Here is a 52,230-nt window from a genome sequence, read left to right on the forward strand (position 1 = left end):
CAGCGACACCTACCTGGTATTATAATAATAGGTATTGAACCCAGGTTGGTATCTCACAGCGACACCTACCTGGTATTATAATAATAGGTATTGAACCCAGGTTGGTATCTCACAGCGACACCTACCTGGTATTATAATAATAGGTATTGAACCCAGGTTGGTATCTCACAGCGACACCTACCTGGTATTATAATAATAGGTATTGAACCCAGGTTGGTATCTCACAGCGACACCTACCTGGTATTATAATAATAGGTATTGAACCCAGGTTGGTATCTCACAGCGACACCTACCTGGTATTATAATAATAGGTATTGAACCCAGGTTGGTATCTCACTGACACCTACCTGGTATTATAATAATAGGTATTGAACCCAGGTTGGTATCTCACAGCGACACCTACCTGGTATTATAATAATAGGTATTGAACCCAGGTTGGTATCTCACAGCGACACCTACCTGGTATTATAATAATAGGTATTGAACCCAGGTTGGTATCTCACACTGACACCTACCTGGTATTATAATAATAGGTATTGAACCCAGGTTGGTATCTCACAGCGACACCTACCTGGTATTATAATAATAGGTATTGAACCCAGGTTGGTATCTCACAGCGACACCTACCTGGTATTATAATAATAGGTATTGAACCCAGGTTGGTATCTCACACCCGACACCTACCTGGTATTATAATAATAGGTATTGAACCCAGGTTGGTATCTCACAGCGACACCTACCTGGTATTATAATAATAGGTATTGAACCCAGGTTGGTATCTCAGCGACACCTACCTGGTATTATAATAATAGGTATTGAACCCAGGTTGGTATCTCACAGCGACACCTACCTGGTATTATAATAATAGGTATTGAACCCAGGTTGGTATCTCACACCGACACCTACCTGGTATTATAATAATAGGTATTGAACCCAGGTTGGTATCTCACACTGACACCTACCTGGTATTATAATAATAGGTATTGAACCCAGGTTGGTATCTCACAGCGACACCAGGTATTATAATAATAGGTATTGAACCCAGGTTGGTATCTCACAGCGACACCAGGTATTATAATAATAGGTATTGAACCCAGGTTGGTATCTCACACCGACACCAGGTATTATAATAATAGGTATTGAACTCAGGTTGGTATCTCACACCGACACCTACCAGGTATTATAATAATAGGTATTGAACCCAGGTTGGTATCTCACAGCGACACCAGGTATTATAATAATAGGTATTGAACCCAGGTTGGTATCTCACACTGACACCTACCAGGTATTATAATAATAGGTATTGAACCCAGGTTTGTATCTCACACTGACACCTACCTGGTATTATAATAATAGGTATTGAACCCAGGTTGGTATCTCACACTGACACCTACCTGGTATTATAATAATAGGTATTGAACCCAGGTTGGTATCTCACAGCGACACCAGGTATTATAATAATAGGTATTGAACCCAGGTTGGTATCTCACACCGACACCTACCTGGTATTATAATAATAGGTATTGAACCCAGGTTGGTAACTCACACTGACACCTACCTGGTATTATAATAATAGGTATTGAACCCAGGTTGGTATCTCACACCGACACCTACCTGGTATTATAATAATAGGTATTGAACCCAGGTTGGTAACTCACACTGACACCTACCTGGTATTATAATAATAGGTATTGAACCCAGGTTGGTATCTCACACCGACACCTACCTGGTATTATAATAATAGGTATTGAACCCAGGTTGGTAACTCACACTGACACCTACCTGGTATTATAATAATAGGTATTGAACCCAGGTTGGTATCTCACACCGACACCTACCTGGTATTATAATAATAGGTATTGAACCCAGGTTGGTAACTCACACTGACACCTACCTGGTATTATAATAATAGGTATTGAACCCAGGTTGGTATCTCACACCGACACCTACCTGGTATTATAATAATAGGTATTGAACCCAGGTTGGTATCGCACAGCGACACCAGGTATTATAATAATAGGTATTGAACCCAGGTTGGTATCTCACAGCGACACCTGGTATTATAATAATAGGTATTGAACCCAGGTTGGTATCTCACAGCGACACCTACCTGTTATTATAATAATAGGTATTGAACCCAGGTTGGTATCTCACACCGACACCTACCTGGTATTATAATAATAGGTATTGAACCCAGGTTGGTATCTCACACCGACACCTACCAGGTATTATAATAATAGGTATTGAACCCAGGTTGGTATCTCACACCGACACCTACCAGGTATTATAATAATAGGTATTGAACCCAGGTTGGTATCTCACAGCGCCACCTACCTGGTATTATAATAATAGGTATTGAACCCAGGTTGGTAACACAGCGCCACCTACCTGCAGGTTGAGGTTGGGTTTGGTGTTGGAGTCAAATATCCGTCTGATGCTCTCCGCTGCTCGGACCGGGACCGTGCTCTTCTCCGTGACGATCTTGTAACCGTTGGAAACCTCTACGATGCGGCGAGCGCAGGCCTCAATGTACTTTAGGTCGGCGGCACGACCCTTCCCCATCCCATAGGTCTTAGTGGGGGTGTTCACCTTGGGGGGGGGGGGGGAGGGTTAGACTGATGGAAGACAGAATGACAGACACCCGACTGACAGAGAGACAGACAGAAACACACACAGACCGACAGACAGAGACAAAAGACGTGTGACTCACTGATATGAAGACGAGGTCAGCATCTCTGATGGCAGAGTCTATATCTGTAGAGAAGAAGAGATTCTTGCCTCTGCATGACTCCACTACCTCCTTCAACCCTGGCTAGGAGAGAGAGAGAGAGAGACAGAGACAGAGAGAGAGAGACAGAGAGAGAGCAGAGAGAGAGACAGAGAGAGAGAGAGAGAGAGAGAGAGAGAGAGAGAGAGAGAGAGAGAGAGAGAGAGAGAGAGAGAGAGAGAGAGAGAGAGAGAGAGAGAGAGAGGGGGGGTAGTGTCAACATTCAGTGCCTTGGATTTCTTCACATTTTATTGTGTTACAAAGTGGGATTAAAATTGATTCAATTGTCAATTTTTGTCAACAATCTACTCAAAATACTCTGTAATGTCAAAGTGGAAGAGACATTTTTTATTTTTTTGGATTAATTAATATTTGATAACTAAAATATATTTGTTCTATAAGTATTCAGATCCCTGAGTCGATGCGTGTTAGAAACACCTTTTGGCTGCCATTACAGCTGGGAGTCTTGTCTAAGTCTCTAAGAGCTTTACACACCTGGATTGTACAATATTAGCCCATTATTATTTTCATAATTCTTCAAATTTTGGGATAATTGCTAGACAACAATTTCCAAGTCTTGTTATAAATGTGTGTGTGTGTGTGTGTGTGTGTGTGCAGTGTGTGTGTCTATGTCTGTGTGTGTGTGATACGGTACCATACCTCGTATATGGGCAGTGTGTCGGAGTTCCAAGCGTTGATCCGTGATTCGTTGACGTCGACCACTGTCACATGGATCTCTGGACACATGTGGGCGATCACACTGCAGGTTGGCCCTCCCACATAGCCTGCTCCTATACAGCAGATCCTGTTGATCTGAAACATCTGGGAGAGACAGAGACAGAGAGAGAGAGGGAGAGAGAGAGAGAGACAGAGAGAGAGACAGAGAGAGAGACAGAGAGAGAGACAGAGAGAGAGACAGAGAGACAGACAGACAGACAGACAGACAGACAGACAGAGAGAGAGAGAGAGAGAGAGACAGACAGAGAGAGAGAGACAGAGAGAGAGAGACAGACAGAGACAGACAGAGACAGACAGAGAGACAGCGACAGAGAGACAGCGACAGAGAGACAGCGACAGAGAGAGAGCTTGTCAGTAACCCTTACATGGCCTTCAAGAGTAAACAGCATTAGTGGCAACTGGAAAAACTCCCTGAAGGGAAGAAACCTTAATAAGAGAAACCAGATCAGAAAAGGGAAGACAAATTGAACTTCAGAGTATATGACCCTCACTTGAGTAAAGAACTGAAGCCAAATGGTTGAACTTAAAAACAGTTGGAATAACGTTAGCCCTGTTTGGTAGAGGGGATTGTGTCTCTGTGCAAAGGATTTAGCCTAGGAGTACGTGGTTGGATAAGAAAAGGAGATTATTACGTAACTGTGTGTGAATGTATGAAGCTGCCATAGCCGCTAACCTGCAGAACAACTTTCACAATGAAGAGATCCGAGGCTTTATTCCAGAATGTTGGAAGCAGCTAAATACAGAAATTCCGTTCTGATTTGGTTGGATTATTCTACTTGGCTAAAATAAAGCTGAGCGAGAGGGAGATGTCAATCTCAACAAATATCAACATCAAACGGTTCAGCAACAGTTAAAAACGTTATTCTAACTATTAGTAATTGCATAGCTACCTTAGTAGTTAACACTCACCACTGCGGAGTCAACTACTGATCTCACGGATAACTTCCAATTCGCAAAACCCAGTTCCGCTATCGGTATAATCAAATGTCACCTTGACTGACACTTTGTAAATTGATCACGGGAATATTGCTGCTTGAAGATATTGGGTGTGGAAGGGGTCGCTTGTCGATAGTTGTTGTCCTGAACCCTTTAGTTACGAATGAGAGCTCAGTAATGTTGCAATTTGTGCTGGGTTTCCACTAGATGCCACAGCCACAAAGTCAAAACGGTCTATATTGTAACAATTCATGAAAACAAAAAAAATAGCTGTTTGGTCTCAATTTAGGGTTAGGAATAAGGTTAGCAGTGGCGTTAACGTTAGGTTTAAAATCACATTTGAAGAAGATAAATTGTAGAAATAGGCGGGGTTTATCAATTTGTGGCTGTGGTAACTAGTGGCGACCCCTTGTACAAATTGGGCGAAAAGTCTTCCGGGGTGTGCGTCGCAAACGGGTGGCGTACAGCCAACCAGCGAGTGAGACGTCACGGTGGTTAGATCGGGGATGGGGCAGGGTTTAAAAAAAAAAAAAGATCAACATTACAGCGTTGTCACTGTGAGCTCAGGTGGAACTAAGATGTTTCTTTTCCAAATGGACTCTATCCCCTATATAGACTCTGGTCTAAAGTAGTGCACTACGTAGGGGACCGGGGTGCCATTTGGGACGTATTAGTATCACCGGAAATGGCTTTTATATGACCCGTGACAAATAGGACATTACCTGATTAAGGTTGGATTTGAGAAGAGGAAAGAGAGTTAACCTTGTTCACACAAGACCTCTTATCTATAGATGGACACCACCCACCACAGACAGACAGAAGACAGACAGACAGGCAGGAGACAGACAGACAGACAGGCAGACAGGAGTCAGACAGACAGACAGACAGACACACAGACGACCAGGAAGCTGTTGTATTACTGTTTATTTGTAGTTTTGTGAGGTAAAAAAGTGCATAGGTGAAGCCCTTTCTTGCTCTCTGCCAGACTAATAGTGGTAAATACAGTGTTATTAGAGGCTCAATGGCACCACACAAGGGAGTTCCCAAAGGTAATTCTATACAGTGTATACAAGACTACAGACCTACTTTAGTTTTTTGACATATGGTGAAGTGCACTACACTATATATATATATATAGGGAATAGGGTGCCATTTCGATATCTTTCTGGGCCCAGAGTTTTCCTGATGGCATGATAACCTGACAGGGAAAAAAACCCAGCTCCAGGATCGACAATCTGTAGCGCTGAAGATGAAGACCTGAAGATCGTAGGTGAAGATCTGAAGACCTGTGGCACTGAAGACCCGAAGACCTGAAGACTGAGCGCTGAAGATCTGAAGACTGTGGGTGAAGACCTGAAGACTGAAGATCTGCGCACACCGGATAGAAATGTAAAAGGTAATGTTTGCGCCGACGGAGATTCATTCACGGAATGGCGAGATTCCATTCACGGAAACGCTGCACATTCGGGCTCAATCAGAAATTACTTAATTTAAATTGTGCTCCAGCGCTGATCCTCAGACAGAAAGGTAACAAAGAGAAATAAAAGTGCCATTAAGTAATATAATAATGTGGAGTAATTTTTAAGCACAGATTAGGATAATATATATATATACACAAGCCTATATATCCAATTTTCTTTCTACATTCAACCATTAGAGACATAACAAACCCCCGAAAGATAAAAAAAGTAATGTTTGACTTTAATGTTTTAGATTAGAATAACAAACCTTGACCCCGAGGCCAGTGGGAATGTTAGAACAGAGTAACCTTCTTGCTTGCAGCAAGAGAACAGGTCCATTCTCTTCTATGGGCTCCATCTTAAACACACACCCAACCCACTATTTACACCACCGCCTTTAGACCACTACATAGACCACACGATAGACCACTACCTTAGACCACTACCTTAGACCACTACTTAGACCACTGCCTTAGACCACTGCCTTAGACTACTGTTTAGACCACTGCCTTAGACCACCGCTTAGACCACTGCCTAGACCACCGCCCTTAACACCACCTTAGACCACACTAGACACATTAGACACCACCTAGACACCACCTAGACCACCACCAAGACACCACCAGACCACACAGACCACCACCAGACCACCACCTAGACACTACAGACACCAGAACTACAAGAGACACATTAGACACACCTTAGGACTACTACCTTTAGACACTACCTTAGACACTACAGACTACATTAGACCACTACTTAGACACCACTAGTAGAGTACAACGCTAGATGAAGACATGTGAGAATACGTAGCAAAGCAACATGCTAGTAGACATCTTCACACTACGCCCAAAGCAAGAGGCGAGTAAGGAAATCACACCTTATTCCTATATAGTGCACTACTGTTCGCCAGATCCCTGGTCAAAAGTAGTGACATTTTAGGTAATAAGGTTTCTTTTTCTGGGAGAAGACACGAGTTGACGTTCACTCTGCCCAACAACTAACAGAGAGAGAGGAGTTGGGGGGGTAATATAAAATAGTTTTTTCAAAATGGCGATGGGCTTCAAAACGGCGGCAGGTGGCTTAGTGGTTAAGAGGTTGTGCCAGTAACCGAAAGGTCGCTGGTTCTAATCCCCGAGCCGACCAGGTGAAAAAAATCTGCTGATGTGCCCTTGAGCAAGGCACTAACCCTAATTGTCCTGTAAGACGCTTCTGGATAAGAGCGGTCTGCTAAATGACTAAAAATGTAAAATGTAAAACAGACAGAGGAACAGCCAGACCAATCAATAAACCAGATTACTAGTGACTAGCTAGTTGATCATAACTAAATAATGTCTTGCATCCCAAACTGCACTCCCCATTATTATAGTGCACTAATTCTGCCCAGAGCCCGTTTGGTAATGCACTAGAAAGGCCATTTGAGATGCACCCAGTGATGCCCCCAGTATAGAATGAAAACCACAGTATAGAAGGCTGATCCCGGAGTCTGCATGCTCCCCCACAGTTTCTCTCTTGTTATGTTAGCCACTTATGGATGTGGGTTGGCAGATCCGCTAGCACGGGCCCTCATGATGAGGTCAGATGTTTGTGGCCCCACCCCATATAGTGCACTACCACAGGGCTCTGTTAAAAAGGTACTTATAGGAAATAAGTTGTGATGCAGGGGTCAGAGGTCGGCGTAGAACGGCAGAACGTCCGTGGAGATGGTGGGTTCAGTAGAACGTCTGGTTCTCGGTTCGGTCGTTTGGTTTCGCTGCTAGTCCACCCGTGGAGTGGTTCTGGTCACGATTGTCAAACATAACACGAAGAATAACGTCAATAAATAAAAAGTATATAAAAATAAACATCTCTATCCATCCCCCTCTTTTCTTCCCTCCTCCATCCCTTTCTCCTTCCATCCATCTCCCTTTTCTCCTTCCATCACTCTCCTCATTCATCCCCTCTTCTCCTTCCCCATCCATCCTCCCTCCCTTTCCCCTATCCATCCTCTTTTCTTCCTTCCCTCTTCCATCCACTCTTCCTTCCCCCTTCCTCTCTTCTCCTTCCCTCTATCCATCCCCTTCTTCCTCTCATCATCCCCCTCTCCTCATCTATCCCTCTTCCCCATCCTCCTTCTTCTCATATCCCCTTCTCCTTTCCTCTCATCCATTCCCCCTTTTCTCCCCTCCATCCATCCCCCTCTTCCCCCCTCTATCCATCCCCCCTCCTTCTCCTCTATCCATCCCCCTCCTTTTCCCCCCTATCCATCTTTCTCTCCTTACCCCCCTCCCTATCCATCCCCTTTCTCTTCCTCTTCCATCTACCCTTCTTTCCTCTATCATCCTCTTTCCTCCTCTACCATCCTCCTCTTTCTCATTCCTCTTTCTCCTTCCTCCCCCATCTCCCCTTTCCCTCTATCACTTTCTCTTCCTCTATCCATCTATCCCTCTTTCTCCTTTTCCTCTCTTCCTTCCTCTCTATCATCCCCCTCTTCTCCTTCCACCTCTCCCATCTATCTCTTCTCTCTATCCATTCCCCTCTTCTCTCCTCTATCTCCCTTTCTCCTTCTCTCCAACCATCATCCCCCTCTTCCTTCCTCCTCATCTATCTCCTCCTCCTCATTCATCATCATCCTTTCTCCTCCTCTATCCACCCCTTCTCCTTCTCCATCCATCCTCCTCATCCTTTCCTCTCCATCCCTCTCTTCTCCATCCATCTCTTCCATCTCATCTCCTCTCATCATCTCATTCCTCTCCTCCATCATCCTTTCATCTCTATCCATCTCTTTTCCTCTCCATTCATCTATCTATCTATTCTCTTCCCCTCCTCATCCCTTCTTCCTTCTCTTCATCTATCTATTTCTCTTCCCTCCATCTATCCTCTCCATCTCCCATCCCTCTTCTCTTCCCTCCTCCATCATCATCTCCCCCCTCCCATCTCTTTTCTCTCTTTCCCTCCATCATCCCTCTCCTTCCTCTATCCATCCATCTCTTTCTTTCCCTCCTCATCATCCATCCCCTTCCTTCCCTCCTCATCATCTCTTCTCTTCCTTTCCTCCATCTATCTCTCTTCTTTCCTCTCATTAAATCTATCTCTTTTCTATCCTATTAACCTCTCTTTCTCTCTCTCATCATCCTTTATTTCTTTTCCTTTCCATCTCACCTCTTCTTTCTTCCTCCATCATCCTCTTCTCCACTCTATCATCTTTCTATCCCTCCAATCTCCCTATTCTCCCTCCTCCATACTCTTCTATCCTATCCATCTCCCTTTTCTACTCCTCTCTTTCCTCTCCATCTCTTTCCTTCTCATCCATCCCCTTTTCTCATCATCACCCCTTCTCTTCCTTCCTCTATCCATCCTCCCTTCCCTCCATCCATCCCCTCTTCCTCCTCTATCATCCTTTCCTCTCATCCCTCTCCCTCCTCTATCATCCCTCCCATCTTACCCTCCTTCTCATCATATCCTCCCCTCTATCCATCCCTTCTCCTTTCCCTCTTATCCATCCTCTCCATCCACCCATCTTCTTTTCTCTCTATCCTTTCTCTATCATCCCCTCTTTCTTTTCTCTCTTCATTCTTTCCCCTCATTCCTTCTCCTTTCACCTCTCATCCCTTCCCTTCTCATCCATCCATCCATCCCCCTTTCCATCCCTATCCATCCCCTCTTCTCTTTCTTCATCCATCTCATTCTCCTTCTCTCATCCATCCATCCTCTTTTCCTTCCTCCATCCATCCTTCTCTCTCATCCCTCTATCATCCCTCTTTTCCTTCCTCCTCCATCCATCCTCTTTCCCTTCCTCCTCCATCCATCCTCTTCTTCACCTCTATTCATCCCTCTTCTCCTTCTCCTCCATCCATCTATCCATCCTCTCCCTTTCCTCTCCATCCTCTTCTTCCTCCTCACATCATCCTCTCTCTCCTCCTCTCTATCCTCTTCTCCTTCCTCCATCCATCCCCTTCTCTTTCCCTTCTCATCATCCTCTTCTCCTTCCCTCCTCCATCATCCATCCCCCTCTTCTCCTTCCCTCCTCCATCCATACTCTCTTCCTTCCTCTCCATCCATCCCCCTCTTCTCCTTCACTCATCTATCATCCATCTCTCCCCTCTTCTCCATCCTCTATCCACCCCTCTTTCTCCTTCCCTCCTCCATCTATCCCTCTTCCTCTCTCCATCCATCCCCTCCTTCTCTCTATCCATCTCTATCCATCTCTTTCTCTATCTCTTTCATCTCTATCATCCCTTCTTCTCCTCCTCATCCATCCCCTTTCCTTCCTCCTTCTCCATCTACTCTATCATCCCTCTTCTTTCCTCATCATCCTCCATCATCCCCCTTCTTCATCTACTCCATCCCCTCTTTCTTTCCTCTATCCATCCCTCTCTTCTTCCCTCTCTCCCATCTTCTCCTTCCTCTATCATCTCTCTTTCTTTCTCTATCTCATCTCCTTCTCCTTCCTCCTCCTCCATCCCATCCACTCTCTTCTTCCCTCTCCATCATCCCTCTTTCCTTCCCCTCTATCCATCACACCTCTTCTCCTCTCTATCCATCCCTCTTCTCCTCTCCTCATCATCCTCCTTCCCTCCTCTCATCTATCCCTCTTCTCCTTCCCTCCATCTATCTCTCTTCTTCTATCCCTATCTATCTCTCTTTCTCCTTTTCCTCATTTATCTCTCTTTCCTTTCTTTCTCATCATCTCTTTTCATCTCTATCATCCTCTCTCTTCCTCTATCCATCTATCTATCCCCTCTCTCTTTCCCTCTATCCTCTTCTCTTCTCTTTCCTCTCCATCCATCCCTCATTCTTTCTTCTTCATCTATCTCCTCTTTTCTACCTCCTCATCCTTTCTTCTTCTATCATCTATCTATCCATCCTTTCCCTCCTCCACCTCCTTCTCTCCATCCATCTCTTTCTCCTATCCTCATCCATCTATCCTCCCTTCCTCCTCCATTCATCTATCCCCTTCCTCTTCCTTCTCCATCTATCTCTTCTCTTCCCTCCCATCATACCTTTCTCCTTCTCCTCTTCATCCATCTATCCCTCTTCTCCATCTCTATCCACCCTCTTCTCTTTCCTCCTCCTCCATCCCTCTTTCTCTTCTCCTCCATCTATCCTCTTCTCTCCATCATCCTTCTATCTCCTCTATCTCTTTCTCTTCCTTCATCCCCATTTCTTCCTCCTCATCTACCTCTTCTCCATCCTCTATCCATCCTTTCTCCTCCCTTTCACATCCATCCTCCCCTTCTCCTCCCCTCCTCATCCCCCTCCTCTTCTCTCTCTATCTATCCATCCTCTTCTCCTTCCTCTCCTCTATCCATCCCCTCTTTCCTTTCTCCGCTCTATCCATCTTCTCTTCCTCTATCTCCTCTTTCCTTCCTCTATCCATCCCCTCTTCTCCTCTATCCATCCCTCTTCTCCTTCTCCATCCATCTCTTCCTTCCTCTATCCATCCATCCCCTCTCTTCCTTCCTTCTATTCATCCCCTCTTCTCCTTCTCTCCATCCTTCTCTTCCTCTATCCATCCCCATCTTCTCCTTCCTCTATTCATCCCCCTCTTCTCTTTCCTCTATTCATCCCCCTCTTTCTTTCCCTCTATCTATCCCCCTCTTCTCCTTCCCTCCTCCATCCATCCATTCATCCCCTCTTCTCCTTCCTCCTCCATCCATCCCTCTTCTCCTTCCCTCCTCTATCCATCCATCCATCTCTTTCTCCATCTCTATCCATCCCCCTCTTCTCCTTCTCTATCCATCCCACTCTTTCCCTTCTCCTCCATCTATCCCCTCTTTCTCTTCCCTCCATCCATCCTCTCTATCCTCTTTCATCTCCTCTTCTTTCCTCCTCCATCCATCCCTCATTTCTTCTCCTCTATCCATCCCCTCTTCTCCATCCTCTTCCATCCCCCTCTTTCCTTCCTTCTCTATCCATCCTCCTCTCCCTCTCTCTTCCTCTCATCCCTCTCTCTCTCTTCCTCCTCCATCCATCTCTCTCTTCTCCTTCTCTATTCTATCATCTCCTCTTTCTTCCCCTCTCCATCCATCCATCCCCCTCTTTCTTTCCCTCCTCCATCCACCTCTTTTCCTTCCTCTATCCATCTCTCTTCTATCCTCTATCCATCTCATCTCTTCTCTTTCTCTCTATCCATCCCTCTTCTTCTCTCCATCCCACTTTCTCTTTCCCTCCTCCATCCATCCTCTTTTTTTCCCTCATCCATCCCCTTTTCTCTCTTTCATCCCCTCTTCTCCATCCTCCTCCATCCATCCCCCATTCCTTCCTCCTCCATCCATCCCCTCTTTCTCCTCTTCCTCCTCCATCCATCTCATCCCCCTCCTCTCCTTCCCTTCCTCCATCCCCTCTTCCTTCCCTCCATCTATCCCCCTCTTCTCCTTCCTCTATCTATCCATCCCCTCTTCTCCTTTCCCTCTATCCATCCTCTTCTCTTCCCTCCTCTATCCATCCCCCTCTTCTCCTTCCTCCTCCATCCATCCATCCCCCTCTTTCTTCTCTATTCATCCATCCCCCTCCTCTCCTTCCCTCCTCCATCCCCCTCTTTCTCCTTCTCCATCCATCCTCTTCTCCTTCCCTCTATCCATCCATCCCCCTCTTCTCCTTCCCTCCTCTATCCATCCATCCCCTTCTTCTCCTTTCCTCCATCCATCCCCTCTTCTCCTTCCTCCTTCCATCCATCCCCTCTTCTCCTTCCATTCCTCATGCTGATAGATCCGGGTCTGGTTCTGCTATCCCTCCATACGTACATTGTGAGGTCCAGTAGGTTTGCCGGTAGGCGGTGTTGTGGATCCTCTGAGGCTGCTGGGTCTGAGGAGGAAGAGGAGCAGAACCAGAACCATCCAGCCCATCAGAACCATGGGGACAGTCAGGTCTCCTCCTCCTACCGACCCACTGGGACCTGGCACTGGAGGGGGAAGGACCACACAGAGAGAGACAGTCACACTAATAATCACTTGGCTGGATGGTGTATCAACACAAAAAACAAGTCTGTATCTCCATTTGAAAGTGTTGTTTAGACCAGCAATAGGCTTAATGTGGGTCTGAGACCCTCAGTGTGTGTTGATATGAAGCATACATACTGTCCTGGGGACACTCTGTGTCTGTACAGTACGACTGAGACTGGCGCAGCTGGAAGACAAGAACACAGGAGAGAGAAGAGAGACGAGAGAGAGAGAGAGCAGAGAGAGAGAGAGGGAGAGAGAGAGACAGAAGGAGAGACGGAAAAGAGAGACAGAGGAGAGAAGAGAGAGAGAGGAGAGAGAGGAGAGGGAAAGTGAGAGAGAGAGAGGGAGAGAGAGAGAACATGAGTTTCACAGATCATGTTGGTTATGTCCTTATAGACCAGACAAACAGACAGAGACAGTGAGACAGACAGACAGACACAGACGGAGAGACAGACAGATCTTGTGGTTTCCAGTGAATCATTCCATTCCAATGAGCTAATGATACTCGTCCGGCAGCTCTCGCCCTCTTCTGGTCAGGCCAGGAAATACAGGTGGTGGCAAAATAACTTCCACATTGGCAAGAAACACAAAACTGGAACTTCCACATTGGCAAGGAACACAAAACTGGAACTTCCACATTGGCAAGGAACACAAAACTGGAACTTCCACATTGGCAAGGAACACAAAACTGGAACTTCCACATTGGCAAGGAACACAAACTGGAACTTCACATTGGTAAGGAAAAGGGTGTGTCATTTTAACATGAAAAATGTCATCCAAAAAGTTATACTTTTGAATCATCTGTCCATAGAACATTCTACCAAGAGTCTTGATGATCTTCCAGGTGCTTTTTGACAAACTTGAGTCAACTTTTTGGACGAGATGGGTCCCATTATGTCTGGCGAAAACCAAACTCTGCATTCCACAGTAAGAACATCATACCAAAGGTCAAGCATGGTGGTGGTGGTGTGATGGTTTGGGGATGCTTTGCTGCCTCAGGACCTGGACGACTTGCCTTAATAGAAGGAACCATGAATTCTGCTCTGTATCAGAGAATTCTACAGGAGAATGTCAGACCATCCGTCTGTGAGCTGAAGCTGAAGCGCAGCTGGGTCATGCAGCAAGACAATGATCCAAAACACACAATCAAATGATTAAAAAGCAACAGATTTCTAGTTTTGGAATGGCCTAGTCAAAGTTCAGACCTAATCCCCATTGAGATGTTGTGGCAGGACTTGAAAGCGAGCAGTTCATGCTTGAAAACCCACAAATGTTGTTGAGTTAAAGCAGTTATGCATGCAAAAAGTGGGCCAAAATTCCTCCACAGCGACGTGAGAGACTGATCAACAACTACAGGAAGCATTTGGTTGAGTCATTGCAGCTAAAGATGGCACAACCAGTTATTGAGTGTAAAGGGGGAAATTACTTTTCACACAGGGGGAATTGGGTGTTGCATAACTTTGTTTATGAAATAAAATAAGTATACGTTTTGTTTGTTATTTATAAACTCAGGTTCCCTTGATCTAATAATAGGTTTTGATCTGATAACACTCAGGATCAGAAATACGCAAAAATAGAAAAAATCAGAAAGGGGGCAAATCCCTTTTTCACGGCCCTGTAGGTCTCTATCTATATGTAGTTTATAACTCAACATAGGTCTGTATCTATATGTAGTTTATAGCTCAACATAGGTCTGTATCTATATGTAGTTTATAACTCAACATAGGTCTGTATCTATATGTAGTTTATAACTCAACATAGGTCTGTATCTATATGTAGTTTATAGCTCAACATAGGTCTGTATCTATATGTAGTTTATAACTCAACATAGGTCTGTCTCTATATGTAGTTTATAGCTCAACATAGGTCTGTATCTATATGTAGTTTATAACTCAACATAGGTCTGTATCTATATGTAGTTTATAACTCAACATAGGTCTGTATCTATATGTTCATTAAAATAAGATATCAGACAGGGAGTAAAGGACTGAGCTGTGGTTTAGGTCTGTTGGCAAATGAGGAACGCTCATGGTTGTGCTGGACCAATGACAGCTGGCCACATATGACACACCTGTACACAGGGACCAATGAGATGGCCTAGCTGGCTAGAGCACATTCTAAACAGATTTACACCCCGCCTCCCGGCATTCTATTGTTGCAACATTCTAGTCACTACTTTGAAGCACAGAGATAAGAGAGAGAGAGAGACACACACCATCTATGTGTGTGTGTGTGTGTGTGTGTGTGTGTGTGTGTGTGTGTGTGTATCAGCCCTCAAGACAAACACAGAGAGACAGTCAGCAGGAACCAGGAAATCCTGCTGGAGGAGAGAGGCAGGCAGCAGGAACCAGGATATGCTGCTGGAGGAGAGAGGCAGGCAGCAGGAACCAGGATATACTGCTGGAGGAGAGAGACAGACAGCAGGAACCAGGATATACTGCTGGAGGAGAGAGGCAGACAGCAGGAACCAGGAAATCCTGCTGGAGGAGAGAGGCAGGCAGCAGGAACCAGGAAATCCTGCTGGAGGAGAGAGGCAGGCAGCAGGAACCAGGAAATACTGCTGGAGGAGAGAGACAGCCAGCAGGAACCAGGATATACTGCTGGAGGAGAGAGATAGGCAGCAGGAACCAGGATATACTGCTGGAGGAGAGAGACAGACAGCAGGAACCAGGATATACTGCTGGCTCAGAGCCTCCACAGTCCCACACACTGTTCTCCTCCCTCCTCTCTCTCTGTTCCTCTCCTTCACCCTCTCTCTGTTCCTCTCCTTCACTCTCTCTCTGTTCCTCTCCTTCACCCTCTCTGTTCCTCTCCTTCACCTCTCTCTATTCCTCTCCTTACTCTCTCTCTATTCCTCTCCTTCACCCTCTCTGTTCTTTCCTTCTACTTCTCTCTCTCTATTCCTCTCCTTCACTCTCTCTCTGTTTCTCTCCTTCACTCTCTCTCTATTCCTCTCCTTCACTCTCTCTCTATTCCTCTCCTTCACTCTCTCTCTGTTCCTCTCCTTCACTCTCTCTATTCCTCTCCTTCACTCTCTCTCTCTATTCCTCTCCTTCACTCTCTCTCTGTTCCTCTCCTTCACTCTCTCTCTGTTCCTCTCCTTCACTCTCTCTATTCCTCTCCTTCACTCTCTCTCTATTTCTCTCCTTCACTCTCTCTCTCTATTCCTCTCCTCCACTCTCTCTCTATTCCTCTCCTTCACTCTCTCTCTTTCGCTCCTTCACTCTCTCTCTATTCCTCTCCTTCACTCTCTCTCTATTCCTCTCCTTCACTCTCTCTATTTCTCTCCTTCACTCTCTCTCTATTCCTCTCCTTCACTCTCTCTATTTCTCTCCTTCACTCTCTCTCTATTCCTCTCCTTCACTCTCTCTATTCCTCTCCTTCACTCTCTCTCTGTTCCTCTCTCTTCACTCTCTCTATTCCTCTCCTTCCTACTCTCTCTATTCCTCTCCTTCACTTTCTCTCTATTCCTCTCCTTCACTCTCTCTATTCTCTCCTTCACTTTCTCTCTATCCTCTCCTTCACACTCTCTATTCCTCTCCTTCCACTCTCTCTATTCCTCTCCTTCACTCTCTCTCTATTCCCTCTCCTTCACTTCTCTCTCTATTCCTCTCCTTCACTCTCTCTCTGTTCCTCTCCTTCACTCTCTCTCTATTCTCTCCTTCACTCTCTCTCTATTCCTCTCCTTCACTTTCTCTCTATTTCTCTCCTTCACTCTCTCTCTGTTCCTCTCCTTCACTCTCTCTCTATTCCTCTCCTTCACTCTCTCTCTATTCCTCTCCTTCACTCTCTCTCTATTCCTCTCCTTCACTCTCTCTCTATTCCTCTCCTTCACTTTCTCTCTATTCCTCTCCTTCACACTCTCTCTATTCCTCTCCTTCACTCTCTCTCTATTCCTCTCCTTCACTCTCTCTCTATTCCTCTCCTTCACTCTCTCTCTGTTCCTCTCCTTCACTCTCTCTCTATTCCTCTCCTTCACTCTCTCTCTATTTTACTCCTTCACACTCTCTCTATTTCTCTCCTTCACTCTCTCTCTGTTCCTCTCCTTCACTCTCTCTCTGTTCCTCTCCTTCACTCTCTCTCTATTCCTCTCCTTCACTCTCTCTCTATTCCTCTCCTTCACTCTCTCTCTGTTTCTCTCCTTCACTCTCTCTCTCTATTCCTCTCCTCCACTCTCTCTATTCCTCTCTCTTCACTCTCTCTCTTTTCGCTCCTTCACTCTCTCTCTATTCCTCTCTCCTACTCTCTCTATTCCTCTCTTCACTCTCTCTATTTCTCTCCTTCACTCTCTCTCTATTCCTCTCCTTCACTCTCTCTATTTCTCCTTCACTCTCTCTCTATTCCTCTCCTCACTCTCTATTCCTCTCTTCATCTCTCTCTGTTCCTCTCCTTCACTCTCTCTCTATTTCTCTCCTTCACTCTCTCTCTCTATTCCTCTCCTTCACTTTCTCTCTATTCCTCTCCTTCACTCTCTCTCTATTCCTCTCTCTTCACTCTTCTCTCTATTCTCTCCTTCACACTCTCTCTATTCCTCTCCCTTCACTCTCTCTATTCCTCTCCTTCACTCTCTCTCTATTCCTCCTCTCTTCACTCTCTCTATTCCTCTCCTTCACTCTCTCTCTGTTCCTCTCTTCACTCTCTCTCTATTCCTCTCCTTCACTCTCTCTCTATTCCTCTCTTCACTTTCTCTCTATTCCTCTCCTTCACTCTCTCTGTTCCTCTCTTCACTCTCTCTCTATTCCTCTCCTCCTCTCTCTCTATTCCTCTCCTTCACTTTCTCTCTATTCCTCTCCTTCACTCTCTCTCTGTTATTCCTCTCCTCTCACTTTCTCTCTATTCCTCTCCTTCACTCTCTCTATTCCTCTCCTTCACTCTCTCTCTATTCCTCTCCTTACTCTCTCTCTATTCCTCTCCTTCACTTCTCTCTCTGTTCCTCTCCTTCATCTCTCTCTCTATTCCTCTCTCACTCTCTCTCTATTCCTCTCCTTCACACTCTCTCTATTTCTCTCCTTCACTCTCTCTCTATTCCTCTCCTTCACTCTCTCTCTGTTCCTCTCCTTCACTCTCTCTCTATTTCTCTCCCTCTCAATTCAATTTCAATTTCAATTCAATTTAAGGGCTTTATTGGCATGGGAAACGTGTGTTAACATTGCCAAAGCAAGTGAAGTAGATAATAAATAAAAGTTAAACCCTGAACCCAAGCTGAACCCTGGCAAGACGGAGCTGCTCTTCCTCCCGGGGAAGGACTGCCCGTTCCATGATCTCGCCATCACGGTTGGACAACTCCGTTGTGTCCTCCTCCCAGAGTGCGAGAGCCTTGGCGTGACCCTGGACAACACCCTGTGCGTTCTCCGCTAACATCAAGGCGGTGACCCGATCCTGCAGGTTCATGCTCTACAACATTCGGAGAGTACGACCCTGCCTTACACAGGAAGCGGCACAGGTCCTAATCCAGGCACTTGTCATCTCCCGTCTGGATTACTGCAACTCGTTGTTGGCTGGGCTCCCTGCCTGTGCCATTAAACCCCCTACAACTCATCCAGAATGCCGTAGCCCGTCTGGTGTTCAACCTTCCCAAGTTCTCTCACGTTCACCCGCTCCTCCGCACCTCCACTGGCTTCCCGGTTGAAGCTCGCATCCGTTACAAGACCATGGTGCTTTGCCTATGGAGCAGTGAGGGGAACGGCACCTCCGCATACCTTCAGGCTCTGATCAGTCCCTATACCCAACCGAGGGCATTGCGTTCATCCACCTCTGGCCTGCTGGCTCCCTTCCTCTGCGGGAAGCATAGTTCCCGCTCAGCCCAGGTCAAAACTGTTCGCTACTCTGGCACCCCAATGGTGGAACAAGCTCCCTCACGACGCCAGGACAGCGGAGTCACTCACCACCTTCCGAGACATTTTGAAACCCCACCTCTTTAAGGGAACACCTGGGATAGGATAAGGTAATCCTTCTACCCCCAAAAAAAAAGTATAATTGTAAAGTGGTTATCTCCACTGGCTATAGGGTGAATGCACCAACTTGTAGTCGCTCTGGATAAGAGCGTCTACTAAATGACGTAATGTGCTCCTTGAGCAAGGCACTTAACCCTAATTGCTCCTGTAAGTCGCTCTGGATAAGAGCGTCTGCTAAATGACTAAAATGTAAATGTAAATGTAAATAAACAATAGAAATTAACAGTAAACATTACAAAAGAATAAAGACATTTCAAATGTCACGTTATGTCTATATACAGTGTTGTAACGATGTGCAAATCTCTCTCTCTCTCTCCTCCTCTATGATTTTACCTCTCTCTCTCTCTCTCTCCTCCCCTCTCTCTCTCTCTTCCCATTCACCTATCTCCGCCCCTCTCTCTCTTCCCATTCACCTATCTCCGTCTCCCCCTCTCTTTCTGTCCAATAACCTCTCCTTCCACCTGAAGTGTACATTCGTTCACTACCCCCATCCATCAGGGTGAGAGAGAGTAAGCAGTCACGTTATCTTGCGTCACGGTCTTAATAAGATGGAGTAAGTTAGCAACACATGACTATTTACACAGAGGAAGTACTTCCACCACAACCACGGAGACATCTTTGACTGATACACAAATGGAATCTCTCTCCGTCACTCACACACACTCTTACCAGGTTGATGAGTCGTCTCATGGTATGCTCCTGGGAGCAGATGCACACACAGGGGTCAAAGCCTCCCTCCGCCATTACGATCACCTGACACACACACACACACACACACACACACACACACACACACACACACACACACACACACACACACACACACACACACACACACCAGGGATGAGAACACACACACACCTGGGACACAATAACATATTAAACTAACTGCTTCTTAAAAGAACCAGTATTCCCCAGTCCACAGAGAGAAAACATTCACTCTGCTGATACCAACTGGGTCTAAATGAATCGCCCTATTGCCTATTTAGTGCACTACTTTTGACCAGGCCCACTTGCTACCTGTGCCATAAAAGGCCGGACCTCTTGGCAGAGGCAGTAGCTCAGAGTTGGCTACAGCTAAAGGACAACTTGAATGTTTACTTGGACGTTGTGTAACTATTTACACCGCCACTGATGTGGTTCTCATTCATTTTGCCAAATGACATGCGATGAGGGAAATGGTTTACAGTTTAAACAAACTGCACCCTGGACCCCTTTTTATTTGTGCTAAATGATCGGTACCTAGTTACCTAGCTAGTTAAGTACACATCGCCACCCTAGAGGCAAAGCAGAGACAAATCTAATGAGTAGTGGCCATGTAGTTGCGAGGTTAAAATTGTGAAATTGCAGAAAGTCTCTTCTGTGAGACAAAAAAACGCAACGTTAGGTGCTTAGCCTGTTCGCTAACGTAACTGTAGCCCTTGATCATGACTCTCAGTTCCATTACATAAAGAGTTATTTGACAAAAAAGCGTCTTCTGTAGGGGGGGTTGTTTTGTTAAGAGCCGCGACTCTCGGGTCTGAACATTAACAAGCATCGCTTGCGCTACGGTTTTGGAAGCATAAGACCTTATCTTTCATATAGGCTGGAAATAATTTTCAAAAAAAACTAAAAAGGCTACATTGATACACATCTTTATAGGGTCAGGGTTCCCACACTGCCAGAAAACAGGCAGAAGACAGAGGGGACTTCCTGTGCTAATTAACAACTGGATTCTCCGAACACCTGTGTGCAAAACGAAGACAGACGCCACAAACATGTCACTGAAAAAAACACTGTGTGTATTTTTTGCATTTGTGGAAAATATTTTTGATGCGATATGAAAGAAAAGGGATTTATGTTCCTAGAACCGCATCTTTAGTTCAATATTGGGCTAACGTAACTGTAGCTAGCTAGCTAGCATCTGGTCTCTGGGCGTGCATGTCCAACGCTGACAAAGTCCTCCTGTCCTGTATTATTGCACAATAATAAACGGAACAAACTCGTCCTGTAGAGATATTTAGTAAATGAGTGGCAGAATTGCTAAGATAACTGCATATACCAGTAACATTATTCGATAACTGGTTAGATGGCGCTATGTATTTCAAAAAACATTTGTTTACTTTAATGTAGCTGTAAGCTAAGTGTTGATAGCGACTGGCTGACTCACGCAGTGCTAACAGCTGGTAGGGCTAACATTAGCAGGCTATAGTTGGCTAGCAAGATATGCAAGCTGATTTTGTAACCATAAATTCATAAAGTATTTGCTTGTAAACTGGCTGAAAATTCAACTGAAACCAGTAGTCATGAGTAGCAAAGGATTTGGTTTAATTTGAAGTTATTTTTGATGGTATTTACATATACATATATATATATATATGTGGAATAGTGAATAGTGTTATATATTCCCACGGGGGCCAGTATGAAAAAATAAATGAAAAAAATATGTATGCACTCACTAACTGTAAGTCGCTCTGGATAAGAGCGTCTGCTAAATGACTAACACGAATAGGCTGGCTTGCCGGGTCCTCCATATTACGTCACACCCGCAAATCTTTTTTTTCCGGTATGACTTCGGAACTCTGATCCGTTTTATGTAATTACTCGAAAATAGAAAAGTGAGGTGTAACTTTGCATTGGGACTTTTTGATCCATATTCTAATGCAAATCCATGCTACATGTCGTTACGTTTATGCTACCTACCCTACAGATTCAGTACTTTACCCCCACCTCTGCCAGCTAGCCTTAGCAACAATGAAACATTTGGGTCTGCTGTGTTATTGAAGGGACAGGGAGACGACACTTACCTGAACAGCTTTAGAATCCAGTTAATTTTATTTTTCTTGTTGTTATCGTTCCCGGCCGTAGACGCGTCAGCAGAAAACCACAGCTGCCCAAACCTCTTTTCATCTGCACGGCAGAATATTTTCAGGGGGACTAAAACGGGAGGGACTACCTAAATCGGTCCAATAGAAACTCTCGTTTTAGTTGCAGAACGGATAGCTGATGATAACACCCGGTGCTCTGCCCGTCTGTGTTTTGATACAGGACGTCACGTCACGGACATCACGCGAGATCTCCGAGTTAGACAGGAGATCTCGTGTTTTTGGTCGTTACTAAGTTGCCACAGCCACAAAGTCATAAATCCCGCTTATTTCTACAATTTCTTTTTAAATTGTATTTTAAACCTTAACTAACTGCTAACCTTATGCATAACCCTAAATGAAGACCAAAAAGATATTGTTTGTTTTTTCATCATTTTTTAAAAATTATATAACCAATTTTGACTTTGTGGCTGTGGTAACGTGGAAACCTTAGTTTTTTTCCCCAACTCAGCGTTTCAACCGTCTCAGGCCTCCGATTGGTTTTTAGAGGTCCAGCGGGATCTCATTTCAGCCAATCAAAGTCAGGAGCGAGTTATACGCGATGATTTACGGAAAGTAAACAAACCATACAGGGTCAATCAATCACCCAGTGACAGATTGAGTATTTAATGGAAGGATACAAATGATGAAGAATAACAGGACGCGTTAGGTGTACAACAAAATCAACATCCGGTGATTAACTCCAGTAGTCTCTTTCCCCAATGCCTCAGAAAAGTCTGCTCGTGTGACTTCATGTTCGAGTGAACGATAGAAAAAAATAAAAAATGATTTCTTTACCCTGAATAGAGTCCATCCATGTTGAAGGAAGGGGGACAGATATGTCTGGAAAATGTGTCACATAGGTCGAGCCCTTTTTCAGCAGATCATAACAACAGGGAAGATGCTGGGGATGTCACCTCTCATGGTGGTTCACTATCGACCATAATCAATCTATTATACAGATAGCACAGACAATGAGAATTAGTGACAACAATGCACTGTGCGTGTGTCAGAGAGAGAGAATTTCCTAAACTGTGTGCGGCTACAATGTATCAATTGTGGTTGACAAGGCCCAATATAACCTTCGTAGTTATATTAATGTTACATATGATTAGTGTTATATATTATTTACAGTTACGTGTGAGAAAGTTATGTATTCACACCTCATTCCATCATATTATCACATGACTCAAAGCAGAGGGAACAGCAGTGGTTGACAAAACAAACATTTCTCTTTTTTCTAGCTATTGCCACAAACGAAAACGTTTTCTAGTAGTTCTGTGGCAACAGTGTTTTATATTCCATACTCAGGTCTGTGCGCACGCAATTTGAGGGTCAGCAATCGCCATTTATTTTCAAGAAAGGGTGCTGATGTTTTTGAAGAGGGAAAGAAGAAAGGAGAGTGAACGAAACCCGACGAGACAGAGCAAAGGGGGGATTGAGAGTCGGAACAGAAGAAGCTATCCACACGGCGACCGGAGTGGACCGAGGGCCCGAACCAGGTGTTAATATCCCGCACAGGAAGGAGGGAGACGGCAGAGCCATGGCGAATATAGCGGTCCAAAGGATCAAACGGGAGTTCAAAGAAGTTCTGAAAAGCGAAGAGGTTTGATAAATATCCCGTATGACTATTTACGGTTGCTTATGGCAAATAGTTATGCTTTTTTTAACCGGGTTAAAATTGAAATTGTGGTTGTTTATTTTGCAAGTTGTCACGCAAGGGTATTGTCAGCTAGCTAACGTTAGCTTGCGAGTTAGCCAGTCTGCGTTTCTTGATGCAGCAAAAAAAGAGAGGCCCTCTCAGGGGAACTTTTATCGGTGATTGTGCGACAGTATGCCCGGTGAGAGGTAAAAGGTGTCGGCGACACAGATCAGGTAATATCGCGGAGTTAGCAAAGGGACAGGGCCTGGGACAGATAGCAAAAACAAAAAAAGCCTAACGCCAAACTTCCGAGTGTCAGCCCAAATAGTTGTCAAATGCTAAAAATAGTTTTTTTCCTGTGTTGACGTTTTTTGTAGGTGACGTTAGCTAACTTGTACCCTGATGAAGACAGCTTGTCTGTCGAAACGTTGGTTATTAAGATATTAAATTATTGCATCTGAGCTCCTAGAGTGTGCGGATTTTCCTTTTCTTTTTGACGTTAGCTAACTACCTGAGTTGGCAACTTGTCTTGCTAGCTAATACAGAGTAGCTAGCTTGTTAGCTAGTTTGACAGCTGCCTAGGTGCATCCCTCTCACTATGTAATAACTAGCTAAGTGTCTTCGCTATGAAGACATTTAGGACGTTTTGGACCCTGTAGCTAGCTAGCTAACTAGACTGCTGTCAGTTCTTCTATAGCACATCATGAGAGACGTTTAGCTTATTTAGCTAGCTAAATGAAATGTGGATCCCCCCCATGTCCTATTTCAATATGAAAGGGAAGCACTGGGGCAAATAGTGGTCTACTACTACAACTGTTTGTTATGGTGTCTGGTGGATTATCAATGATTATCAATGGATAAGGGTCAAAGGAACCACAATCTCTCTTCATCCATCCATCCCTTCTCTTCTCTCTCTCTCTCTCTCTCTCTCTCTCTCTCTCTCTGACAGACAGAGTAAAAACCAGATCAAGGTGGATCTGGTGGATAGAAAACTTCACAGAGCTGAGAGGAGAGATGTGGACCACCCGACACGCGTACGAAGTGACATGCACGGCACGCACACACACACACACACACGCACACACACACAGGCCTATACTGATCATATATGCATTGTTTTGTTTTCTCCCTTTTTAAGGTGGCAGATTTCAACTGGAAATCAAAATCCCAGAAACGTATCCCTTTAACCCTCCCAAGGTAAGAAACGCATCCCTTTAACAGTCCCAAGGTAAGAAACGTATCCCTTTAACAGTCCCAAGGTAAGAAACGCATCCCTTTAACAGTCCCAAGGTATGCAGGGCATTCTGACAACTCACATGGCCTTTTCCACCAGATAACTTTATTCCTGAAACAGAAGGGGCTTTACTACACCACTATGGTGGTACCGTACTGTTTAACACACCCCTCTCTCTGTCCCCTCTCCCCAGGTGAGGTTCATCACTAAGATCTGGCACCCTAACATCAGCTCAGTAACAGGAGCCATCTGTCTGGATATCCTCAAAGACCAGTGGTGAGTCACACATATTTACATGCCTCCTCTTTCTCTCTCTCTCTTCCTGTCAATCTCTCCTCTCTCTCTCTCTTCCTGTCAATCTCTCCTCTCTCTCTCTCTCTTCCTGTCAATCTCTCGCTCCTCTCTCTCTCTTCCTGTCAAGCTCTCCTCTCTCTCTCTCTTCCTGTCAAGCTCTCGCTCCTCTCTCCCTCTCTTCCTGTCAAGCTCTCGCTCCTCTCTCTCTCTCTTCCTGTCAAGCTCTCGCTCCTTCTCTTCCTGTCAAGCTCTCCTCTCTCTTCCTGTCAAGCTCTCGCCCTCTCTCTCTCTCTTCCTGTCAAGCTTCTCTCTCTCTCTCTTCCTGTCAAGCTCTCGCTCTCTCTCTCTCTCTCTTCTGTCAAGCTCAAGCTTTTCTCTCTCTCTTCCTGTCAAGCTCTCCTCTCTCTCTCTTCCTGTCAAGCTCGCTCTCCTCTCTCTCTCTTCCTGTCAAGCTCTCGCTCCTCTCTCTCTCTCTTCCTGTCAAGCTCTCCTCTCTCTCTCTCTTCCTGTCAAGCTCTCGCTCCTCTCTCCCTCTCTTCCTGTCAAGCTCTAGTCCTCTCTCTCTCTCTTCCTGTCAAGCTCTAAGCTCCTCTCTCTCTCTCTCTTCTGTCAATCTCTCTCTCTCTCTCTCTCTCTTACCTGTCAATCTCTCGCTCTCTCTCTCTCTTCCTGTCAATCTCTCGCTCCTCTCTCTCTCTCTCTCTTCCTGTCAATCTCTCGCTCCTCTCTCTCTCTCTTCCTGTCAAGCTCTCGCTCCTCTCTCCCTCTCTTCCTGTCAAGCTCTCGCTCCTCTCTCTCTCTCTTCCTGTCAATCTCTCGCTCCTCTCTCTCTCTTTCTTCCTGTCAATCTCTCGCTCCTCTCTCTCTCTCTTCCTGTCAATCTCTCGCTCCTCTCTCCCTCTCTTCCTGTCAATCTCTCGCTCCTCTCTCTCCCTGTCAATCTCTCGCTCCTCTCTCTCTCTCTCTCTTCCTGTCAATCTCTCGCTCCTCTCTCCCTCTCTTCCTGTCAGTCTCTCGCTCCTTTTTTTTTTTTTTTTGGCGTCATTTAGCAGACGCTCTTATCCAGAGCGACTTACAGGAGCAATTAGGGTTAAGTGCCTTGCTCAAGGGCACATCGACAGATTTTTTTCACCTAGTCGGCTCGGGGATTAGAACCAGCGACCTTTCGGTTACTGGCACAACGCTCTTACCCACTAAGCTACCTGCCGCTCCTCTCTCTCTCTCTTCCTGTCAATCTCTCTCTCCTCTCTCTCCCTGTCAATCTCTCGCTCCTCTCTCTCTCTCTCTCTCTCTTCCTGTCAATCTCTCGCTCCTCTCCCTCTCTCTCTTCCTGTCAATCTCTCGCTCCTCTCCCTCTCTCTCTTCCTGTCAATCTCTCTCCTCTCTCTCTCTCTTCCTGTCAATCTCTCGCTCCTCTCTCTCTCTCTCTTCCTGTCAATCTCTCGCTCCTCTCCCTCTCTCTCTTCCTGTCAATCTCTCGCTCCTCTCTCTCTCTCTCTCTTCTGTCAATCTCTCGCTCCTCTCTCTCTCTCTTCCTGTCAATCTCTCGCTCCTCTCTCTCTCTCTTCCTGTCAAGCTCTCGCTCCTCTCTCTCTCTCTTCCTGTCAAGCTTGCCTCTTCCCTCTCTTCCTGTCAAGCTCTCGCTCCTCTCTCTCTCTCTTCCTGTCAAGCTCTCGCTCCTCTCTCTCTCTCTTCCTGTCAAGCTCTCGCTCCTCTCTCTCTCTCTCTCTTCCTGTCAATCTCTCTCTCCTCTCTCTCTCTTCCTGTCAATCTCTCGCTCCTCTCTCTCTCTTCCTGTCAATCTCTCGCTCCTCTCTCTCTCTCTCTTCCTGTCAATCTCTCGCTCCTCTCTCTCTCTCTTCCTGTCAAGCTCTCGCTCCTCTCTCCCTCTCTTCCTGTCAATCTCTCGCTCCTCTCTCTCTCTTTCTTCCTGTCAATCTCTCGCTCCTCTCTCTCTCTCTCTCTCCCTGTCAATCTCTCGCTCCTCTCTCTCTCTCTCTCTTCCTGTCAATCTCTCGCTCCTCTCTCCCTCTCTTCCTGTCAGTCTCTCGCTCCTTTTTTTTTTTTTTTTTTTTTTTTGGCGTCATTTAGCAGACGCTCTTATCCAGAGCGACTTACAGGAGCAATTAGGGTTAAGTGCCTTGCTCAAGGGCACATCGACAGATTTTTCACCTAGTCGGCTCGGGGATTAGAACCAGCGACCTTTCGGTTACTGGCACAACGCTCTTACCCACTAAGCTACCTGCCGCTCCTCTCTCTCTCTCTTCCTGTCAATCTCTCTCTCCTCTCTCTCCCTGTCAATCTCTCGCTCTCTCTCTCTCTCTCTCTCTCTTCCTGTCAATCTCTCGCTCCTCTCCCTCTCTCTCTTCCTGTCAATCTCTCGCTCCTCTCCCTCTCTCTCTTCCTGTCAATCTCTCTCTCTCTCTCTCTCTCTCTTCCTGTCAATCTCTGCTCCCTCCCTCTCCCCTGTCAATTCTCGTCCTCTCTCTCTCTCTCTCTTCCTGTCAATCTCTCGTCCCTCTCTCTCTCTTCCTGTCAATCTCTCGCTCCTCTCTCTCTCCCTCTCTTCCTGTCAATCTCTCGCTCCTCTCTCTCTCCCTCTCTTCCTGTCAATCTCTCGCTCCTCTCTCTCTCTCTCTCTTCCTGTCAATCTCTCGCTCCTCTCTCTCTCTCTCTCCCTGTCAATCTCTCGCTCCTCTCTCTCTCTTCCTCTCAATCTCTCGCTCCCTCTCTCTCTCTCTCTTCCTGTCAATCTCTCGCTCCTCTCTCTCTCTCTTCCTGTCAATCTCTCAAGCATCTCTCTCTCTCTTTCCTGTCAATCTCTCGCTCCTCTCTCTCTCTCTCTTCCTGTCAATCTCAGCGCTCCTCTCTCTCCCTCTCTCTTCCTGTCAATCTCTCGGCTCCTCTCTCTCTCTCTCTTCCTGTCAATCTCGCTCTCTCTCTCTCTCTCTCTTCCTGTCAATCTCTCGCTCCTCTCTCTCTCTCTCTCTTCCTGTCAATCTCTCGCTCCTCTCTTCCTGTCAATCTCTCGCTCTCTCTCTCTCTCTCTCTCTCTCTTCCTGTCAATCTCTCGCTCCTCTCTCTCTCTCTCCCTGTCAATCTCTCGCTCCTCTCTCTCTCTCTCTCCCTGTCAATCTCTCGCTCCTCTCTTTCTCTCTCTCTCTCCCTGTCAATCTCTCGCTCCTCTCTTTCTCTCTCTCTCTTCCTGTCAATCTCTCGCTCCTCTCTCTCTTCCTGTCAATCTCTCGCTCCTCTCTCTCTCTTCCTGTCAATCTCTCGCTCCTCTCTCTCTCTCTCTCTTCCTGTCAGTCTCTCGCTCCTCTCTCTCTCTTCCTGTCAATCTCTCGCTCCTCTCTCTCTCTCTCCCTGTCAATCTCTCGCTCCTCTCTCTCTCTCTTCCTGTCAATCTCTCGCTCCTCTCTCTCTCTCTCCCTGTCAATCTCTCGCTCCTCTCCCTCTCTCTCTTCCTGTCAATCTCTCGCTCCTCTCTCTCTTCCTGTCAATCTCTCGCTCCTCTCTCTCTCTCTTCCAGGGCAGCAGCAACGACTGAGAACAGTACTGTTATCTCTCCTCACTAACTCCTCCCCCCTTTCCCTCTAACTCCTCCTCTCTCCCTACCTGAGAACAGTACAACTCCTCCCCTCTCTCTCAACTCCTCCCCTCTCTCTCTTTAACTCGTCTCCTCCTCTGTCTGTCCACCCCCCAGGGCAGCAGCGATGACCCTGAGGACGGTGCTGTTGCCCTCTCTCTCTTTAACTTCGTCTCCTCCTCTGTCTGTCCACCCCCCAGGGCAGCAGCGATGACCCTGAGGGACGGTGCTGTTGTCCCTCTCTCTCTTTAACTCGTCTCCTCCTGTCTGTCCATCCCCCAGGGCAGCAGCGATGACCCTAAGGTCGGTACTGTTGTCTCTCTCTCTCTCTAACTCGTCTCCTCCTCTGTCTGTCCACCCCCAGGGCAGCAGCGATGACCCTGAGGACGGTGCTGTTGTCTCTCTCTCTCTTTAACTCGTCTCCTCCTCTGTCTGTCCACCCCCAGGGCAGCAGCGATGACCCTAAGGACGGTGCTGTTGTCCTCTCTCTCTTTAACTCGTCTCCTCCTCTGTCTGTCCACCCCCAGGGCAGCAGCGATGACCCCTAAGGACGGTGCTGTTGTCTCTCTCTCTCTCTAACTTTCGTCTCCTCCTCTGTCTATCCAACCCCCAGGGCAGCAGCGATGACCCTGAGGACGGTGCTGTTGTCCCTCTCTCTTTAACTTCGTCTCCTCTCTGTCTGTCCACCCCCCAGGGCAGCAGCGATGACCCTAAGGACGGTGCTGTTGTCCCTCTCTCTCTAACTCGTCTCCTCCTCTGTCTGTCCACCCCCCAGGGGCAGCGATGACCCTGAGGACGGTGCTGTTGTCTCTCTCTCTCTCTTTAACTCGTCTCCTCCTCTGTCTGTCCACCCCCCAGGGCAGCAGCGATGACCCTGAGGACGGTGCTGTTGTCTCTCTCTCTCTAACTCGTCTCCTCCTCTGTCTGTCCACCCCCAGGGCAGCAGCGATGACCCTAAGGACGGTGCTGTTGTTCTCTCTCTCTTTAACTGCGTCTCCTCCTCTGTCTGTCCACCCCCAGGGCAGCAGCGATGACCCTGAGGACGGTGCTGTTGTCTCTCTCTCTCTTTAACTCGTCTCCTCCTCTGTCTGTCCACCCCCCAGGGCAGCGCGATGACCCTGAGGACGGTGCTGTTGTCTCCCCTCTCTCTTTAACTCGTCTCCTCCTCTCTGTCCACCCCCAGGGCAGCAGCGATGACCCTGAGGACGGTGCTGTTGTCCCTCTCTCTTTAACTCGTCTCCTCCTCTGTCTGTCCACCCCCCAGGGCAGCAGCGAGACCTGAGGGACGGTGCTGTTGTCTCTCTCTCTTTAACTCGTCTCCTCCTCTGTCTGTCCATCCCCCAGGGCAGCAGCGATGACCCTGAGGACGGTGCTGTTGTCTCTCTCTCTCTCTTTAACTCGTCTCCTCCTCTTGTCTGTCCACCCCCCCAGGGCAGCAGCGATGACCCTGAGGGACGGTGCTGTTGTCCCTCTCTCTTTGGCTCGTCTCCTCCTCTGTCTGTCCACCCCCCAGGGCAGCAGCGATGACCCTGAGGACGGTATGTTGTCCCTCTCTCTCTCTAACTTCGTCTCCTCCTCTGTCTGTCCATCCCCCAGGGCAGCAGCGATGACCCTGAGGACGGTGCTGTTGTCCCTCTCTCTCTCTAACTCGTCTCCTCCTCTGTCTGTCCATCCCCCAGGGCAGCAGCGATGACCTGAGGACGGTGCTTGTTGTCCCTCTCTCTCTCTAACTCGTCTCCTCCTCTGTCTGTCCATCCCCCCAGGGCAGCAGCGATGACCCTGAGGACGGTGCTGTTGTCTCTCTCTCTCTCTAACTCGTCTCCTCCTCTGTCTGTCCATCCCCCAGGGCAGCAGCGATGACCCTGAGGACGGTGCTGTTGTCCCTCTCTCTCTCTAACTCGTCTCCTCCTCTGTCTGTCCATCCCCCAGGGCAGCAGCGATGACCCTGAGGACGGTGCTGTTGTCTCTCTCTCTCTAACTCGTCTCCTCCTCTGTCTGTCCATCCCCCAGGGCAGCAGCGATGACCCTGAGGACGGTGCTGTTGTCTCTCTCTCTCTCTAACTTCGTCTCCTCCTCTGTCTGTCCATCCCCCAGGGCAGCAGCGATGACCCTGAGGACGGTGCTGTTGTCTCTCTCTCTCTAACTCGTCTCCTCCTCTGTCTGTCCACCCCCAGGGCAGCAGCGATGACCCCTGAGGACGGTGCTGTTGTCTCTCTCTCTCTCTAACTCGTCTCCTCCTCTGTCTGTCCATCCCCCAGGGCAGCAGCGATGACCCTGAGGACGGTACTGTTGTCCCTCCAGGCTCTTCTGGCAGCAGCTGAACCAGACGACCCGCAGGATGCAGTAGTGGCCAACCAGGTACCCGTGTGTGAATCTGTCTTGGTGTGTCAGATCTTTATCAACTATGGAGTGTGACTGATGTGTCTGTCTGTTAGTGTCAAGTGTTTCCTCTTGATGGCCCCTGTGTAGCTCGGTTGGTAGAGCATGGCGTTTGTAACGCCAGGGTTGTGGGTTCGATTCCCACGGGGGGCCAGTGTGAAATGTATGCACTCACTAAACTGTAAGTCGCTCTGGATAAGAGCGTCTGCTAAATGACGTAAATGTAAAATGTAATGCCATTCTGTAAATGTGTTTCTCCTTGATGCCATTCTGTATATGTGTTTGTCCTTGAAGCCATTCTGTATATGTGTTTCTCCTTGATGCCATTCTGTATATGTGTTTCTCCTTGAAGCCGTTCTGTATATGTGTTTCTCCTTGAAGCCATTCTGTATATGTGTTTCTCCTTGATGCCATTCTGTATATGTGTTTCTCCTTGAAGCCATTCTGTATATGTGTTTCTCCTTGATGCCATTCTGTATATGTGTTTCTCCTTGATGCCGTTCTGTATATGTGTTTCTCCTTGAAGCCGTTCTGTATATGTGTTTCTCCTTGAAGCCGTTCTGTATATGTGTTTCTCCTTGAAGCCGTTCTGTATATGTGTTTCTCCTTGAAGCCATTCTGTATATTTCTTTATTCCAACCCATCCAGTATAAGCAGAACCCAGAGATGTTTACGCAGACGGCCCGGTTATGGGGTCATTACTACGGTGGAGCCCCTGTACCCGGTCCAGAATACACAAGGAAGATAGACAAACTCACTGCCATGGGCTTCGATAAGGTAGGGCAGACACACCAGACACGGTCTGTCACGTGTGTTAACTCTCCTCTCTCTCTCCTGACAGAATGATGTGTGGTGTCTAACTCCGCTCTCCTCTCTCCTGACAGAATGCAGTAATAGCGGCCTTGTCTTCTAAATCCTGGGACGTGGAGACGGCAACAGAACTACTTCTTAACAACTGAGACCCAGCAAGAAACCCCTCGGACCTCATCTCCCTTCTCCTTGTGGTGCCCTCCGATGCCTTTTACCCACACCCCAAACTGAGCCTTTTCCTAGGGGAGATGTCGTACAGTTTCACCCCCGCCCCCCGTCCAGTCCAATACACTACCTAGTATCTTTTTCAACTCACCCCTCTTCTCTCCCTCAATATATTCCTGGGCCCAAACAATCCCTTTATTTTGCTGCTTCTCATCTGTTCTTGATGAATTCCTACCTTCCCTCCTTTAAGAAGCACAACATTGAACCACTGTTACCTGGTGGAGCTTACTGGCTGAGAGAACACACACACCGACAGACAAGGAGTTATCTGTAAATAGATATTAGTCTGTACATTTTACAAATAAAATGGGGCAAATACTTTATTCTTACTGGATACTGTAAAAAACTATTTTGGTTGGCCGACCAATGAGTTATCAGGGAGTTGGTCTGAATGTCCAGATTGGCTCGTTGGGCGACTTCCTGGTTTCTGCATTTTAATTGGCCCAGCCTGATTGAGGGCGTGGCGGGCGGCAAAGCCTTCTTCCCAATTCTATCCATCTCCCTCTCACGCTCCGCTTTCCCAGACCAATCCTGTGTACATAGTCTCTTTTCGACAAGGAAGATACTCCTCTTCATCAGCAGAGCAAACCACCGACGTCTGGAATCTATATTTTGTAAGAAAAAGGACACAAAAGACTTCCCCCTCTTTTCGCTGTTACGCCTCAAGTATTGCACGATGATGACCGTGAATCAGAAGAAGTCCCCTACTCTGTCGTGCAGTGCTTACTACCCCCACAGGGTTCTGGTCAAAAGTAGTGCACTGATAAACAGGGGGTAGGGTGCCATTATTTTAAAACGCAGCCAGAGTTGTTGCATCTCTGGAGTTATCAGTTTTTGATTTTGTTTTCTGAAGGAAGCAGCCCGTCGGACCTGGGTTCAGATACTATTTGAAATCTTTCAAAATACTTTCAGCGTTTGCTCTGGAGTGCCAGATGTGGTGAGGTTGAGAGTATTTCATTGGCTCATGAAGCCAGGCAAGCTCAATCTAACACAGATAAAGGGTTTGAAATGATATTTTAACCCGGGTGTGGCCGGCGTACAATCGCATGTTTATTTATTGTGAATGTCACGTTACTTTGATTAAAAAAAACAACAACCTGGAAAATCGAAATGTTTTTTTTCATTTGTTTAATACGTTGGTACCTGTTAAGGCTCAATCTGTGGTTTTGTAAAATTCACCAACTATCAAATACATTTGTCTCGAACCAGTGACCTTTAAAATGACTTACTGGGCCAGAGCTCTTAACCGCTAGGCCACCTGCGGCCCACCATTCCACCGCCTGTAGTCGTCTGCTCTGGGGTGTGAAGGGAGAACTGCCGCTACCTTGCTTCCTACCAAGGTGCATGAATTGATGCCCAAACTGAAGGGAGGAGAATCAGCAACTCTTGACGGACAAGTGGAATTTTGTTGGTCCGAAGAAACCGCTGCATAGCGTTACATCTAAAAGCATTTTATTTTCTGCGTAAAAATGAAATATGCCCATGTGAAAACCATCCTGAAACATCTACAATGAAAACCAAAAACTATGTCTGGAATCATTCCCAATTCGACAAGGTGGTAATTTATCGAGGCAGAATAGAACGCTTTCACTGACTAAAATCTAAAAACTTGAAAAAAGGTGTAAAAGAGGAGAAATACCCTTTTTATTTTTTTTATTTTAATTTAACAGCTCTAAACTGTTCAAACATTTGAATTTCAGGTCTGTCGGTGAGATTCTGAAGCCGTTTTAAAATACTTCCTTTATTCAAAACAAGCAAGAAGAAACATTTACCCTAAGGCGTGATAAGTGGAATGTGGATAGAATCAATCTCCATTGGAAGGCCAGGGGTGAGCAAGCGAACACAGATCAGCTGGGAGCTCTAACGGCACTTTTCATATGAAATGTGTAAAAGATGCTGCAACATTAAAAAACTGAAGACCAACCCCCTCTCCCTTCTACAGTAATTGATGGAGGAACCAACCAGACTTAAATTCAATACAAATTTTTAATTTCAAAGTTCTCAATGTTCCAACTACTAAAAAGATCGAAGGAAAGCAATAAGAGGTTTGTCTATTTGTCTGTTCATCAGTTAACCCCTGCATCTCCTTCCCTCCTATTCCTTTAACAAGTGTGAGTAAAATAACTGTATGTGGTTGTCAGACAGCAAAACCTACAGATATATGACTCAAGTGCAATAATAGCCAAGTTTTTAAAAAACTATATAAAATAAACACACTGATGGTAGAGAAACCGAGAGAGAGAGGGCCGTAGGGAGGAGGAAGAAGACAGCAGACAGGAGACAGGCGAGATATCCTGGGGGGAATTTAATAAGCAACAACTTGTTTGTCATCAAAAACCAGATTAAAAACGGTTTGGAAATATTTCTTTTTTAAAAACAAAAACGGCTCCACAAAAAGGAAGCAGAGCAACGAACACAAAAGGAGGGGAAAAACAACGTTTCCAGATATTACGAGCTGCAAATCAGGACTACAAGGCATTCCTATCCTCCTAGACGAGTCAGTGGTGTGTGTGGGAGGGAGGGAGGGAGGAGGGAGACCAGAAGAGCTTTACAGGGTTAGAGAGGAGAGAGTGTTTCTCTACAGTCTTGATCTGGGCTGCAGTGATTTTCGCTTTTACCTGAAACAAGAGGAGAGGATCATGTCAGAGACTTGCCCGATACATACACGTACACACACACACACGGTACACACACACACACAGGTACACACACACACACACGGTACACACACACACACACACAGGTACACACACACACACACGTACAGAACACACACACGGTAACAGACACACACGGTACACACACACATGGTACACACACACACGGTGCACACACACACACACGGTACACACACACACGGTACACACACGGTACACACACACACGGTACCCTCACAGACCACCTATTCTTCTATATAAACGGCCCCCCCAAAAAATGGACAGTTTAATTTCTTTTAAAATTTAAAAACGAACCTCATGTTTCTACACTATCTGCTCTGCTGAATCATACTATAACGTCTACTCCAACCCTGGTTCCACTGGGAAGCGCTTGCAGGGTTTTGTTGCAACCCAGCACTAAACACACCATCGAGCCCTTGCTTCATTAGTTGAATCAGATGATGTGTTAGCACAGGGCTGGAAGGAAAGCCTGCACCCTGCAGCTCTCCAGCGGTCCCAGTACGTTGTTGACCAGTTCCTCTCGCCACCTGGACCCGAGGTGAGTTCAACAACGGTTCCCCTTAGTAACAATTTCAGTTGAATGAACGTTCCAAAATGTAAAAGCGTTAAGCAGCAAACAGCTATTTTTTTGGGGTAAGGATTACTGTGGCATTTCAATATCCAAACTGCAAATGACCTTGCTGTTCCTATTACATGTAATATAAAGCCTACATGGACACATGATTATGAGTAGGGAAGGTAGAAACCAAACAAACTTATGAGTCTCTCTCTCTCTCTCTCCAGGTCTGTCTCTCTCTGTCCATCTCTCTCTCTCTCTCCAGGTCTGCGCTCTCTCTGTCCATCTCTCTCTCTCTCCAGGTCTGTCTCTCTCTCCAGGTCTGCGTCTCTCTGTCCATCTCTCTCTCTCTCCAGGTCTGTCTCTCTCTCTCCAGGTCTCGTCTCTCTGTCCATCTTCTCTCTCCAGGTCTGCGTCTCTCTGTCCATATCTCTCTCTCCAGGGTCTGCGTCTCTCTGTCTAGCTCTCTCTCTCCAGGGTCTCGTCTCTCTGTCTAGCTCTCTCTCTCTCCAGGTCTGCGTCTCTCTGTCTAGCTCTCTCTCTCTCCAGGTCTGTCTCTCTCTCCAGGTCTGCGTCTCTCTGTCCATCTCTCTCTCTTTCCAGGTCTGCGTCTCTCTGTCCATCTCTCTCTCTCTCCAGGTCTGTCTCTCTCTCCAGGTCTGCGTCTCTCTGTCCATCTCTCTCTCTCCAGGTCTGTCTCTCTCTCCAGGTCTGCGTCTCTCTGTCCATCTCTCTCTCTCCAGGTCTGCGTCTCTCTCTCCAGGTCTGCGTCTCTCTGTCTAGCTCTCTCTCTCTCCAGGTCTGCGTCTCTCTGTCTAGCTCTCTCTCTCTCCAGGTCTGCGTCTCTGTCTAGCTCTCTCTCTCTCCAGGTCTGCATCTCTCTGTCCATCTCTCTCTGTCTCTCTCCAGGTCTGCGTCTCTCTGTCCATCTCTCTCTCTCCAGGTCTGCGTCTCTCTGTCCATCTCTCTCTCTCCAGGTCTGCGTCTCTCTGTCTAGCTCTCTCTCTCTCTCCAGGTCTGCGTCTCTCTGTCCATCTCTCTCTCTCTCCAGGTCTGCGTCTCTGTCTAGCCTCTCTCTCTCCAGGTCTGCGTCTCTCTGTCTAGCTCTCTCTCTCTCCAGGTCTGCATCTCTCTGTCCATCTCTCTCTCTCCAGGTCTGCGTCTCTGTCTAGCTCTCTCTCTCCAGGTCTCGTCTCTCTGTCTAGCTCTCTCTCTCTCCAGGTCTGCACTCTCTGTCCGTCTCTCTCTCTCTCCAGGTCTGCGTCTCTCTCTCTCTCTCTCTCCAGGTCTGCGTCCCTGTCCATCTCTCTCTCTCTCCAGGTCTCGTCTCTCTCTCTCTCCATCTCTCTCTCTCTCTAGGTCTGCGTCTCTCTCTCCAGGTCTGCGTCTCTCTGTCCATCTCTCTCTCTCTCTCCAGGTCTGCGTCTCTCTGTCCATCTCTCTCTCTCTCTCCAGGTCTGCGTCTCTGTCCATCTCTCTCTCTCTCTCTCCAGGTCTGCGTCTCTGTCCATATCTCTCTCTCCAGGTCTCGTCTCTCTCCAGGTCTGCGTCTCTCTGTCAATCTCTCTCTCTCCAGGTCTTCGTCTCTCTGTCTATCTCTGTCTAGCTCTCTCTCTCTCCAGGTCTGCGTCTCTCTCTGTCTAGCTCTCTCCAGGTCTGCGTCTCTCTGTCTATCTCTCTCTCTCTCCAGGTCTGCGTCTCTCTGTCTCTCTCTGTCTAGCTCTCTCTCTCTCCAGGTCTGCGTCTCTCTGTCTATCTCTCTCTCTGCTCAGGGGGAGCCACCTGTAGTGAAAGGTAAGGCACCCGACTGACTGACTGACTCAACAAGAAAACACTGAAAGGTGGGACTACAGATGTGACAAATATATTATCTTACGCTACCCTCCCTTGCTCCTCTCATTCTCTCTCCCCCCTCCCCCTCTCTCTCCCCCCTCCCCCTCTCTCTCCCCCCCTCTCTCCCCCCTCCCCCCTCTCCCCCCTCTCTCCCCTCACCTCTGCAGGTCCAGTATCTGTGTCACATCCTCAGCTTTAGGCATCTTGATGGAGTTTGGCTCCCCGAGGGGGCGGAGTCCTGGGCTGGTGCCGCCCTCTTCCTGCCTTTGCCTGCCCCTCCTTCCTTCTCATTGGCCAGAGGAGGTGTGACCTTGGGGGCGTCAGCGAGGTTTTGGGGACGGGAGACGACCTGTGGTGAGGTCAGAGGTCGCTGTGTCCTCCTGAGGAAGGGGGAGAAGAGAGGATGTGAAGTGAAAAAAATGACAGAAGAGAAAACACGCAGAGGTTTTACAGGGTTAAATGAACTAACACGCAGAGGTTTTACAGGGTTAAATGAACTAACACGCAGAGGTTTTACAGGGTTAAATGAACTAACACGCAGAGGTTTTACAGGGTTAAATGAACTAATACGCAGAGGTTTTACAGGGTTAAATGAACTAACACGCAGAGGTTTTACAGGGTTAAATGAACTAACACGCAGAGGTTTTACAGGGTTAAATGTAACTAACACGCAGAGGTTTTACAGGGTTAAATGAACTAACACGAGAGGTTTTACAGGGTTAAATGAACTAACACGCAGAGGTTTTACAGGGTTAAATGAACTAACACGCAGAGGTTTTACAGGGTTAAGAACTAACACGAGAGGTTTTACAGGGTTAAATGAACTAACACGCGAGAGGTTTTACAGGGTTAAATGAACTAACACGCTGAGGTTTTACAGGGTTAAATTAACTAACACGCAGAGGTTTTGGTTCAAATTAACTAACACGCTGAGGTTTTACAGGGGTTAAATTAACTAACACGCAGAGGTTTTACAGGGTTAAATTAACTAACACGCAGAGGTTTTACAGGGTTAAATTAACTAACACGCAGAGGTTTTACAGGGTTAAATTAACTAACACGCAGAGGTTTTACAGGGTTAAATTAACTAACACGCAGAGGTTTTACAGGGTTAAATTAACTAACACGCAGAGGTTTTACAGGGTTAAATTAACTAACACGCAGAGGTTTTACAGGGTTAAATTAACTAACACGCAGAGGTTTTACAGGGTTAAATTAACTAACACGCAGAGGTTTTACAGGGTTAAATTAACTAACACGCAGAGGTTTTACAGGGTTAAATTAACTAACACGCTGAGGTTTTACAGGGTTAAATTAACTAACACGCAGAGGTTTTACAGGGTTAAATTAACTAACACGCAGAGGTTTTACAGGGTTAAATGAACTAACACGCAGAGGTTTTTACAGGGTTAAATTAACTAACACGCTGAGGTTTTACAGGGTTAAATTAACCTAACACGCAGAGGTTTTACAGGGTTAAATTAACTAACACGCTCAGGTTTTACAGGGTTAAATTAACTAAATTAACTAACACGCAGAGGTTTTACAGGGTTAAATTAACTAACACGCAGAGGTTTTACAGGGTTAAATGAACTAACACGCAGAGGTTTTACAGGGTTAAATTAACTAACACGCTGAGGTTTTACAGGGTTAAATTAACTAACACGCTGAGGTTTTACAGGGTTAAATGAACTAACACGCAGAGGTTTTACAGGGTTAAATTAACTAACACGCAGAGGTTTTACAGGGTTAAATGAACTAACACGCAGAGGTTTTACAGGGTTAAATTAACTAACACGCTGAGGTTTTACAGGGTTAAATTAACTAACACGCTCAGGTTTTACAGGGTTAAATTAACTAAATTAACTAACACGCAGAGGTTTTACAGGGTTAAATTAACTAACACGCAGAGGTTTTACAGGGTTAAATGAACTAACACGCAGAGGTTTTACAGGGTTAAATGAACTAACACGCAGAGGTTTTACAGGGTTAAATTAACTAACACGCAGAGGTTTTACAGGGTTAAATTAACTAACACGCAGAGGTTTTACAGGGTTAAATGAACTAACACGCAGAGGTTTTACAGGGTTAAATTAACTAACACGCAGAGGTTTTACAGGGTTAAATTAACTAACACGCAGAGGTTTTACAGGGTTAAATTAACTAACACGCTGAGGTTTTACAGGGTTAAATTAACTAACACGCAAGAGGTTTTACAGGGTTAGAAATGAACTAATACGCAGAGGTTTTACAGGGTTAAATGAACTAACACGCAGAGGTTTTACAGGGTTAAAATTAACTAACACGCTGAGGTTTTTACAGGGTTAAATTAACTAACACGCAGAGGTTTTACCGGGTTAAATTAACTACAACACGCAGAGGTTTTACCGGGTTAAATTAACTAACACGCAGAGGTTTTACAGGGTTAAATTAACTCTAAAATGATGGTTTTACAGGGTAAATTAACTAACATGCAGAGGTTTTACAGGGTTAAATTAACTAACACGCTGAGGTTTTAGTCGTGTAGCTCAGTTGGTAGAGGCATGGCGTTTGCAACGCCAGGGTCGTGGGTTCGATGCCACAGGGGGCCAGTATTAAAATGTATGCACTCACTAAAATGACTAAAATGTAAATGTTTTACAGGGTTAAATTAACTAACATGCTGAGGTTTTACAGGGGGGTTAAATTAACTAACATGCTGAGGGTTTTACAGGGTTAAATTAATGAGGTTTTACAGGGTTAAATTAACTAACATGCTGAGGTTTTACAGGGTTAAATTAACTAACATGCTGAGGTTTTACAGGGTTAAATTAATGAGGTTTTACAGGGTTAAATTAATGAGGTTTTCCAGGGTTAAATTAACTCTAAAAGGATGAGCAACCCAACACAATAACATTGGGCTCAAATGTGTCCAAAACCAAAAAAGGTAGGCTTTTACTGGGCTGGCTCTTTCTCAATTCATCTCTCCTCCTTTCCTTGCATCCTCTCTCCGCCTCCTTCTCAAAACTCATTGGTGGAAAAGGTCTGAGGGGGTCAGTTTAGAGATAAGGTGAGGGAGGTCTGAGGGTCAGTTTAGGAGATAAGGTGAGGAGGTCTGAGGGGTCAGTTTAGGAGATAAGGTGAGGAGGTCTGAGGGGTCAGTTTAGGAGATAATGTGGAGGAGGTCTGAGGGTCAGTTTAGGGAGATAAGGTGAGGAGGTCTGAGGGGGTCAGTTTAGGAGATAAGGTGAGGAGGTCTGAGGGGTCAGTTTAGGGAGATAATGTGAGGAGGTCTGAGGGGGCCAGTTTAGGAGATAATGTGATGACGTCTGAGGGGGTCAGTTTAGGAGATGAGGAGGGATCACAGACAGGTGAATTGAGAGACTCTTTTTCACCCTCTCCTCCTCTCTCTCTCTTTCTCACCTTCTTCCCGTCAGTCCGTCTTGGTGATAACAGGGTTCTCTTCATTCTCTCTCGCTCCGCTCTCTGACGACTCCATCACAACATCCCTACAGGAAGGGGTCAACATCAACAGGAAGTGTGTGTGTGTGTCTCTATATTAAGGTGTGTGTTTAGATGTAAAGATTTTATTATTTTAGTGTCAAACTCTTCTAGGACACCTAGCCCACAGGATGCCTAGCCCACAGGATGCCTAGCCCACAGGACGCCTAGCCCACAGGACGCCTAGCCCACAGGACGCCTAGCCCACAGGACGCCCAGCCCACAGGAGCCCAGCCCACAGGACGCCCAGCCCACAGGACGCCCAGCCCACAGGACGCCTAGACCTACAGGGACGCCTAGCCCACAGGATGCCTAGCCCACAGGATGCCCAGCCCACAGGATGCCCAGCCCACAGGATGCCCAGCCCACAGGATGCCCAGCCCACAGGATGCCTAGCCCACAGGATGCCTAGCCCACAGGATGCCTAGCCCAAAGGATGCCTAGCCCAAAGGATGCCTAGCCCACAGGATGCCCAGCCCACAGGATGCCCAGCCCACTATCATCTATAGTACAGTATAATAAACAGACATAGCCTCTCCTCTTCATCTCACCTAAATCAGACAGTACATAGCCTCTCCTCTTCATCCCTATCCTAAATCAGACAGTACATAGCCGCTCCTCTTCATCTCTCCTAAATCAGACAGTACATAGCCTCTCCTCTTCATCCCTCTCCTAAATCAGACAGTACATAGCCTCTCCTCTTCATCCCTCTCCCTAAATCAGACAGTACACAGCCTCTCCTCTTCATCCCTCTCTCCCTCTTCCATCTCACCTAAATCAGACAGTACATAGCCTCTCCTCTTCACCTCTCTCCTAAACAGACAGTACATAGCCTCTCCTCTTCATCCCTCTCCTAAATCAGACAGTACACAGCCTCTCCTCTTCTATCTCTCCTAAATCAGACAGTACATAGCCTCTCCTCTTCATCCCTCTCCTAAATCAGACAGTACATAGCCTCTCCTCTTCATCTCTCCTAAATCAGACAGTACATAGCCTCTCCATCTCTCCTAAATCAGACAGTGCAGCCTCTCCCTCTTCATCTCTCCTAAATCAGACAGTACATAGCCTCTCCTCTTCATCCCTCTCCTAAATCAGACAGTACACAGCCTCTCCTCTTCATCTCTCCTAAATCAGACAGTACATAGCCTCTCCTCTTCATCCCTCTCCTAAATCAGACAGTACATAGCCTCTCCTCTTCATCTCTCCTAAATCAGACAGTACATAGCCTCTCCTCTTCATCTCTCCTAAATCAGACAGTACATAGCCTCTCCTCTTCATCTATGGCATTAAACATACCTACTTCCATTGCAGTATCCCAGTGTGTGTGTGTGTGTGTGTGTACCTGGTCTTTGTAGCAGGAGAGCTGGGTTGTGAGTTGGTACTAGTGTTGCTGGTGGTGTCTGAGCCGGCAGTCTGATGTAGACCCTCCTGCCTGGCACCGTCAGAGCCTTATTCACTGTAGACAGGACAGGAGACGGCTTTGGCTAGGGAGAGAGGAGGGGGCAGAGAGAGAGAGGGGGGGTGAGAGAGAGGGGGCAGAGAGAGAGAGAGGGCAGAGAGCGAGAGAGAGAGAGGGGGCAGAGAGAGAGAGGGGGCAGAGAGAGAGAGGGGGGTGAGAGAGAGGGGGAAGAGAGAGAGAGGGGGCAGAGATAGAGAGGGGGCAGAGAGAGAGAGAGGGGGTGAGAGAGAGGGGGCAGAGGGGAGAGAGGGCAGAGAGAGAGAAGGGGGGCAGAGAGAGAGAGGGGCAGAGAGAGCGAGGGACAGAGAGAGAGAGGGGGAAGAGAGAGCGAGGGGGGGCAGAGAGCGAGAGAGAGAGCGAGGGGGCAGAGAGAGAGAGAGAGAGCGAGGGGGCAGAGAGCAGAGAGAGCGAGGGGCAGAGGGAGAGGAGGGAGAGAGAGCGAGGGGGCAGAGAGCGAGAGAGCGCAGGGGGCAGAGAGCGAGAGGGCGAGGGGCAGAGAGCGAGAGAGGGCGAGGGGGCAGAGAGCGAGAGAGGGCGAGGGGGCAGAGAGCGAGAGAGGCGAGGGGGCAGAGGGAGAGAGAGCGAGGGGCAGAGAGCGAGAGAGAGCGAGGGGCAGAGGGAGAGAGAGCGAGGGGGCAGAGAGCGAGAGAGAGCGAGGGGGCAGAGAGGGCGAGGGGACAGAGAGAGAGAGGGGGCAGAGAGAGAGAGGGGGCAGAGAGAGCGAGGGGGCAGAGAGAGCGAGGGGGCAGAGAGAGAGGGAGGCGAGAGAGCGAGGGGCAGAGAGAGCGAGGGGGCAGAGGAGAGAGAGAGAGCAGAGAGAGAGAGCGAGGGGGCAGAGAGCGGGAGAGAGCGAGGGGACAGAGAGAGAGCGAGGGGGCAGAGAGAGCGAGGGACAGAGAGAGAGCGAGGGGGCAGAGAGAGCCGAGCGAGGGGGCAGAGAGAGCGAGGGACAGAGAGAGGGACAGAGAGAGCGAGGGGGCAGAGAGAGCGAGGGCAGAGAGAGCGGCAGAGAGCGAGGGGACAGAGAGACGAGGGGACGAGAGGGGCAGAGAGAGCGAGGGGACAGAGAGAGAAAAGCGAGGGGCAGAGAGAGAGAGCGAGGGGGCAGAGAGAGCGAGGAGAGAGAAGGAGCAGAGAGAGAGCGAGGGGGCAGAGAGAGCGAGGGGACAGAGAGAGGAGGGGCAGAGAGAGCGACGAGGGGCAGAGAGAGAGCGAGGGGCAGAGAGAGCGAGGGCAGAGAGAGCGAGAGGCGAGAGAGCGAGGACAGAGAGAGAGAGCGAGGGGGCAGAGAGAGCGAGGGGCAGAGAGAGCGAGGGGACAGAGAGAGAGAGCGAGGGGCAGAGAGAGCGAGGGGGCAGAGGGAGAGAGAGCGAGGGGACAGAGAGAGCGAGGGGGCAGAGAGAGCGAGGGGACAGAGAGAGAGAGCGAGGGGGCAGAGAGAGCGAGGGGGCAGAGAGCAGAGAGAGCGAGGGCGGGAGAGCGAGGGGACAGAGAGGCGAGGGGCAGAGAGAGCGAGGGGACAGAGAGAGAGAGCGAGGGAGAGGGCAAGGGACAGAGAGAGCGAGGGGACAGAGAGAGAGAGCGAGGGGGCAGAGAGAGAGAGCGAGGGGCAGAGAGAGAGAGGCAGAGGCAGAGAGAGGGGGGGACAGAGAGAGCGAGGGGGCAGAGAGAGCGAGGGGACAGAGAGAGAGAGAAGGAGAGAGAGCGAGGGGGCAGAGAGAGAGGGACGAGAGAGAGAGAGAGGGCAGAGAGAGGGGGCAGAGGGGAGAGAGCGAGGGGCAGAGAGAGCGAGGGGGCAGAGAGAGCGAGGGACAGAGAGAGCGAGGGGGCAGAGAGAGAGAGCGAGGGGGCAGAGAGAGGCCGAGGGCAGAGAGGAGAGAGAGCGAGGGGGCAGAGAGAGGCGAGGAGGCAGAGAGAGCGAGGGGCAGGGGAGAGAGCGAGGGGCAGAGAGAGAGAGGGGCAGAGAGAGCGAGGGGGCAGAGAGAGCGAGGGGGCAGAGAGAGACGAGGGGGGCAGAGAGAGGCGAGGGGACAGAGAGAGAGCGAGGGGCAGAGAGGGGGCAGAGAGAGCGAGGGCGGGGCAGGGGCAGAGAGAGCGAGGGGGCCAGGAGAGAGAGAGCGAGGGGACAGAGAGAGCGAGTTTGGGGCAGAGAGAGAGAGCGAGGGGCAGGAGAGCAGAGAGAGCGAGGGGGCAGAGAGAGCAGAGCGAGGGCAGAGAGAGCGAGGGGGCAGAGGAGCAGAGAGAGACGAGGGGGCGGAGAGAGGAGGGGCAGAGGAGAGAGCAGAGAGAGCGAGGGGTATTTTTGGGCAGAGAGCGAGGGGGCAGAATAAAAGAGAGCATTATAAAGAGAGGCGAGGGAAGAGAGAGCGAGGGGGCAGAGAGGCAGAAGAGGGGCAGAGAGAGCAGAGAGAGCGAGGGGGCAGAGAGAGCAGAGAGAGCAGGGGTAGCAGAGAATGCAGGGGGCAGAGAGAGCAGAGAGAGCGAGGGGGCAGAGAGAGCGAGGGGGCAGAGAGAGAGAGCAGGCGAGAGCAGAGAGAGCGAGGGGGCAGAGAGGAGCGAGGGGGCAGAGAGAGCGAGATGGGCGAGAGAGCAGAGAGCGAGGGGCAGAGAGAGCGAGGAGCAGAGGAGGGGCAGGTGAGAGAGCGAGAGGGGCAGAGAGCGGGAGAGAGGGGCAGAGAGAGAAGAGAGAGCAGGGGCGAGAGAGCGAGGGGCAGGGCAGAGAGGAGCGAGGGCAGAGAGAGAGAGGACGAGGGGGCAGAGAGGAGGGGCAGAGAGAGCAGAGAGAGCGAGGGGGCAAAGAGAGAGCAGAGAGAGCGAGGGGCAGAGAGAGCGAGAGAGATGAAGGATGTGAGAATACATTAGAGAATTGACCAACCCACCACAACATCAGAAATGCAGCCGTTTATTAAAAAGGTAGGCCAACCATAATATTGATATTAGAAGGTACATCAAAACAGGTAGGGAAGGTGTTTTTTCTTTACCTTTCCGTGAGCAGCACCCGTTCTGACCTCTGAGGACAAATACTCCTTATCGTTGATGAAGTCCTGGAGGGAGGGAGAGAAGTTTATTTATGCTAACTTTTTGCATGACGCCTTCTCGTCGTCGTGTGTGTATGATGTGCGTGTTTGTACCTTGTCAGGCGGGGTGTAGAATTTGGTGGGCAGGATACGGGGTCTTTGGGAGAGTCCAGGTGACAGGCGGTCGACTTGTTAACGATCACCGAAACAACGCCACGTCACACACGATATACAGCTGCCGTAACCACGCACAACGCACCGTAAGTCAGTAAAAAGACTTCAACACCAGTTTTCCAGAATGACGTTTGTTGACTGTTGGTAGAATAATAATTGATTTGAAATTGGAGAAATAAACTCAGCAAAAAAAAAAAAAAGAAACGTCCCTTTTTTTCTAGGACCCTGTCTTTCCAAAGATAATTTGTAAAAATCCAAATAACTTCACAGGTCTTCCATTGTAAAGGATTTAAACACTGTTTCTATGCTTGTTCAATGAACCATGCAAATACCAAAACATGCACCTGTGGACCAAGTTTAAGACACCTAACAGCTTACAGACGGTTGGGGCAATTAAGGTCACAGTTGAGAAAACATAGGACTTTGAAAAACACTAAAAGAAAGATGTTTAGGGTCCCTGCTCATCTGCGTGAACGTGCCTTAGGCATGCAGCAAGGAGGCATGAGGACTGCAGATGTGGCCAGGGCAATAAATTGCAATGTCCGAGACTGTAGAGACGCTCTGGCGGGCAAGCTGCAGGGAGACAGGACGGACAGCTGATCATCCTGCACGCAGTGGCGACCACGGAAACAACACTGCGCAGGATCGGTCCAACGAACATCAGACCTACGACAGGTACAGGATGGCAACAACAACTGCCTGAAGCGATGACCGAAGGGAGGCACGCACAATTCCCTCCATCAAGTGCTCTGACTGTCCACAAGAGGCTGAGAGAGGCTGGACTGAGGGCTTGTAAGGCCTGTTGTAAGGCAGGTCCTCACCAGACATCACCCGCAACAACGAGCCTGGGTGCCAAACCCACTGTGTCGCTGGACCAGACATGACTGGCAAAAGTGTTCTTCACCGACGAGTCGCGGTTTGTGTCTCACGAGGGTGATGGTCGGATTTGCGTTTATCGTCGGAGGAATGGATAGATTAACCGAGGCCTGTACTCTGGAGCGGGATCGATTGGAGGTGGAGGTAAGTCCGTCTTGTTGCCCTGGGGCGACAGTGTAGCATCATCGGACAGAGCTTGTTAAGTCATTGCAGGCAATCTCCAGCTGTCTCAAAGTCAGGAAGATATCTCCTCCCTCATGTGGGGTACCCTTCCTGCAGGCTCATCCTCACATGACCCCTCCAGCATGACAAATGCCACCAGCCATACTGCCTTGCTGTGGGATTTCTGCAAGACAGGGGAATGTGTCAGTGTTCTGCCATGGCCAGCTGGAGAGAGCGGATCTCAATCCCAGAGTACGTCTGACCTGTTGTAGCGGAGGGTGAGGGCTAGGGCCATTCCCCCAGAAATGTCCGGGAACCTTACAGCTGCCTTGGTGGGAAGAGTGGGGGTGTTAACATCTCAGCAAGACTGGCAAATCTGGTGCAGTCCATAGAGGAGGAGATGCACTGCAGCATTTCTTAATGGAACTGATGGCCACACCAGATACCGCCGACTGTTACTTTGGGACTTTGACCCCCCTCCTTTGTTCAGGGACACATTATTCAATTTCTGTTAGTCACATGTCTGTGGAACTGGTTCAGTTTATGTCTCAGTTGTTGAATTTGTGATGTTCATACAAAATATTTACACATGTTAAGTTTGCTGAAAATAAATGCAGTGGAGCAGTGAGAGGACGTTTCTTTTTTTGCTGGAGTTTACAATAAAATTTTCCCTCATCCCATGTGTTGTTCAACAATCACGCTGAAACTTGCTGGTTTCATGGCATGGTTAGCATAACTGGCTGAATGGACCTAAGTAATGATGATTAACCCCTTGTGTCATGCATGGTTGGCACATACTGGCCATACGGACCTGTAGTAATGATGATTAACCCCTTGTGTCATGCATGGTTTAGATACTGGCTACATGGACCTGTAGTAATGGATGATTATTACCTGTGTCATGCATGGAGGCATACTGGCTATGGACCTGTGATGATTAACCCCTGAAGCTAGTGTTTGGTTAGCATACTGGCTAATGGACCTGTAGTAATGATGATTAACCCCTTGTGTCATGCATGGTTAGCATACTGGCTACATGGATTTCCTCGTAGTAATGATGATTACCCCTTGTGTCATGCATGGTTAGCATACTGGGTAAATGGACCTGTAGTAATGATGATTAACCCCTTGTGTCATGCATGGTTAGGCATACTGGCTGAATGGACTCGGTAGTAATGATGATTAACCCCTTAGGTCGCGCATGGTTAATACTGGCTGAATGGACCTGGTAAATGATAGATTAACCCCTTGTGTCATGCATGGTTAGCATAAAACGGGCTGAATGGACCTGTAGTAATGATGATTAACCTTGTGTCATGCATGGTTAGAAGTACTGGCTGAATGGACCTGGTAATGATGATTAACCCCTTTGTAACAAGTAATAGCATACTGGCCATACTGGACCTGGTGAATGATGATTAACCCCTTGTGTCATGCATGGTTGGTTATACTAACTATGGACCCTGTAATGATGATTAACCCTTGTGTCATGCATGGTTGAGCATACTGGCTAGCAATGAATTGTTGGAGCCTTAGGGTACGTCAGGACTGTGTGTGTGTGTGTGTGTGTTTTCTCTCTCGTTGTGCCTTAGGGTCAGCTAGACACTGTGTGTGTGTGTGTGTGTGTGTGTACCTCGATGGCCTTAGAATGTCAGCTAGACATAGTGTGTGTGTGTACCCTGGGGGTGGCCTTAGGGTCTCAGGACACTTTGTGTGTGTCTCGTTGACCTTAGGGTCATCAGGACACTGTGTGTGTAACCTTGTTCCACCTTAGGGTCAGTCAGGACACTGTGTGTGTACCTCGTTAATCTTAGGGTCGTCAGGACACTCTGTGTGTACTCGACAACTTAGGGGTCAGCCAGACTGTGTGTGTACCTCGTTGGCCTTAGGGTCGTCAGGACACTGTGTGTGTGTGTACTCGTTCCGCTGGCCTAGGGTCACCAGGACACTTTTGTGTGTACCTCGTTGGCCTTAGGGTCTCAGGACACTGTGTGTGTGTGTGTGTGTCTCGTTGGCCAGGGTCGTCAGGACACTGTGTGTGTACCTCTCGTTGGCCTTAGGGTCAGTCAGGACACTGTGTGTGTGTGTGTGTACCTCGTTGGCCTTAGGGTCGTCAGGACACCTGTGTGTGTGTACCTCGTTGGCCTTAGGTTGTTACAGGACACTGTGTGTGTACCTATCTTAGGGTCATTGTGGATTATTACATTGTGTGTGTAAATCTCGTTGGCCTTAGGCTAGGACACTGTGTGTGTGTGTGTGTGTACCTCGTTGGCCTTTAGGGTCGTCAGGACACTTGTAACTCGTTGGCCTTAGGGTACATTAAAGACACTGTGTGTGTGTAAATCCTCGTTGGCCTTAGGGTCATCAGGACACTGTGTGTGTGTGTGTGTGTGTCCTCGTTGGCCTTAGGGTGTCAAGACACTGTGTGTGTGTGTAACTCGTTGGCCTTGAAGGATGCGAGGACACTGTGTGTGTGTACCTCGTTGGCCTTAGGGTCCACCAGGACACTGTGTGTGTGTACCTCACTATGCTTAGGGTCACGACAACTGTGTGTGTGTGTGTGTACCTGCGTATTCCTTAGGGTCAACAGGACACTGTGTGTGTGTGTACCCTCGTTGGCCTTAGGGTCGTCAGGACACTGTGATCCTTGATCCATTGTTTGATGTTCTCCACCATTTTCCTCGGGAAGGCATGGCTGTTGTTCTCATTCTGTACTATGCATCAACACCTCGAGCATGAACCAGCGGACACCTACACACACAAACACTACATACAGTCAGTGGCGGTACAAACACACATCAGAAAAATGTTTAGGAGTTGAAGAGGAGAGGACAGAAGATCTGATTTAGGAGAGATGAGGAGAGGCTATGTACTGTCTAATTGAGGAGAGATGGAAGAGGAGAGGCTTGTACTTGGTCTAATTTGAGAGAGGATGAGGAGAGGCTTGTACTGTCTGATTTCGGGATAGGGATGGGGAGAGTGAGAGGCTGTGTACTCTGTCTTATTTAGAGAGAGAGATAAGAGGAGGCTGTGTACTGTCTGATTTAGAGATGAAGAGGAGAGGCTATGTACTGGTCTGATTTAGGAGAGGGACAAGAGGAGGAGGCTATGTAATATCTGATTTAGGAGGGATGAAGAGGAGAGGCAGGACTGATTTTAGGGAGAGAGATGAAGAGGGAGAGACGGTGTACTGTCTGATTTAGGAGATGAAGAGGAGAGGCTGTGTGTACTATCTGATTTAGGAGAGATGGGTAGGAGAGCTGGGTGTGGCTGTCTGATTTAGGGATAGGGGGATGAAGAGGAGAGGTATGTACTGTCTGATTTAGGAGAGGGATGTAAGAGGAGAGGCTATGTACTGTCTGATTTTAGGAGAGAGGCAAGAGGAGAGGCTGTGTACTGTCTGATTGAGGAGAGGGATGGGAAGAGGAGAGAGGCTATGTACTGTCTGATTTTAGGAGAGAGATGAAGAGGAGAGACTATGTACTGTCTGATTGAGGGATAGGGATGAAGAGGAGAGGCTATGTACTGTCTGATTTAGGAGAGAGCAAGAGGAGAGGCTAGGTACAGTCTGATTTAGGAGTAGGGGATGGAAGAGGAGAGGCTATGTACTGTCTGATTTAAGGAGAGGGATGAAGAGGAGAGGCTATGTACTGTCTGATTTAGGAGAGGGATGAAGAGGAGAGGGCTATGTACTGTCTGATTTGTAGAGGAGATGAAGAGGGAGAGGCTAGTGTACTTGTCTGATTTAGGAGAGATAAGAAGAGGAGAGGCTATGTACTGGTCTGATTTAGGAAGAAAGAGGAGAGCTATGTACTGTCTGATTTAGGAGAGCCAGGAAGAGGAGAGGCTATGTACTGTCTGATTTAGGATAGGACAAGAGGAGAGGCTATGTACTGTCTGATTTAGGAGAGGGACAAGAGGAGAGGCTATGTGCTGGTCTGATTTTAGGAGTAGATGAAGAGGAGAGGCTATGTACCTGTCTGATTTAGGAGAAATGAAGAGGGAGAGGCTAGGTACTGTCTGATTTATTGGTAGGATGAAGATAGAGAGGCTATACTGGTCTGATTTGGGAGTAGGGATGAAGAGGGAGAGGCTATGTGTACTGGTCTGATTTAGGAGAGATAAGAGGAGAGGCTGTGTACTGTCTGATTTAGGATAGGGATAAGAGGAGAGGCTGTGAACTGGGTCTGATGAGGATAGGGATGAAGAGGAGAGGCTATGCTACTGGGCTTTTGATTTAGGATAGGGATGGAAGAGGAGAGGCTATGTACTGTCTGATTTAGGAGAGATGAAGAGGAGAGCAGGGATGAAGAGGGAGAGGCTATGTACTGTCTGATTTAGGAGAGATGAAGAGAGAGGCTGTGTACTGTCCAGATTTGAGAGAGGGACAAGAGGAGAGGCTATGTACTGTGATTTAGGAGAGATTAAGAGTGAGAGGCTATGTACTGTCTCATTGAGGAGGAGATGAAGAGGGAGAGCTGTATGTACTGTCTGATTAGGAAAGATGAAGAGGGAGAGGCTTTGTACGTGTGTGTGTGTGTGTGTGTGTGTGTGTGTGTGTGTGTGTGTAAAAGATCTCACTCCTTGAGGTCTCGAGCTGTTCAAAGTCCGGGTGGCTTGGGTGAAGTCTGGGTCATGAGCCAGCAGGGTGGATCATAAGGAAACTACATACTCTGGGTAGGAGAGACAGCATCTCTTGTATCTATAGAGGGAGAAAAGAAGGAGGGAGGAGGGGAGGAGGAGGAGGGAGAGGAGGAGGAGGAGGAGGGAGGAGGGGAGGAGAGGAGGAGGGAGGAGGAGGTGGGAGGAGGGAGAAGAGAGGGGAGGAGGGGAGGAGGAGGGAGGGAGGGGGAGAGGAGGAGGGGGAGAGGGAGGAGGAGGGAGGAGGGGGAGAGGGAGGAGGGGAGGGAGAGGGGAGGAGGGGAGGAGGAGGAGGAGGGGAGGAGGAGGGAGGGGGAGAAGGGAGGGGGAAAGGAGGAGTTGAGTGAGAGAGACGTGGGGTTATAAGTGTGGATGTTCTTTATGTATTAACCATGTGGTTTGAGTTGTGGTTATGGGTTAAAGTGTTGCGACCTTAACGTTACGGTCATGACTACGAACCACAAGCGGTTGTGTTATGGTCTTGAGTACGTCCCACCGGCGGTTGTAGTTACGGTCCACTAAAGCCCACGTGCTGTGTTACGGTCCTGACCACGGCCCCACTGGCCGTCTGACTACGCCACAGCCGTTATGTTAGGGTCCTGACTACGGCCCACTATTGCCGTCCTGACTACGGTCCACTGCGGTTGGGGTACGGTCTGACTACGTCCACTAAGTCGTGTGAAGATGTCCTGACTACGGTCCACTCGCCAAAGCAGTTGATATTATCATAAGAGAAATGGTCCTGAGTACGTCCACGTTAAAGGCGGCATTGGGCATGTTACGGTCACCTGCGCTCCACAAAAGACGGTCCGACTGTGCATTTACTAAGCGGTTGGGTTAGATGTCCTTAACTGCTGGCGCATCTAGCCGTTGCTGTTGCACGGTCTGACTTCGTCCACTTAAGCGTTGTGTACGGTCCTTAACTGTCTTCTGCGGTCACTAAGCTCAGGCGATGTCCCGACTACGGGCCACTAAGCGGTTGTAAGATGTGAGTACGGTCCTACTTTACAGGTTACGGTCACTCGGACGCGGTGTAGGTTACGGTCTGTCCTTCACGGTCCACTGGTTGCCGGTCACGGTCCCGAATACGGTCGCACTGGCGGTTGTGTTACGGGGTTCTAACTGCTGCGGTCCACTACGGTTGTGTTACTCGGTCCTGACTTCACGGTCCACTAGCCGTTGTGTTACGGTCTGAGCTCGGCCCACTAAGCGGGTTGTTTGTACGGTCTTGACTGTATGGCGTCCGCGGATTATGTGAAGAATACGGTCCGACTACGGTCCACCCAAAGCTGTGATTGTGTTACGGTCCTGACTACGGTCCACTAAGCGGTTGTGTTACGGTCCTGACTACGGTCCATTAAGGGTTGTGGTTACGGTCCCGACTACGGCCCACTAAGCGGTTGTGGGTTACGGTCCCGGACTACTGATCCACTAAGCGTGTGTTAGTCGATGTAAGCCACGGTCCTGACTTCGGCCCACTAAGTGGTTGTAAAGACGGTCTGACTTACGGTCCACTAAGTGGTTGTGGTTACGGTCAGACTACGGTCCACTAAGCGGTTG

The 52,230-nt window shown here is 48.0% G+C and overlaps 2 protein-coding genes, 1 non-coding gene and 1 pseudogene across 4 annotated transcripts; 2 read left to right on the forward strand and 2 right to left on the reverse strand.

Annotated features, from left to right (window-relative positions):
- LOC121564260 overlaps positions 1–5,129 on the reverse strand; it is a 28,047-nt pseudogene extending 22,918 nt beyond the window's left edge.
- Positions 5,130–12,564: 7,435 nt separating this feature from the next.
- Positions 12,565–21,773, reverse strand: LOC123488388 (small integral membrane protein 14-like). Its single transcript, XM_045219314.1, has 4 exons — positions 21,565–21,773; positions 19,448–19,531; positions 12,960–13,008; positions 12,565–12,784 (listed from the first exon to the last, which is right to left on the reverse strand). Exons 2-4 carry the CDS (start codon positions 19,520–19,522, stop codon positions 12,609–12,611), a joined length of 300 nt encoding a protein of 99 aa, XP_045075249.1. The 5' UTR covers positions 19,523–19,531; positions 21,565–21,773; the 3' UTR covers positions 12,565–12,608.
- Positions 21,774–23,148: 1,375 nt separating this feature from the next.
- On the forward strand, positions 23,149–31,839 carry LOC123488387 (ubiquitin-conjugating enzyme E2 K-like). Of its 2 annotated transcripts, none has more exons than XM_045219313.1 (5): positions 23,149–23,227; positions 24,691–24,773; positions 30,639–30,738; positions 31,408–31,536; positions 31,644–31,839. In XM_045219313.1, exons 1-5 carry the CDS (start codon positions 23,165–23,167, stop codon positions 31,716–31,718), a joined length of 450 nt encoding a protein of 149 aa, XP_045075248.1. In that variant the 5' UTR covers positions 23,149–23,164; the 3' UTR covers positions 31,719–31,839. The 2 variants fall into 2 exon arrangements, with proteins under 2 accessions (XP_045075248.1, XP_045075247.1); XM_045219312.1 differs by lacking the exon at positions 23,149–23,227 and adding an exon at positions 24,365–24,460 and having other exon boundaries at positions 31,644–31,834.
- trnat-ugu lies at positions 30,837–30,913 on the forward strand. The gene has a single exon. It is a non-coding gene; the product is annotated as a tRNA-Thr (tRNA).
- Positions 31,840–52,230: the final 20,391 nt, after the last annotated feature.

This window comes from Coregonus clupeaformis, unplaced genomic scaffold (assembly GCF_020615455.1).
Source record: "Coregonus clupeaformis isolate EN_2021a unplaced genomic scaffold, ASM2061545v1 scaf2251, whole genome shotgun sequence".
Classification (NCBI taxonomy): Eukaryota; Metazoa; Chordata; class Actinopteri; order Salmoniformes; family Salmonidae; genus Coregonus; species Coregonus clupeaformis.

What these genes read in the sequence shown, in the direction of transcription:
- LOC123488388 (XM_045219314.1), bottom strand. Translation starts at nt 19,522, where the DNA reads ATGGCGGAGGGAGGCTTTGACCCCTGTGTGTGCATCTGCTCCCAGGAG. An exon ending in TGAGACGACTCATCAACCTG is followed by an intron (nt 13,009 to 19,447) that starts GTAAGAGTGTGT and finishes CTTGTCTTCCAG; the next exon opens with CTGCGCCAGTCTCAGTCGTA. An exon ending in CACAGAGTGTCCCCAGGACA is followed by an intron (nt 12,785 to 12,959) that starts GTATGTATGCTT and finishes TTCCCCCTCCAG; the next exon opens with TGCCAGGTCCCAGTGGGTCG.
- LOC123488387 (XM_045219313.1), top strand. Translation starts at nt 23,165, where the DNA reads ATGGCGAATATAGCGGTCCAAAGGATCAAACGGGAGTTCAAAGAAGTT. An exon ending in AAGTTCTGAAAAGCGAAGAG is followed by an intron (nt 23,228 to 24,690) that starts GTTTGATAAATA and finishes CCCTCTCCCCAG; the next exon opens with GTGAGGTTCATCACTAAGAT. An exon ending in ATGCAGTAGTGGCCAACCAG is followed by an intron (nt 30,739 to 31,407) that starts GTACCCGTGTGT and finishes CAACCCATCCAG; the next exon opens with TATAAGCAGAACCCAGAGAT.